Here is a 71753-nt window from a genome sequence, read left to right as displayed (position 1 = left end):
GAGGCATGTTGCTACAGTACTAAATAAATTATGAACTGAAGTGCAAGTTAATGGCCATTTTAACCTATACCACCCTTCGACTAAATCCAGCGATAATAATAAACTACAACCAAAATCTCAGCCCAACAGTTACATAATTAACTCTCATTTAGTGGTAATAAAGTCCAAATGATGGACTGTAGAGTGCACAGGCCATTGAAGATTACACACCATCACTTAAGGCAATAGAAAAAGGTATTGGTAATGCCTTGATTTCATGGCATAGCAGACAAAATGAGGTACAGCATGCACAGTACTCATGTTGGCGATGTGTGTCTTTATAAGCCACACAACCCAGCGAGACCTGACAAAGCATGTCAGGTTTGGAATGATTCAGGCCTATAATTGCACTGTACAATTTGGGTTTGGGTTGGGTTCAACATTTCTGTATGTCAAGTTTTGAATATAGTGCTGTCTAATATCTGGGCTAAAATCTTATTTTCAATGAATGACATATACACAAAGAATTTTCAAGGATACCAACCATACAAAGCTTGAATGGCGGATAAATTTATCTACTTATATACACAGGAAGAACTTATTTTGCCCCCAATTAAAAGGACAGATTGTTTTGTTCCACTGTTGAGTGCAACTTTCCCATTTTTATCTTCCATTTACCTGTGCAGTCTTTATTCACCATATAGTGCACTGTTTTCCCAACAAGGAGAGACTGTATTGTGTTCATTTGTTAAACTACCAAACATTACATACTACGGGATTTGTATATTTTTGTCTACAGCTTTATTCACCGAGGGTTCGGTAAGATTTTGATTTTATTTTATTACTACCAGAAGACAGTAAGGTAGTTACAAGCATTTAAACTTTTATTTGAAAAAGGAGAATTAGCCATCAGTCAGTTTAATGCCTCAATAATGCAATTTTCTGCAGGTCAAAGGTATTAATAATAAGGTGACATACTAAACAAAGGAAAACCTCTGAAGTAACAAATCGCTGGTCTTTAAATGTATCTTGCAGTAGGCACACGGGACACTTTTTTGAAAAAACAAGTACTAAATAAAATTACAAGATGGACCCTACAATCTCTTTCCATCTTCATGGTGCAGATATGACCATCGGATTAAGCTGAAAAGCACCTCAAACATCACGCCTCATGCTCTAAGCAGTGTATGACGGTTTTCCCTTTGTCTCTGAGGTGAGGTAGGAAGAGAAACAGTATATACGAGCAGCAGCCACAATTGGTGGCAGGGAGTATTCCCCGAATGATCCCTGGGGCTTTGCAAAGGTCACCCCAACAATGAGATCAAGCACAGGGTTGAAATCTGAGCCTGCAGCATCTGGCTCCTCCCCAGAGGGTTCCCGCCTTCTGAATTACTGTCAAGTAAAAAATACTGATCGTTTTTTAGGGAACAACTACAACTGCCCTTTAAATGTGGTTTGAAAAGTGCAACCTACCTAGAGGACCTAGAGAAAAACCTCTTCTACGACACAAAATAACATTTTCTTTTACAGCAACACTAAACACACACACCATGGATCCTTTGCCAAAAGGTATGAGTTCTTGAGAGTCAACCACAAATGATGTGATGAAAAGATTGTTACAGTACAACATAATTTTTGATTTTCAAGCCACTTCTGTACATTTGCAATCATGTAATGTATAAATAATTAATTAAATAAGAATATAATCATGTATTTAAAACACTTTTGCCATGTTCTGTGGATGTTCTGAAATGTATATAGGTTTTGAAACAAACACTATGTAGCATAATGTAATATACAAAGAAAAGCAAATTTGTGCTTGCACTTGCTACAGCCCTTTGCAGTCAATATTTGTCATAAGTTCAGTCTCACGGGACACTTTAGACAATGGAAATATCCAACTTCAATCACCACACTGCATTGCAATGTGTTTTGCCAGCCACTCTTTCTGGATATCTAAAGACTTCACACAAGTTTCTAGAAAGTATGAGTAAAGTAAAGCATTAGTAAAGTGACATGAGTCAGAGGAGATAATATGGGGGAAGGGAGTAACTAATTTTCCAACCCTCAAGACTCAGTCCTTTCAGAGTCCTTCTTTTTGCATCTTATTTCATCATCAATCAAAGGTCTTTTACATCTGCTGACTGAAACTAAGCAACATCATCTTCACCTCACAACAAGAATGCTTAAAAGCAAATATTTATCTCTTGTCTCTTATCTTTGGAAAGACTTGATCTTTGCACAAACACTGTAACTGCTTTTGCGTTTGAGACAAATGGTATGAAACAACTCTTAAAAACGAATTGTAATAGAGCACTTCACAGAAATAACCACATAAAAACAATGTTAGATATGATATTATTTTGGAATGAACTTTTGGAAAATGTACTTGTACCGGAAAATGTTCCCTTATAGGAAACATGTAAACTTATTGAATTTACTGTTGTATTGGGTACATTTAATCAGTGCCCCCTCCAACCAAAGTAGAAGTGACAATATGTCACCATTATTGTTGATACACCCCCATGAACCCGCAAACAATCAGATGTACACTTTACTCCCTGTATTGCATTCTCCTCATTGGCTTTGCACCATCAAGAAATGTCCTTAGTATTCTGCAACAGAATGGCAGACAGCAGGCTTGGTAGAGTTGTAGGAAAACAATACCTCACAATGAGGCAACAGAAACTGAGTCCTAATGTAGCCAGGACTTGACTGAGGAATGAGTCACAGGTGCGCTTGATGAGTGGGTGAGGTTGAGCCGGTTTGAACTGGGCATGGCTGAGCTGGCTGACTGGGAGCGGGTGTGACAGTAATGGTTTGGCTGTAATAGTTTAACATAATGGTTTGGTAGTAATGGTTTAAAGCACTAGCTGCTAGTTGGTACCTCACCTGGCCAACCTTTGGAAGTTTGTCATGCAGTACTTCTAATATTGTTGATTCTGTATGGTTTTTCGCTTGTGTTGTATTGTACCTCGCTTGTAAGTCGCTAAAGCTTTTCCTAAACTGATGGCCCTTGTGTGAGTTTTGAGGGTATAATATCTCAGATGTTTGAAGGTTTATTGGGAACAACACCACTCCCCATACTGTATTCGCTGGTAGAGTCTATCACTGGATGGTTGGTCGACACTGAGTACACCCTTGTGGTTTCTCACTAGTATGAATTTGTTGTGGTTGTTGTACTAAATCTTTACAAACCTTTCTCACATGGGGTTCACAGATATGGGTTATTAACTGTACAAATTGGTGGAATTTATTTACTGCCAATCTGAAACACATACCCACAGTGGACACATCTGTATGATTTTTAATTGAAATGAATTTGAGTATGGCTTCATTTTAGAGTTGGTGACTGACTAAAGCACTTCATATATTGGATACATGGTTTAGTGGAAGTATATTTTTTCATGCTTATTAAAAAAACCTTTCCAACAACGTCTTCACCAGTATGAAATGTCTGGTGTTTTGTTTGTTTATTATTAATATTATAAACCTGACTAAAACTCTGCTTCCACTGGTCACACTGATTTTTTTTTTTCCTTTGGAATTTCACTTGTATGAATTCTCAGATGTCATTTTAAAGCCTGCAACTTTGTAAAAATTTTACCACACTAAGAACAACTGCATGGGTTTTCATCTGTATGAACTGTTTGGTGTTTTGTCAGACAAAACACTTGAGTTTACACTTGGATGAATTTTCTGGCATTGTATCAGTTTGACAGCGCAAACTAAACCTTTACTATGCTGGTGTCATTTTGACACCATGGATTTAGTTCTCCAGTAGATTGGCATGGATCTGCCTTGATATCCTGAGGACCATTCAACACAGCAGTCATGGTGTCACTCACTTTGCTTTCACCCAATTCAGACTTCATTTGGTTTAATCTAATCTCCACATGATTAAAACCCAGAAAGTCAGAGGCTTGTTCTGCTTTAATGCAGACATTGTCTTCAGTGTCTTCTTTTATTTGGTCAGGTTGCAGACAGGTTGTACATCCCAGCTCTGTGTTGCCATGGCACTCTGGCTTAATAAGATCCCCCAATGTGGTTGGAGCCCAGATCAGTTTCCCTTCCAAGTAAAAGCATGTCTATAAGCTGTACGTGACTGAGCGCACAACTTGCAGTAATGCATTCCTATGCCGGTGTGCACGCCCATGCGACCGTGCAGAGCACTGAACCAGTCTGCAGTTCCTACTGATTGGTGGCCTCACTTCCAGTATCCTGACTGCATCAAAATGCCTCTCAGAGGCAGACATGGAGCTGCTGAGAGGAGTTACAGAAACAACAATATCCATAATAAAGCTGGCCCTACATTATTACCTTCACACAGTGAAGTAGCCTCACCAACTGCAGCCGTGCAGTAACTTACTAGTAGTTGTTCCTTCCATCTTTCCTTTAAGTTAAATTCTAGAAACATAGTGGCTGACAAGCCTCTACTCTGTGTTTATTTAAGTGGAAAAGTAACATTTGGTGGTGTTTTATTAAGATTATCATTGAGATCATTGTATCTTTGTTATCAACAGATGAACTCAGGTGATCATGCACACATACCACCTCTCAATGGCACAGGGCAGAGAAATGATATAACTGCAACTACTGAGAGACGCTCATTCAGTTTTAGTCCTTCAGACTTTCTCTGTGAACAAAAAAAAATGTTTCGACTAGTGTAGATCTTCGTCCAGTCCCAAGGAATAAATGTAACCTAGTAGACAGATAAAACAGCAAGTTAAATTCTGAAATACTATTTTTAACATTACTTAATCACATAAAAGACATTAAGATCACTATCAATTTGTCAGGGTATCTTTTGGAAAAAAAGAAAAGTTTGCATTCAAGCTATGAATTAACAGCATTAGTTAATTGGATTTGAAGCTTGGTTTGTCAGGTGAATATGCAAAGCAATGACGTCATAAGGATATGTCTAGTTTGTGAGCTGGCTACTGAACTGTTTGGTTACACGCTCTGAATAGCTTACCACTTTACAATAGAGAAAGCTTTTGTGTTTGGGCAGCCAAGTAGCTGGTTATCTATCTAAAAAAAATTCAAGGGTGTGACCTCATTTGGACTGCAAGCCGTGAACTGTGAATTCTGTAGCCATTTTGGTACTTGTGCACAGTCGCATCTGAACTGAACTCTTATTATGCCCCTGCTGGACCCACATCGGTCCAAGTCGGCGCTCCATCTGTTAAGAAGGTATGGATAGCACTAGCACAGAGTCGTTTTCCACTGCACATTTAAGAAAGATCAAGTCTTTGACAAAATACAAAGAAAAATACAATAACCACTTGAAAACCACAGTTTTACACAGTTTTATGACTGGTATAAACAGATCGTATCTTTTCTGCTGCATAACCTGGAGACCATAATTGTGCCAGAAACATCTATGGCATAACTGGGTGGAGCTCATTCTTCAACCATTTCATCTTGAGTTGTATTGTTAAAAGGTGAGAGCCATTTTTAATTGTTTACTTTTCAATGTAGGTGCACATTTGCTTAGTTTTATTTATTTCAAATTACAAGAAAATTGTTTTTAGAGGGCAATTATTACCCTGGACTTCATATTCATGTCTCAAAAATAACTGATCACAAACAAACAAACAAATAAATAAATAAATAAATAAATGGTTTATTAAAAAATTCCTCAATGAGGGGAAAAACTCCTACTTTGAAAAATAAGGATAAAACTGCTTACCCAAGCTCAGGAGCTCCTGCAATCAGAGCCAGTCAAATTTCAGGATTTTCAGAATTTTACCTGCTTGCTCACGAAAAAGAAAATAATTAGATAAGGAAAAAACAAATGACTGAAATGACATATGTTGGCTACTATACAAAAAAGCCTTGTAGTAAAGATCTTGCACCAGAAAACTCCAATGTTGCCTTAACTTTGAAATTTGTCTCCCTTGAGAATGTTTCTTGAAATCCATGGCAACCACAGCAGTAGAATGCAGTGCCTTGATAATTGGCTTTAGAAGAAAAAAAGTCCATAGCAAAGCCATCAGAGATTGTGACGACATGGGGGGGGGGGATAAAACTCTGAGATGAAACTCCAGCTATGGCACCCTTCACTTTTCAGAGCAGGGCGCAAAATGCAATGGTGTCAAACCAAAACTAAATTTCTTTTTTTTTTTTCAAAAAATACGCGGGGAGGGCTACAACCAAGTTCATCCAATTCTTTTCTTACAAATAAAAGTTTTACTTAACTATATGTCATGCCATATTTCAGTACTGTAGTGTTATAATGCATAGAGTTGCATCCATGCACACACACTTTAAACTCAAATATACCACATCGGCTTGCATGTACAATTCAGTGTCCCTAAACAACAATAGCCACAAATCTTAAGCTTCCCACAAAATACAGAGCCAATTTTGTAACCAGCATTTGCTTAATTCAGTCATCCACTACTCTACCCAGATACCCCCCTTGCCCTCTCACCTACTCCTCAAACCTGGTCAGCCGTACCCTCACACTGTTACCGAGGGTTTAAATACAGCCCACCAACTTCAATTATTCCATGTCCTGATTATCTAAATGATCTTGTTAATGAACAGGGAACGGCAGAGAATCAGGTTTCACACAAAGCAAAGGAACATACCACTCCAAATTCAAGTGATGACACTGGCCAAAGCCGTACATTAAATACATTGTATTTGCTCTTTTACTTCCTCAGAATGATTTTAATGAAACAATCTGCATTTTGCATTTCCAGATTGGACTGCACACTCACACATCACCAAAGGATCTTGTGAGTCTAGATCACACTGTAATGAATGCAGCATGGAAAGTAATGTTAATTTTCTACCACAGGTGAGCGTTCAGGTTTGAAGTGATAGTCATGGATTATAGTGCAATGGAATAAGGGTGAATAATTATACCACAGAAAGAAATGCCTCATTGTATGCCCCTTGTAAAGGACAATTCTCAATACACTGTTACGGCAAAAGGAAAAAGACTACACAAAAGGAAATGTTTTTGCCCCTATTTTTCAGAAATAGGCTGTAGAATAATTGTCTAGGAAGTCCACTTACCCTAGATTCCTGAAACAGCCAGCATTTCCCAATTTCTCAATAATTACTCCCTCCCCATCCCATTGCCTTGCATAAGCCCATTACTGCTGTGCTTTATACAACAATGGCATTAATCCAAGTGAGTCACGTCCACTTTTCCCCAAACATAAATGTGTTTGCAAATTAAATGCCCAAATCAATCATTCAGAAGGCATTGGTTTGTTAAGATCTACTTATCTGCAGTATTTGAGGCTTCAGCACATTTGGATGAGTAATTAACTGGTGTTGCACCTTCTGCATGTATGTACGTATCTCAAGCATAATACAAATGTGGACATGGCTTTGGTTTATAAAGTCCCACTCTCTGCATACATTTCTTTTGTAATTTGATCAATGACTTTTTAAAATAAAATGTGATATCTGTATTGATAATGTGTAGACATCAGGAAATAACAGCTATTGTACTGGAGAGGTTGTAATATTTTATTATGTTATTTGCAATCTCCACAGAAATGGCTGCAATTAGCCATGATATATGTTCAGCTCCTTAGGAAACCCAGCCTGAAAACTGGACTGGACAGACATACAGACCTTGTGGTGATCCATTTTAAATCTCCCACAGTTCAAAGTAGAGCACAACCACAGTGTCTGTAGCATTAAGAGAGGCACTGTTGCACAAACATGCTCCTGAAGACAGGAGACTCCACATCTCTGAGTGAGCGGGGCTCTCTGCATCTCCACTGAGCATTCTGGGAGATTTGTATGCCGCGGGTCTGACGATGGTATGTTAATTCTGGATTACTGCTTGAAGTTTAACTTGCACATTCTCACAGGTGCCTGAAAACCTCAGTCTCACACAAACATTTGCTTAGTAGTTGCTCCTCTCCAGAGCAGATTACACAGTTTACCATTTTTACATGATTTACATTAAAACAGTTGCATGTTTATTGAAGCAGTTTAGGTTAAGGACTTTGCCCACAGGCACAACAGCAGCTCCCCATTTGGTAATCAACCCAGCAATGTTTGGGTTATGAACCATGCTCCTTACCACTACACCCCACATTATTCCATCTATGGTGTGTTACAAATACTCAGATGACCAAGATGAGCTTTTCAAGATTGTTGGAAAATGAAAGTAATTGCTTTTTCACAGATAATTTGAGAATACATACTGGAGGCTAAAATACTATAGCCAACAAAGATCGCTGCTTTTTTAACATCTCTCTCGATGTATAAAGTAGCTTGCAGGCATTATAAAAGGACAGTTTTAATCATTTGCACAACCTGTGAATTATATTTGCACCACTCCTTCAGCAAGGGGGGCCCATAAACCAGAAATAAGGGAGGAATTTAGCTTTAAATTTAATCATCCTGAACATTTTTATTGTTTCTGTGATTCAGCATTGATCTCTGGTTGATGTAACTTTTTAATGCTTAGTAATGCAGGACATCCAAGTTTTGAAGAGAAACAGTTTCATAGGTTAGATAGTTTGATAGACATTTTGATAGATAACAGTTGCCATATGTTGCCAATAACACTTACTGGCTCAGAAGGATTTTTAACAAATTGATGTTGTTTTGTGTCTTGTGACCCCAATAAAACAAAGGTTGCATGTCTGGGCTTATTAAACAGGTTAATGAAGGACAGGAAGCACGTGGAAATAGTTTTATATGTCAGCTATCTTGTCTTGTTCTTTTCTCATTTTATTAGGGGGTTTTTATTGTCCACAGCCAATTTCTTTTTCATCATGGAATAAAATATTCACGGCACAGCACAGCTGGGAGGAACAGGTCACAGTGCAATACAGTATCAATGTTACAAGAGGGATAAAACAACAATGTGCTTTCTCATAAAACAAAAGGAACATAGAGAATCAAAAAGAAGGAACACACAATCGATCTATATCAAAGGTGTCATATATAAGATTTACTCTTGAGAGGACAAAAATCAACAAATGAAATCTCAAGCTAGCCTACAAAGAACATGAGCGAAAAGACCTAGCATTATCAGTGGATATTAGAAAAGAAAAGGAAACGACCACAAACAGAAAAACACAAAAATCCTTCTAGCAAAATAGTTTCACCAGCTATCAGTTTTCACCAGTCAACCCACTGCTATCAGGACAAATTGGTTCTTATCAGATCATTGTCTGTCTGTCCATCCTACAACCTCCATCATAGACAAATTTCCCCCTATGGCATTCTGCAGTAAAAATGCCGGTTGGTGTGAGCAGTGTAAAGGACCTTAAAATATTTCAGTTTTTGTGAAGAGACACTTTGTCATTATAGAGGACATTAGACCCTTTTCTTCCAATAGTTGGCTCCAAGTTCATCAATGTCATAAACCTGGACACATTCCTCATGAAAACACACACAGGGCCTCTGACAGCTCATGTACACTCTTCTTCTTCCGCTTCTGCAACTGCCGTCATTGTCATTGTCAGTCCAAGTATCAGCGTTGTGACCTGAGGAGAACTAATGTTATTTCAACAGCACAATGGTGTGGTTATCCTTACTCCAGTCTTTCTCTGTTGTATGTTCATTGACAGAGAGTAAGAATGCCACAGTGGCATTGACAGTTTTGGAACTCCCTCTCCTCTCAGAATGTTTGTTTGCATCTAGCAGCTGTGTCTAGGATTCAGGGCGTACTTTGCCAGCCTGAGCAAGGTCAGAAAAGCATGGTGATCTCAAAGGGAAGAGAGAGTTTGCACTTCACAGGAACTCATCAAAATGTTTGAGAAAAAGACCAGCAGCCAGCTGCCTCCTCCCTTGCGTGCTGCGAACCAGGGCCTGTCCACAGACCACGAGCAACCGCTGGCTGAGTCAGATCCCATGTGACTTGTGTTACAATGTACTGCATGTGAATTGTAAATGTGTCACATTGTGGGTATAAAGGCTTTATGCATTATGATCCTGGTTTTGGCTTATGTCAGCCTTACACCTCATTTGTTCAAATATGTACTCCTCAATGACAAGTCATAGTGGAGTCTCACATTGCTCAAACATAGTGGTCTTCCACATCTTTTTATTAGTTTAATAGTTCACACTTGGGAGTTATATATGGTTTCATTGAACTAAACAGAAATATATAGGACCAAACCACCAGGTACTTTTATCTTATATGAGTTTATCCCATTCAGTCAATCAGTCAATCAGTTTCATTTATCATGGTCAAGATGGTAACAAATCACTTCACAGAACAAGTCCCAAAGGAATCAAAGCAAAGGAGTAGATAAAATTAGATAATAGTTAGAAAATAATAACATTAGCCATAATAACAATGATGAAATAAAATTAATATCAGCATATAAAAGGATAACTAAAAACTAAAGAACTAAAAATGTGTAAATATGAAAGATAAATTACCAAAAATTACACTGGCAAAGATCAAGACATATTAAAAACTGTTGCATCTGTGTGGAGGGTGGAGTCACCAGGTTTGGGAGCATGGGAGTTCACCTCTGCAGACCGAACTCTACCTGAGCTGTAGGAATGTTTGATGTTAGTACATGTGAAGGAAACGCACATGCTAGCCTTTTCTGTTGTCTCTTTTCTGTAGTACTCTTTTCTTTAGTACATCCCTATGTATCCTCTGAAGCACTGAGAAACGTATCACACCATCTGAAAATAATCTCTTTTATAAAAATGAAAGTAGTTTGTCTTTGTTCTGATGGGCGTCGGCGTTTGACTGCGCGCTGCGTCAGCTCGCAGTTCCACGGCCATCCTTTCGGCACCCGCGTTGCCCGCTCCGTGCTGCGCTGAAAGCTGCATTTGCAGCTGACAGGCAATTTTCCTCTCCATTAGTGGCTGTTTGCTTCCATTTATTGGCCGAGCGTTGATGCAGTGTGCAAACGGGACTGGAGTTGAGGGAAGTGCTGGAAATGCTCTTTCCAGAAACGCAGCGTTCAGGCCCGCGTGGCTGCCGAGCGCAGAAGAGGTGAGGGGTCAGGGGCTGGAGTCAACCAATCCGGTTCCCTCAGTTTGGGATCATAAACCTTGCTGTGTTCCGTTTTTGCGGTTCCCCATCGTAGCCATTTCCATTGGCAGACAAAAACCCACTGCCAGCACACATAACCACTGGCAACTGTGCCAAACAATTTGTGGTGGCCATAGCTTTGATGTCACTGTGTGCGTGAGGTGTCACGATCAAATTGTCTGAGGCTCTCGGTTTAGATACATTCGAAATGTGCGGCTTCATTCATTTCTTCACTGAAATCGGAGCTCGGTCATGCCTTCACTTTACCACCCCTCCACGTAGGTCCATGGTGTCTAATCTTGGGCAGGATATGGAAGCAAGGCACCAGGCCACCCACAGAAAGGGTGAGGCAATCTCATTCATCAGAGGAAAAAATGCAGACCCAATGAAGAGGCTGCTTGCTGCATCCACGGCTGCTGACTGGATGGTACTGTTCATGGGATATATGACCATACCTCATGGTCCACATGACTAAACGTCACATGGAACCGTCAGTGACAGCTGCATATTTGTAAGTATGTAATGCCTGAGCAGAATTGTGATTCAGTCTTTTGTCCATTTGTGCTTGGGGTGCTCCTGATATTGGGCCCTGTATGACGGGAAGAGGAGCTGCTGTTCTGACACGGGGACAATGATGCATTCGGTCCCCTCTCCAACCCTGTAGCTCCCAGAAGCCCCTCTTTTAGCCTCTTCTGGTTTTCAGGAGGACCTTGATTAGGTCCCATGACAGAACTCCCTGTTCTGGGCCAGGATGGGGCAAGCCATGGGGTTTTTTGTCAGTCCCTGTAAATTATTAATACTCCCTGAACTTGGAACAAGTGTGAAACTGGTTCAATCACTTGGTGCTTAAGAATTTGGATGGAATTGCAATCTATGACCCTTCTCAGTTTGGCCATTTCCAGGGCTGGAAACTGTGTATCAAAGTGTTTCTTCTGCTTTCAGGGCCTTTTCAGTTCTCCCAAGAACACCAGCCCTAAATATAGCAAAGCACAACAGGAATGAGCCATTCAAATGTGGAGTACATAACTTAACACCAACTGCACTGGGCAACCCGCCAAGGTAAAATGGGAACAAATACATCAATGCACTGTCTGTAGACACAACTGGTTATTCACTCAGTGAGCAATCTCAAACCAAATGTATTTGGTCCACCTCTTACCCACTGTGGTTTGGATAAGTGTATACAAAAATAAAGCAGGTAATGCCAGTCTTGTGGAGTATTCAATCTGACGACACCTGTACAGTCTGCATTTAATGTACCTTTCATTCAGCTTTCTGAAGTTTTGACCCCTGTCATCCTGATTGGTTTAAGAAGACTTGTAGGTACTCTTACATATACAGTAATGGCTCAAGCCAGTGACATTAGAGGCTGCAGATGATTGAAATAGATAAACATTAAGATAGACCTTGGGTAATACAGCCCTCTATACTTACCCCTAAACAGAGTTCAGCCACGGATAAGTCTGTTAATATTTAACACACTGCTCAGATGTATGTCTTCTGTGTTGGATCAGTACCACAACCCAGAGTGGAATTGTTAAGGATGAACTTGTTGCATGAGTCTCACAAACCTGTGGGATTTTTTTGTTCTCTTTTTTTGTTTTTTCAAAAATCAGAATCTGGCATTTCATTACTGTATACCGGGTAAGTTACACACATGTGACAGGTTCAATGTGACATCCTCTAGCAAATTCAGAGACAAAAAGGCAAAGAGACGAAATAGCAAGTCAGTGCTCGGGCTTCTTATTAAAAAGAGAAAGGTCAAGGGAGGACAGCCGGGAGCTCTTTTCTGGAAAGGAGGGTAGCGATGTGGACCTCAGTGCTCAGAAACAAAGATCATCATTCCAGGACAAATAATCCCTGAACTACACCAAATCACCGGGTGAGCAGGCCAGCATCCCTCTGGCATAGGAGGTACAGTTTGAATAATGATGCAGTATGAGGAGTCACACACACAACTATCACAGTAGTCCCTGCTCTTGCCTCAAAGGAAATCCTCTTCTTCCCTCGCATGTCACAAATACGCAAGTGTATAAAACGCAGTGTGTTCAAATTAGATCTGTCTAGCACTCAGAGCAGAACAGCACGCAGCAAACTGTCATGTGTCGCTGAGGATGGAGTGAGCTGTTCGCCTGTCCCCTGGGTCCCCACGAGGGGAACAGAACATTCCCAGCTCTGTGCCACAGCCGGGGGGTATCTTACATTGTGTAAAATTGTTTCAGAAAGATTTTTTTTTAAGAAGTGTTTTCTGTTTGCTTATCCATGACATGCCCTGTGCACTTTTGAAAACTCTTACATTATCTCTTGATAAGGACACTCACACACAAGTGAAAAATATTGCAATAACACAGTCAGACAAGTCCTCTTGAATGTCAAAGTTACAACTTCTAGATAATCTGCCACCAGGGGAAGCATTCTTGTTCTAATGTTTTGGATTGAATGATATTGTTTTCCCGTGTAAATCTGGGCTAATGTTGCTCACGTGCCATGGTAGACTCAGAGACCGAGAAAGCTTTTATTGTTTTGAAACAGCAATACTTTCACCTTGTTACTGCCTAAATGCATTACCAAAATGGACTAACTTTGCAGTTTCCATAACTGAAAAAAATGGCATGCCCCCCAATGTCCTTCATTGTCAACAGCAAACAGAATTGCAAATATGTTCATGAGGGAATGAGCGTGCTTTCCATGAGTAAAATACTTGGAAAATACTCAGTCTAGTACAAAAATCTGGTGCGCTCAGCCACTGATTCATTACGTACCCTCATCCAACTGATACTCTAAATACCACAAACTCAGCCACCCCTCTTAACACCACCAGCAATACCTCCCCTATTTCTGAACACCACCAGGAACCTCAAACACCCCTCTAACCTGTGATATCAACACCACCAGCAAATTCAGCTAACACTCTGAACACTACCAAAATGGTTTCAGTGCATGGCAATGCAGCACCTTCCTGTCAAACTTCACAAAACCTTAGCATAGCAACCTTAAAATAGCAGGCTTGAAATAGCAAACTTGAAGGCACCTTTCAAGGGGAAAAACCATATTCCATTTTGACTCCAGAGAACACAATCAGAAGCTACGGATGATTACAAGAAGCCTTCAGGCAGCAGGTTGGAATACTTTGAGTCAAGGTGACAGGTTAGAACAAAATGTGCACTGATCCACTTTTTATTGATGGTCTAGTTCCTTCCTCAGGTATAATTCTTGCATTATTGTCCACTTACTAACTATGAGCTCATGATTGAATTTCTGTGGTTTACTGTAGGAAAGGAAGACCAGCTGGTATCAGGGAAATGTATGCTAACATTGCACAATTTGTACAGTTTATATGTGTGTCTCAACCAATTACCATGACATTTTCATTTTTTTCCCTGTAATGAATAATGCATTGGTGGAAATGGAGTCTTTTGTCCTGACATTGAGCTTTTTGGCAGCCCACTGGTAGGAGGTGTTCAGGGCATGGTTTTGCTCTGTTAATTGCAGACAAGCCATTTGTTTGACAGTAATGAATAAATCCTCCTCTCATTTCTCTTTAAGTCCTCACCCAAATCCACATCCATCCATCTCAAAAAAGAGGAGTCGCTCCACATGATTCCTTTGTCTTACAACACAAAATAAATGTTAATTGGCATTCGTCGGTACAAATGTAAATGCACGGTTTGCTGATTTGCATAATTGTGAATGTGTTTTGCAAATATTTATGTTCAGTTTGAGAAGATCATTTTGTCCATAGGGTTGATTTCGAACCATCTGTTGCCATTGCTCCAAATTGCTGCACATTACCAGAGGTGGAAAGAAGAGAAAACATTTCATGAGACAGAAAAGAACACATTCCATCAGCCACATACTTTATTGCTGTGTATAACTATATGACCACTAACTGTTGAACAAATCCCTGAATTATGGTTATTCCTTCTATTTTTACGTAAAATCATTTATACATAGATACATATATTTCCCTTGGCATATATACAGCACTTATAAATGGAATTAAATCCCAACATTAACAAGAGGGTAATATCTTCTCTAAAGAAACTTTAATATCTCTGTGTAACAGCCTAATCGTAAATGGACCATCCCTATACCTTCATATATGTTGGATTCAAAGATACTGAACTAAAAGTCTCCATAAAGTAATCAAATCAACAGACTCTTAGATGCATGCTCATCCTTGACTATGCAATTGGCTGGAGATTTTAAAACAGGGCAACAAGCCAACCGGTAGGAATTAAAACACTTTCCCTGGAACGAGGGAAAGAATCAATAAATGATAGATATATTCATCCGTGACATGCCATGGCGTGTCCCATTTTCATTGCCAATTAAAACAAGCACATCTGTAATAAACGTAAACGCTGTGTGACAGAGCCTTAGCGCATTATGAATGACAGGCGAGCATCTACAATGAGTCTGGAAGATGCAACTGTTAGCTGTCTCATGAGTAAGACAGAAATCGACTTTAAAGGCGAGGAAGGATTATACACGCATGCAAAGGGTTTGGTTTCATGACCTGAATGGCTCTTCATTTGGTTTCTGGTTCTTTTTTTGTTTCCTTTTTCCTTTTTTCTATTAAAGAACCAGAATGAAGTAGCCACTCCTGCACTGAGGAAGTGAGCCAGGACAGTCTCATTGTGAGCCACCTAAACACACCGCTAATTTGAATATATGTCTTCGTTCCCCTCCGGACTAATTTGAGCATATTAGTGAAGTGGGTTGCTGTAAATAAGCAGGCGCTGACTAAGGCCAAATCCTATTAAATGGTATTTGGCACAAGACAAAGGATCATATCTGTGGGTGACAGTTTTATAATCTAGGTGGAAGATGGCACATCTCTCCAGAACGTTCACTGTTAAAAAGTGAAAAGCTAAATAGTGGCTATTACAAGAAGATCATTCACAAGCTGATAAAATAATCAACAGTAAGGCTGAGATTTTGTTTAGCTCCAAGGCTTGTTCTGAATTTAGAGCAAGCAAGATGTTAGTGAAACAACTACCGATGTTTTTTTTTTCGAAACAGTGATGCCTAATAATACTAATAATGTATTTATACAGTATTGTACCTTAAAGGGAGTGAGGGGTGGATGACCCACCTCAGCCACCTCCAAACCGTAACATCCACCTGGGTACACCAAATCAAAATGTTCACTGCCCATCAGCCAAGGTGACAAGGGAGGGATTTATTCAGCCAATTAAAGTGGGGGATTGTGAGCCACCCTGTGTGAAAAGTGCCACAGGGCAGAACCATCGCATGGGCTGTGCAAAGTGTGTGACCGCACAGGGCCTCGTGCCTCTATGGGCATCGCGCCTGGCCTGCAATCCTGCAGTTTTTTAAATATCTTATGATTTTGACTGTTCGTGACCCAACATGCTTCTAAAATGAAATTCCTGTGTGACAATTCCATTATACCTAGTCAAGGTCACATGAAAAAAGGTAAAAAATTATTCAGTTTTTGTTTTTTTTTTAATTTTTGATATTGCGTCGTTACGTAGTGCGTGCTCCATCTTGCTGCTCACTGCTAGGTAGGAGAAAGGGAAACAATGGCTGCACGAGAGCTCGACTGATTTCATAAACACCAGTCGGGTGCTGAGAAAAGAAAAACATTGAAAAAGGAAGAATTTCATAAGTCACTGCGAGGATTGCTGGATAAAGTTGTCAAGACTTCCAGAGATGTGGTGGCTGAGCAAGTGTCCAAAGCTAGCGGGTGTGAAAATGCTAATATGGCGACAACTAGCATCACCCACACTGGCACTGTGGCTAGTAAGCCTACCGGGCCGCAACAACAGCAGGACGGGAACATCCTGAACACTGAAGATGACGATGAAGTCCAACGTGAGGGACAAGGATAATAAGCGGCTGTGGCTGACAAATATTTGTAATCGGTGTGTTCAAATTAGCAAACAAAGGCAAATGTTTGCGAACATTTTCAAACAGTTTTCCATTTGCTTTGAGTTCACCGCAAACGTTTGTGAACACACGCAAATGGTCTGAGTAAGTAGTTCTTGGCGAACAGACATGGACGCTGGACCAAGGGAGATGTGTACCCAGATTGGAATTATCCCAGAAAATATACATAACTGTTCGATTTTATTTAATCTTCTTACAATAATTCAATTGGTTAACTTGTCTAACTGTAAGTTACGTTGATACTAGGGCTGTCAACGTTAACACGTTAACGCTCATTCGTGATTAATCGTGAAACTTTAACGTGTTAATGTTTTAACGCAAATTAATCATATTATCAAGTTTGACCGCAACTTCCTTCTGTAATTCCAGCATAGATATTTACCTGGCTGAATTACTGAAAGGCGTGGAAAACGCAGATCTGCTGAACGGCAAATTTCGTTTTAACCCTTTTGCACGTACGGTCACACCGGTGTGATTAGCCGTTTAGCGCATATGCTAAAACTGGTGCGATTAGAACACTAGATTGGAGAAATTCTAGCTAATTTTACCTTTGAGGAAACAGCGATTTAACTCTAAAAATATAGCAAATGCTTACTGAAATCTATAAGAAACTTAATAACGCAAATGAAAACATAACCATATAAGGTAACACGCACGCTACATACCATAACAAATAAGTTACATGGTCTGTGCATCTAGATGCCAAAACAGTGGATTTACTCATTGAAAAAGGCCCTGTCAAGGTGTCCAACTTTGATTTCCCTGTGAATCAAGAAAAAAGACACTTTTCCAATGACTTCTATATAAGAATGGTGCCCAGTGGTGAAAAGGCTCGTAGAGATTAGCTTGTGTATTCGAAGAAAACAGATTCTGTGTTTTGCTTTTGTTGTAAACTGTTTAACAACTTTACAAGTCGGCCCAAACTTGCTAATGAGGGCTAATAATAATTGGAGACATTTGGCTGTTCTGCTGAAACAACACGAAACGTGATCATGTCACATGTGCCGCAAAATGGGTGGAGGCTAAACGAAAATTCGATACAAGGACATCTACAGACAAGTCACATCAAAGAGAGATAAACAGAGAAAAGGCACACTGGCAGGGTGTTTTAACACACATTCTAGCAGCCATGCAATATTTGTCTGAGTGTAACAGCATTTCAAGGAACAAATGCAAAGATTTATGAAAAGAACAATGGTAACTTTTTGGGGTTAATAGAGATGCTTGCCAAATTTGATCCCACTATGCAAGAATATGTCAGACGCATAACAAATAAGGACACTCATGCACATTATCTAGGGCCTCATATTGAAATTGAGGTAATTTCTCTTATGGCCACAAATGTCAAAACTTCTATCGTGAATGACACAAAGAGACAAAAATATTTTTCTGTGCTTCATGATTGCACACCAGATATGAGCCACCAAAAGCAAATGTCACAGATTCTTCGTTTTGTCAATATGACATCATTAGAAGTGAATGTAGATTTCATCCCAGTAAACGACCAAACTGGAAAGGAACTATCAAATGCACTCTTGGCCAAACTCAAGGCCCTTGGACTGAAAATAAATGACTGTCGGGGCCAAGTATATGATAACGAGGCAAACATGAAAGGACAAAATCAGGGAGTCCAAGCCCATATTTTACGTTTCAGTCCCCGGGCTTACTTCATGCCATGAGGTTGCCACAACCTGAATTTAACACTGGGAGATATGGCAAAATTTTGTCCAAAAGCAATGTCATTCTTTGGTATTGTATAACAACTTTATACAATATTCGCAGGCTCTCCTAAACTGTGGGAAATACTCAAAACGAAAGTCTCGTCTCTCACTGTTAAACCTCTGCCAATACGCTATCCAACAAGTGATATTAAGGATGCTTTGCTTAAAGTGGAAGAGGACTGTAGCGACCCCAAAATTAAAAGTGAAGCCAAGTCCCTGGCTAATGAAATGCAAAGCTTTGAATTCATTATGTCTGTGGTCATATGGTATGATATTCTGTTTGCCGTGAACGCTGTCAGTAAGACACTTCAGTCAAGGGACATGCAGCTAGGGGTGGCCTTGTCACAGCTAAATGGACTAATTGACTTCATGTACAAATACAGAGACACCAGATTCATGTCTGCAAAAGCCACTGCAACAGAGATTGCTTCTGATATGGATATTGAACCTGTAATCAAAGCAACACGACGAGTGAAACGCAAATGGGATGAAAATCGAAATGAATATACCCCAGACCCAGAGCGAGCATATATAACTACTTTATCATGATAGTGGACCAGGCTCTTACTGCTCTCCTTACCCATTTCAAACAAATGCAGGAGTTTGGCACCATGTTTGGATTTCTGTTTGATCTGACCAAACTGTGTGAAATGGAGGAGACTGACCTGTAAAGACAGTGCACAAGACTGAATGATGCTCTGAGCATGTCCGAATCTCCGGACATAAATGCACTGGACCTCTTCCACGAGTTGATACTTCGAGAGATAATTCCAAGGGAACAACTACTGCACTTGAAACACTTCGTTTCCTCAAAAAGATAAAAGGAACCTTCCCCAACTGTGACATTGCACTCAGGATCCTATTGACTATCCCAGTAATGGTGGCATCGGGTGAGCGAAGCTTTTCAAAGTTGAAGTTAAAAACTATTTGCACACCTCCATGTCGCAGGACAGACTATGCGGGCTCGCCCTTCTATCAATTGAAAAGGATGTTGCATCCAAGCTGGATTACAAGGATTTTATTGCTGAGTTTGCAGCCAAGAAGGCAAGGAAGGTGACTTTCACTTAATCCATTTGTATGGAATGGGTGTATGGTGAGTCCATCTCATTTGTTTGAGTTACAGTACAGTGCACACCTCAGTAGGCTAGGCCGTGTATGACCTGACCAGGATGAAAAAATAATCCTACATAGTAATGTAGCCATAATGCAGTGCGAGCGAGCGAGTGAGAGATTTATTGTCTAGTTCTGTGTTAAAGCTGTAATTTCGAATGTTGTGTTTTTCCCTCTTCGGTTGATGTTAGCATACAATTTGCTTAGCGATTACAGTCTGTGATTATGATTTATGCCCAGTGTGTTTTCCCTGATGTGTTGATGTGTAGTTCACCCTCGCCCCCTGTCTTGTGCCCAGATGTAAATGCCAGTGCCACAGTGTCTGAAGTCTTGCTGTATGTTTAATAAATGGCATAGCACTACAATACTGTCATACTTCAGCATGATAAAATAAAGTGACAGCTTTGATGATGTAAAGCCAATAGTTTTACAGTTTTTTTTTTCCTTTGAAAGACTATAATAGCAAAAAGTCATAGCTGAGACTGTGTGCAATATAGTGTTGTATTATTCTACTTGTTAAAAATGTATTGCACTGAGATTACACATGCAGTAGAACTAGAATAGCTATGTACGTGTGACTGTGATTCATGCGCAAGCATGTGAAGGAGCAGGGCCTCGTGCTCCCCCGCGACGGCCCTGCCACAGGGTATAATGATCACAGTAAACCGGGATCTACATTTAGCTTCTCTTCAAAAATGAGCTTCCACAACAGTGCAGTGTCCCTTTCTACACTGATGCTGGGTCCAGAGGGTTCACTGCCTCCTACTGGACTGAAACCGCCACTTCCAGCAGTATCCTTTTTATGTGCATGTCTCCCACCCAAATACCTATCAAGTCTGGCTCCAGTTAGTTTCAGCTGTCAGGCAAAGAAAAGCTATAGGGTCGGTTGGTTACCAGGAGAGTAAGCCTAGATATTGCATAGACTTGATATTGTTTTTTGTTCTCAGATGTCAGTATAGATCCTAACAGTGTATGCTCAGCTACAGCAGCTAACCCTTAAGGAATGACAAGTAAGCATGTAAGTATTTGCAGGCATTACAACATACATTTACATCTACATGAATGTTCCCAACTTCATAAGATTTTGTATGCAACATGACAGTGACTCCTCTGTAAGAAAAAAAAATGAAAACATTTGTTTCAAACTCCAAAGATTGCATAAAGATCATAGAGAACATTTAAGAAGCATTTAAGGTGATTGAAATGATGTTCAGCTCAGCTGAAAATCATTAGTATTTTATTGAATATAAAGTAAAAATAAATCCCAGGCTAAATTTTTTAGAGATAGTGTATGCTTGTTATTGAATGGGAAAACAGGCCTCAATGTTGCATTGAGGCCTGAAAAGAAAACCCATTAAATCATTTTTTTTTTTTGTTTCATTTCGCCATGGTACCCCACAACATCAAAGTAAAAACAGAAGGTAACACATTTTTGAATATTAATTTAAAATAGTTTGCATAAGCTTACACACTTTAAGGAGTTATAACTGTGCTCAGATCTAACCATTCACCATCCAAATCATGCCCAAAGCTAATTGACTTTAACTGTTACAAAGTGATTCTGATTAGATCAGGATAAAATCAGCTGCTCCTGTAGGTTTTCTCAGCAGGTTTCCTTGTTTCTTACTGCCTGCCATTGTAAGGAAACAACTATGGACAACAAGGAGCTACCAGAACATCTCCAGGAACGTTTGAAAGGAAAAGATCAGGAAAGGAATATAAAATATGTCAAAGGCCTTACATATATTGTGGAGCAGTGTAAAAACTATACTCAAAAAATTGATTAAGTAATGGCACCACCAGGACCTTGCCTAGATCAGGCGGTCCCTCCAAGATGGATGACTGTGCAAGGAGGAAACTCATCAGGGAAGCCACAAAGAAAGACAAAAAGACACACTGGATCACCTGTTGCCAGGACAGGAGCTTTGGTAAGAATACAGGGGCAAATGAAAAGGGCAAAATATGAAAACATTTTAGAGAAACACCTGCTACCCTCTGAAAAAATGCTAAAGATAGGGAAGAATTTTACCTTTCAGCACAAAAATGACCCAAAGCACACAGGCAAATCCACAGTGCAGTGGCTGAAAAAAGAAAGATCAATGGCCTGGAATGGCCCAGCCAGAGCCCTGACCTCAACCCCATTGAAATTCTTTGGACAAACCTGAAGAGAGCGTTCATAAGTGGTACCTTCGCAAACTCAAAACTCAAAATAATGGGAGAACATTGCAAAATCTAGCTGTGAGACATTGGTAGAGATTTATCCAAAAGAGTCACTGCAGTTATCAAAGCAAAAAGGTGCTTCCTTTAAGGATGTACAAACTCAAAGTTTTCATTTCATTTTTAATACTTTTTTTTTTAAATTGAGGCATGTGATTTTCACTTAGATATTGTCGGTTCCAATGTGTAAATAAAGCTAAGACTGATTTCAACCAAAGATTTAAGACACTAAAAACAACAAATTTTCAGAGGGTATGCAGACTCTCTAGATCCACTATGTAAATGTGTATATATACACACAGTGCCTTGCAAAGGTATTCAAACCAGGCCCGGCACCAGGAGAAAATACAGAGGGGCACCGCTGCAAAAAAGTCGTAAATACTGTGTAGACATTGGGATATAAGGTGTGTTTTATTAATTATTTATTTTACTATGCTTGTATTATTTGTAATTTCCCATGCGTGTGCATGTACAAATCTGTTCTCCCTGCCTACCTGAGGGCCACAATGTAAATATGTCTTGTGACTTTATTGTGTTATTCTCTGTGGTAGTACTCCATTTTTAAATTCACCAAATAAATTTAAAATCAATCAATCAATCATGCAGCATAGCCAGGCCTAGCGCTGGTTCCAAACAATGGCTGGAGTGGTATTCAATGCACACGTATGGACTATAAAAAGGGAAATCTCTTAAATTGTTCTCTTATACTATACGTTGGATATACTCATGTAGCCAGCTATCCAGGGTCTCCATAATAGCACGGAATCTTGATAAAGTCATGCCAGCCAGCTGATTGCTATCTAGCAACCCAGATGCCCTTGTTTTTTCCCTCACTCTCTAATTTGTCAGCGTGCTTGATATAGTGGTGGTGAGGGATTTGAATGTTAGGGGTTTAACTAAAATATCATGAAATGTAATATCATGAAACGTATCAAGATTAGCGACCAGTTGCAATCTGGGTTTTTTGTAACAGGAGAGGGCACAATAAGCAAGTAAACTTGCACCGTCTGATTGTGGTCATCTGCTCTTAAAAGCTGAGTTTTGTCATTTATTTTACAAATTTTTATAACAACACATTACATTATTTTCACTTAATACATTTTGTTTACAATTTTAACAAGAAATTGTTTAAAAAAACTTCAGGAATAAACAAGGAATCTTATTAAGACATAATAAGACAAATTTTGATCAAAATATCACGACAGCATCAAACTGTGAACCCAGTATTGTGTATCAAACCGAACGCAAAGTGTCTCCCTTCATCCCAATTGAATATCATTACTTTACGAATAGACACACGTTTGGAATAGCAAACTCATAACAAAAGCAATATGAAGGAGGCATTTATGGTATGTAATTATTTAATAATGAACTAAGCTGCTATTAATATGCTACCGTGTATTCTATGATTTGTGGGTTTATCGGTTTTGTACCCATCTCTATATTCCAGTAGATGACTTTGTCAAAATCTCATTATCATTATTATTTAATGTTTATTTATTGTCATTTATATATTGATTGTACTTGATTGTGCCATCTATGTATTGATTGTGCTATTATCTATCAATTGTAAATGTCCAGTAAATATTAAGCTGTATAACTGGATTACATTGTAAAAAAAAAAAAACTGTAATTGATGCAAGTCACTCTGGATCTGCTAGCTGCCAATAATGTAATGTGCAGGTGTGTCGGGTGGCAGTGTAGCATAGTGGTTAAGGAGCAGGACTTGTAACTGAATGGTTGCCATTTCAATCCTGACACCGCTGTTGTACCCTTGGCAAGGTACTTAACCCACAATTACCTCATTAAATATCCAGCTGTATAAATGGGTAAGATCATTAAAAAAAAAACCTATGTAAGTCGCTTTGGATAAGAGCATGCAGTAATTGCCAGTAATGTAATTGTTTATATTTCTATCATTGTTGGACAGTGTGGTGTGAATAGCTGTATTGTTATTATTATTATTATTATTATTGTAGTCGTAGCAGCAACAGCAGCAGCAGTAGTAGTAGTTGTCGTATTATTTGGGAAAGAAAAAATAAAGCTGAAAATCGACCTGCATATACAAATAGCACTGTAAAAGTTACATCCTGCCACAGAAATTGGAAAGTTGACAGCACAGTCCCTTTCTTGCAATATGTTTTGCAACCTACAGATTTCATTGTTGTGCAGCTTCAACTACACACACACACACACACACATATACTTATGTATGTTATAGTTATGGGGAGGGCTTTTATCATTCCAGAGTTGAGCTTTGAAGAATCCTAGCTTGATGATGTGAGCATACATGCATGTTCCCTAATGCGTTAATGTGGCAGGTGGAGGTGCCCATTTCAGCCCTGGACCAGCAGGTGCCCTGTGGAGTCTGCGGATGGAGAAGTGAGTCAGAGACGCAGAGTGCAGCTGAAGCGTATTCTCACACACCCAGGAACACGTCATTCATTTCAGTATTAATGCCCGAGTCAACTAACACTGAACTAGTGAGCTAGTGTATAGTTAGATGAAAATGAAGTGGGAAGTTACTGTATAGAGCACTGGCGTGCGCTGGTTTCCAAACACATCATGATACATACGGGTGCACTGCCATCGGAATATATTTCATAATAATTAATAAAATTAATTTCTCAATGTGTCAGCATGAGCTACATGTTGAAGCAATATAGAAATTACGTCATATTTATAGTAATGATATATGATATGATAATAATGATATATTAAAGTAATGATATATAGATTTAAATATATTTTAAAATAATATGTTTGTGCATTGTAAGGTCATTGTAATTACAACGAACACATTTTTTTTTTTTAATCAAGCAGTCGGCACACCCACGTTTGAAAGCTTGGCGTTAAATTGCATGGAAATGAGGGTTTTTTTGGACCATAGCTGTAACTTTGTGGAGGGCGACACCCTGTGGATTATACAGAAATTGCAGCAACAAAGCTCCCTTTGGTCTTGATTGCACTGCGTAAAGTGCGAGGAAGCTGCTTCTATTCGGTTACATTCACAGGTGTGGAAGCATGCTCACATTAGTATGATTGATAAATGCAAAAACAGCTGTTTCTCTCAACAGAAGACCACCAAGGCGGTAAGCCAATTCCCATTAATTAATCTACGCTTGGTCTTTTAAATAACCCTTACTGAACAAGATGGCAACTATTTTGATACTGTATGTGTTTGTGTCCATTGTGGATACAGCTGGCTGAAACATACTGCATGCCGATGTTCCTTCTGTTTGTGAGGTAATAACTGAGCCTGACCAATGGAACATAAAGGCTTCCTATCCTAAGGAAATCCTAAAGAATTTTCCTCATCACTCGGCTCGGCCTAGGCTGGAAGTAAAAGTCCTCTCTCTGAAAATAAGGCAATTCAAGAAATGAGCAGTCGTTCTCATAAGCCCACGAACACCTTGTCACACCGAGTCATGCTGGGAACATTATATTGCTTACTTCCCTCTGCACAGCCTATTCTGTTCTAAATCATTCCATGTTTCTCTATGGAGTTATCTCTAGTGCACCGAGAAAGTGAAGTGGAACATTTTCGAAAGCGTCTAATTGAATTTTGCTTCATATGTGCATTGATGTCTTCAGCAATTTAATTTCTAGCTGAATTGCAATATCTGTGTATCATCTTAAAGCATTACTTTTATTACAGCAGTAGTGCTAATAGTATTTTTGTATGTAGTCAGATGAAGTTATATAGTAATAATTATATCATTACATGCAGTACACTTGTAATGTGTCTGTAGACATTAGAGTACATGCACAGATGACTATTTATTAATAGCCTTGATTAAATGAAAACAAATGAGCATATTTTTTCTGCATATTTGCTGTGTAATATTGTCTTCGCGAATGGTTTTGCCTCTGATCTGTTGGAAAAACAGACTCTGAAAGTTAAACACTTAAACTCTTTAAACACTCCTTAACACATATAGCTGTTTGTCAAATACGCATCTATGGGCAGGAAAGCAAGGCTCGACCCTTCCCCTGCTGCAGGTCTGGGAAGCCGGCGCCACCTGGACGGTAGGAGGGAGTCTGCCAAGCACGTTGGCTGTGAAGTTCCCTGTCTGTTCTCGGCGAGTGAGCAGGAGCGAGAGAGATGACCATTGGTAGCAACAAAGAAACCGGCGGGATGAATGGCATGGTCCCAGAACCATAAAATGGTGTAGGATGGCTCTTTATTTAGTGTGTTATTTTGCCTTTCTTTTCATTTATTACTTTCTCTGTGGACACGTGCAGGCAAGCTGTTAAGATTTACTTACCCTCATTCCCTCTGTTGTCCACTGGTGCTCTGAAATGATCCGAACTTCCTACCAGCCTCACATTTAATCATTCCCAGGCTATTTTATGTCTCCACTGAATGTTTGTGGGGATATTTACTAAAGCATCATGTATCCATGTGTCTACAGTAATTTCCTGTACTTGTTTTGAGGACAGATACTGTACAAGATTCATTGATTTGCTCAGTTAACAGTATCTCGGGGGTCACTGCTCAACAAATTCTGTTCTTTTAGGGTAAACCTTCCCTTGAACATTTTGTGATAACCTCTCACTGATTACTTTGCATAAACGTTTTTCTGCAAGGCTGCTTCAAATCCAAAGGTGTCAATGCACAGAGCAGATATTGAATGAGTCCTGTGTATCATGCTTAGGGGCATTATGCTCCAGTGTGAGAGTAGCAGTAAGCAGCAAGTTAAATATCAACATACCCTTTGCTAGGGGAGCAAGCCAGCCTTTCTCTCTTTCAGAAAAGGACTGAGATGGGGAAGAGGGGCGACAGGTCACATCATGTGAAACCTTACTGAACTTGTACTGCACTTACTGAAGTGAAGACCAATAAAAAATTGTTCTGCTGGGAGGGTAGACTTATCGCAAACTTGAGCACTGCAAATTCGATTCTCTCAAAGAAGCTGTAGTGCATCACCATTCCCATCCTGAACAAAGCCTCAGCTCCACTGAAGGCCGCTGCAGCAAAGCTCAGGGAAATCCAATCAGCGCCAACGCGAAACAGTATGCAGGAGCAAGTGGGGCATGATCGAGCACCCGCATTCCGGCGATCTCCGCAAGACTGGCCCCGCTAATGGATTGAGTGGGTTAAAGAAAGACAGATCGTCCTGGCAATGATGTACACAGTCACATCGTCACTGGGCTTCTACACTCTGCTTTCCTGTATTGGAGAGGAACCAGGATTCAACCGGATGTGCAGCTTAAGAGTATGATATCACATGCAAAGGATGGTCAGGGTGCCACGGTAGATCTCCTGTAAAGTTTTGTTCAACATTGTGCACTGGAAAGTGGCTGCATTAGTATCTGTGAATATTCATAATACAATTGATGTCTGGTATGAAATCTGAAACTGCTAATGCTGAAGTAACCCACAATACTGAGAACAATGTCTCCTACAGTCTATCCTAAGGCCACAACTTTGTAATTCACTTGTATGTGCCCAAGTGTCAGTCAACAAGACATTTTTTATTATTATTGCACAGAATTTGTCTTTGATAACTCTTTTACAACGAGCATTTAAATATATACAAAACCCTTCAAATTCACCTTACACATTAGTTTTAATATTGGTGTTGACTGCTGCTACAGTATAGCTAATATTCAGACCAAAATGATATGTACCAGTAACAGCAGAATGCAAGAAGTCTGTGAAAGTCAGGAAGAGGAAATTGGTCATCATTAAAAATCTGCATATTTCTGTTGGTAAGGTCTTGTAACCCCTGTGGGTACACAAAGGTTTCCCTTGGATTTTTTTTTTCCCTTGGTTTGTTGACAGGCCCCGAATTCCACATTGAGATGTACCAGTCACCTGCTGAGACCAGTTCAGGGACAGTGCCACATTAAATCAATCCAGAGGTGTCACATTAAATCAATATTCCTGCTGCTTGTGTAATAATACTTACTGCTTGTATGCAGGGGTCTGACACTTAACCTTTAAAAGACAATTTGACCCCAACTGTCACACTTTGACACAAATACCATCCAGTGTGTGTGCTTTCATGTTTCATACTCCTATTTTATCGAGATACAAGATTCATGATCCACCATGTGGCAGCAGGAAGTGATTTGGCGGTTCTACGTTTTACTATGGTATTATTGTCGGGAAATCAAAGCCCAGAAAGTTGAGGACACAGTTGGAACAGAAACTATGATACATAATGTGCACCCAGCATTGAGAAAAGGAAACAATGGACTAAAGGGATTTAATTTCTGCATTACAGAATGACTAAACTAGGATTCAGTGAAATTGTTTTAAATTCAAATATCTCCTTGTACAATGTGAGTTTTTCTTTGCACATGGTCATGTGTAGGTCAGCTATGAGGTATCCAGATCAATTACATCATCTGAAGGAGACCTTTTTTTAGCTGATCTAGTATTTTTCTTCAGGTATCTTCAGTGTGCATCTCTGAGGAGGACATTTTTTTACCTTCTCAGATGTGATTGGGCAAGGAAAAAGGTCAAGACTGCACTATGACTAAATCCTTTCATCATTTTTCACCTGTAGGGGTGTTAGACTTCCTCACATGGGCCACTGATTGTGTCGGGGACATTCCCCACAGAGACACCGTATATTTACTAAGGATAGTTAGCATTCCTTAACGAATATAAAAATTAATAAAATGAGGTCTTTAGAAGCCTGTTAGAGTCCGGTCTGCCAGTACAAAATAGAGACAAGATGACAATGTAACTAATAAAACAAGTCTAATAACACAAAGCAAACACTGACGAAACGAAATAAACCAGAAAATCTAAACAAGCAGACAACGTGAAATGAATGAATGAATAAATGATAAAAAGGTTATTGCCAGACAAATCAACACAAAAAGCGGAATGTAAAGCTAATGCTAATTGTGTGTGTGGGATTGGGTTTTCAGCAGCTGTGTCAAACTACCGGAGATCATGAAGTGATAACTGTAGTTTGGTGTGCACTGGCAAAACATTAATTAGACATGAGTCTAACCATACAAGTTATCTTATTTTGACATAAACTTAACTATTTGTAAGTTACATGATGTCCAGGTCCATCACTGGAGGATCACTTCTTCTGGCTTCCTTGCCAGGCATACATTGTCGATGTGGGGGATGTTGAAGAGATCTGGTCGTCTTTGCATCCATAATAGCTGTCTCCGCTCACAGCCTCCAACTTCGTGTTGTGTCTAACTCTTGCGTAAGGGAACGCATATTGCCTGCAGCTAGGTCTACTGCGTCTTTGAAGGCAGAAATTGCTTATTAATTGTCGTTAACACAGGAGAAAGATGAAGAGACACAGTAACCTTCACATTCAGTGAGATAGCTGTCTTTTCTGACAGCCTCCAACTTCACATTGGGGCATTTCGATCTCTAAGGGTGCGTTGTTTATTCTTGAGGGACTTGCAAAACCAGTTGTGGATTGCTTGGCCATCCACAGCTGAGGATGAGTTCATCGGTGGTCGAGGAGTCTTCATCTTCCAGAGCTTGCTGATTTAAGAAAAAAGTCAGGGGGAAAGAACTCCCCACCCCCCTCCGGGCAAGGAGGGATCCCCTAGCAGGGCTAGCTGAGGTGTTATGCCATCAGAGAGGGGACTAAGGGAAACTGAGAGAACTAAGCGGACTAAGGGAACCTCGGACATTGCTCTTGCCACACTTATAGAGCTACTTAAAAAGCTATAGCCCACATGAGCCACTAATGCCATTAATGGCCATGCTGTCTTGGGGTTGTTTTAAGGCCTGATAAGGGTGAGGGATCGTACAGAGCCCAATCCTCTCCTTACCAGATGGCCAGGGCCATATACATTCTACAGATGCCAAGAGTAATCATTGTAAAGAGCTTGGTTTTGGTTGCAAATATGTGTCCATATCCCCTGCACACCTCTTTGTGCATTATAGATAAGTTTATGATGCATACATTATTAAATGAAAAACAAAATCCAGTTAGCAAGACATTGCTTTATTAACAGTCTACGAACCTTATGTATTCTTATAGTACAAAATAGGTTGTAGCTTTACAGGATCTCGTTTTTGTGGGTATAATAACAAAAGGGTCAGTTTAAACAAATGCAGTAACTGTTAAATTGGCAACTATTTAAAGAACCTACCACCTCTGATAGAAAAAGGTTTTGAAAAGGTACAAAACAAATTTGGTGTGCTTAGAGGAAGAGAACATGTTCATGCTGTTACTTGCTTTGTGTGTAACAGTACCCAAAGAACACTCTACGAACATACAACATTCTGATTACATCCAGCTCCATCACTGTTTCATCAATATGTAACATTCTAACATTTCTGTCACACTATAGCAACACTGGCAGAAAATCGCATGTAAACTAGGCATATCAGACCGTGGGAGGGCTGTGGAAGTGCTTTGTCTTTGTTTGGCTGTTTACTGCCATCAGTTTAAAGTGCAAGGAAAGGGAAGATTTGGAGAAAGCAAGCCTGGGCAGGGAATGGAGAAAAAAAGCAAAGAGAAAGGAATGTGCAGAAACAATGACCTCAATGGCAACACATCTCCAAAGACACTTAGGTGAGGACAAATCACTTTTTAAAGGACACCCAGAGTTGCTCCCTGAAAAATGACCAATAATTGTCCTTACTACGAACAGTTAACACATATATGTGGCAAATATATGTGGATTAACATTACATTCTCTGGAAAATGTATGTAAGTATTATGATAAGTAAAATTCATGGTTGGCTATACCCAGCGCACATCAGGCAGGTGACCTCTGCAATCATGACTGATAAATGCTTGAGTTCAGCCAAATGTGCTCCTTAGGTTTGCGGTCACCAGAGAATCCTCCCAACTTCCCTTAAACTCTAGACAGTTACATGAAAGGCTGAAATTCGGCATCCCTCGAGGATCCCTTTGCAGGCACACAGAAAGGTGGGAGAAAAGCTTTGAAGTGAAGACTCTGGCCTTGTGGGGGACTCACAAGCCTCAGAAGTACACATCTTTGATTGCTATCTGCACAGTGACCTACTCCATCCTCTTCTAAGGTAGGTAAAAATACAGTACAAAAAAATAGTCTTGACCTCACCATTTTTCGCTACCACTGTGCTGAGATTATGCACAGGCCATTAAAGAAAACAAAATAATTTCTCGGTCTCCTGTCCATTGCAAGATTCAGGATGCTCTCTCAGTTCTTGTAGTCCTTCATGCTGTGCACTGGGTCCACAAGTCTGTTGTGTACATGCATCAACCCTTGGGATGGATAAAATCACAGGAAATTACTTAAATGAACGTGAATTAAAAATCAATCCTGCAAAACACAAAAACTGCATTGTCTCAATTTTCTCTCATTGAGCTCACTACATAAACCTTTTGAAAACTTTGTGATACTGAGTATGACAAAGTATACAGAGAACTAAAATGTACTGGTCAATTCATAACAGGCAGCTCAAGTGCCAACATTTGTTGGGAGACATTTCAGAAGTTTGAACTTTATTAACCTTTCACTACCGTGCCATTTCAGGAGCTGCTGTTCTCCCACTGGACGTGAGGCATGCAAATGACATTTACAAAAATTATGTGTATTATTATATATATAATGAAACAATATATTCATATACACATTATTCATAATACAGAGTGCAGTTTTTCACAACATTACAGTCATTCAATAGAAATGACAGATGACTCTTTATGAGTATTTTGTCGAATGGGAATAACTTATTTGCTATGCTTTAGCATTAAATGGTTCAAATAATGAATTTAATGAAACATGATCTGTGTAGTCCATTGCCTTTTACCTAAATAGTATGTTAAATACTGGAAATGTGAAAAGGAATCAATAAACAAGTAACATCTACACAAACCACTGCGGACTTCCAGTATACTACAGTACACTAATATCCTCAGTTTATGATAAATGAAAATTGCATGCAAAGTCACATTATAAACTCACAGGAAAAACACGTAAATGATGTATTACAAACAGAACCAAGATGTGGTATATGAAACCTTTAAAGCTGGATATTGCAAAAGGTATGTTTTTGGTAAATAAATCCCTATAATTTGAAGGGCTTAACTTGGTTTGCATGCTAAACTGATTCCCTCGGATAAACGGGCAGTAATCCTGATTGTTTTTGTAATTGTATCCAGGCTGTGCTTTCCTTTGGTCCAGTCTTTCAGAGAAGGAACTTGTCTGTTTAATTTAGCATGACTGTTGGTACATTTTCCCCTCCGCATAGACAGGGATTCCTGTGTCACTCCAAATTTGCCATGCAGCAGTGATAAAGGTCTTCCTCAGGCCTAGGACTCACCTTTAAAATACTTGACCGTCTTTACCCTGAGCTCCAGGGTGGCATCCTCGTCACACACGAATATAGTGCGGGGGTGCTGCTGGAACGCCGATACGGTCCACATGTGGTTCACTCCTTCCTCTATGGCCTTGTAGAGGGCAAAGGCTTTGTGTGCCCCAGTGATTAAAATCATCACCTACAATACACAAGGGCATTACCATCAGTGTTGTAGGGGTGTCACCAGCTATGTCAACCACAGCTGTTCTTTAACTTTGTCACGCTCAGTCATTCTCACCTCTCTTGCGTCCATCACCGTTCCGACTCCAACTGTCAGAGCCATTGTGGGTACCTTGGAGAGGTCATTGCCAAAGAAGCGGGCGTTGGCCAATATCGTGTCTTTGGCGAGGGTCTTCACCCTGGTCCTGGAGACAAGGCTGGAGCCAGGCTCATTGAAAGCGATGTGGCCGTCGGGCCCAATACCTGAGAGAGGCCACGTTTTACTGTGTTAGAGTATGGCCTACTTGACCACATGCCATAACACTTTACAGCTTGTCTGTGTGGTCAAATGTTGTTTAAATACAACAGTGTTCAGCCTTCAAGTAAAATGCTGAAGGCAAATCACGTACATTGGACAACATGCTTAATGGTGAAACAACATTTAGAATTGCAGTTATAAACAAATAATGTACAAAATAAATATAGCTCAGGAACAATTTCCAGCTGGTAACACACTGCTCAGTTTAACAGTAAAAGGGGTATTTACTCATGGAGACTCAGAGCTCACCTCCGACGAAGAGGTCGATTCCGCCGGCGTCTGCGATCTTCCGCTCGAAGGCCTCGCACTCCGCCTGTAGGTCGGCAGCATTGCCATCCAGGATGTGGGCATTGGCAGGGTCGATGTCGATGTGCTTGAAGAAGTTGTTCCACATGTACGAGTGATAGCTCTCTGGGTGATCCCTGGGAAGGCCTGGGAGCCGGAGGAGACGAATACAGTGACTCGTGCTATAAAATGTGCTACCAGGACCACTGATGTTCTAGCAAAGCCACTTTGTTTTGGTAAATATCCAGCCATACTGGAAAACATGTATTCATTTTAATCTATGCACGTCACTTGGGATAAGAGTATCTGCTTAAGAAATGTAATGTAACAGCTGTTGCATTCTTAACAATAATAAGTGAAGAGGCCCATTTTAGGAGGGAATAATGCATGGAAGAAGTCTGAGGGCTGACATTTTGAAGTTCCTTTCAGGTGGCACACACAAAGGATGGCTTTCCAATGATTTACAACACCAAAAATCCATACACAATCTGCTACCCAAACAAGTTTATCACAGCTGTGCACATAGGACGATGTTTTGATCCACCATGGATCACCATCAGGGTTTTAAGTTTGTTGATATGCAGTACTGCCTTTTGATCATCACTAGACAAATTCACTTGAGAAATATTAAATATGCATGTTTCCTATGCATTTCAATGAGACAATCACTTAACGTTTATTGTCACAACACCCTTTGCAGTGCAGTATTTCCATGGAAAATAAAAAGGAGGAGCATTTTCAAGGAAATGCGGTCATTTGTGGACACAGCACTGATTTACATCAGGGGAAAGCTTGCTGAAGCCCATGATGAGTGGTCTTAAGAGTGCCAAAACATCCTGCTGACAAAAACCTGCCTAATAAGCAGGACCAGTTGGGACTGTGACTCACCGTCTTCCTAAAAATGTGCTGACAGCAGCTGTTCCCCTTCCTGAACAAACACAGGCATGAGTGCGCGGAGGATAACACTTACCAACATATTCATCCATGTTGAATGTTTTCACATACTTGAATGAGATGTCTCCACTTTTATGGTATTCAATTAGCTTTTTGTAGCAGCCAAATGGAGTGCTTCCTGCAGAGGGGAAAGTTGTTTGTTGAGAGGAACACAAACCCAATTTTGTGAACATTGTAATAGCAAGAGTCAGTCAAGTTTGATTATTTTTCAGGTAGAAACAGGGAGTCATCTTTAATTGTGAAAATTCATGAACATGTTGGAAAATAACAATCAAAAGAAGGCGAAACCTTAGGCTATGGCTGAGATAACGCCTGCTCTATTTTATGAACCTTGGGTTTACCTGTGGGTAACCCTAAAGTAAAGTATCTGTCCGCGCTGGGCTTGAATTGGATGATCCGGTTCCGAATGTACTTGGCGGCCCATTCGCTGGCCTGGTCGTAGTCCTCTAGGATCACGAGTCTCATGTTCCCAGCGTGTCTGTGGGTTTAACCACCAAACACGACAATTTCAGCTGAGGGAGCTAACAGTCAAGAATAACATGCTACATGCTTGTTAGATATCATCCGAACCGAAGCCAAGAAATAGTGTGGCAGGATGATATCGCGTAACGCAAATTTACAGGAGTATTTGCAGGCAATCGAGGGGAAAAAACAAAAAAATGATATCCTCAAGTTGTATCTGTTTGTATCATGATTTCCCCCTTTAAGCAAACGTGCAAATGCAAAGTCATGTTATGCTTTCAACTTGGCAACTATATATATTCTAACTAGCGAGGTCGGCAAGTACTTGGCGGTTGGCTGGCAGACTCACATATCAATGAATAACCGTTGATTTCTTATTTCTTGTCTTGTTGGCTATTAAACAGCTAGCTAGCTAGCTAGTTATTCAGAGATTTAGAAAGCTGTATGTGTATGTACTCTCCTGCATCACCAGCATTGCATTTCGCTCCCATTGTTCGACTAGTTTAATACAGCCAGGAAAAAAAAAAAAACTGGGAAAAAATGTAAAACGTGTGAGTTTCGATAAAACGTGTGGTTCATATAATGCAACGGTCTTGTGGCGATCAGGACATTACTTACTGTTAGCGAGCCAAATCCCCGTTCAGCTTCCTGACGTATTGCTGTATCACGAACTGCAGAACTAGTGAAAGTAAACACTGTTCATATGACTGATCTCCGGTCACGTGTCTCACTCTGTCACCTGATGGCAGCGTCCGCTCCAATGACGTTCAGCTCCGCTATGGATCGAAGGAGCGTTCGTGCCGGTGGGGTCTGCTTCACATCTGCGCAGATGCAGTCATCGTTCACATGTCAACAGGGTAACGGTGAATCTTAGGTTGCCTAGATAAAAGATCACAGCGCCGGATGCAACGCAGATACGTCCTCTGATAATGCAACTATAGTATATTGAATGTTTTTGTTTCCACGGATTGTGGCTGTTTTTGGGGTTTCTACCAAGTCTCTTCTTTATATAGATTAATGTTAATCATCGTGAAGGCGTTACGTGACTAGGGAACCCAACCTGAAATATCCGAGTTTTGAGCATTATCTGCATTGTATAATAGATTCTACATGGACATAATATCAAAGCAATAAAGTGTCTACATAACAAATTCAAGTTTTAATACAATATTTTATATTAAGAGATGAGCTTGTTAGCTCGTTTGAGAAGTGAAATTTATAAACGCATGTTAAAGTTATTCTCTGGTTTAGACTGGTGACTTAAATACACATTACAACTACCGTATATGGTTCCTCCATATACTAATATGTGTACTGTTTCCCACACAGTAACAGACATTTTAACCATTTGTAAAAACATGACAAAAATCACGTTAATGATGAATGTACTTAATGTTTAAAGCTCTGAAAATGTTCATCTGTGAAGTACACAATTGATGACAGAACTGTAAACACAGTCTGGGCAGGAAGTAGTCTGCACTCATTTTTAGAAAACTTAGGGAACTGTCAGTCTAACGTCAAATGGAAGATCAAAAGCCAACATAGAATCATTGCGTTCAACATGCTGAAAGCATATTAAAGCCCATTTTATGATTCAAGATTACAGCATCAAGTCTGATTATTTTAAGTCATTCCTACTCATCTGAACCAGATAGATTACTCGAGTCAAAAATAAATAGACCGCAGTCTATTACTGCATGTGTCCTTTCAAACAAATATAGCAATCTATTTATAGTACAGTACATATTCACACTGCTCAACAACTGCGGTTCCTGATCCCTCTCTCCCCTGTCACATTCGGTAAAACAGGGTTCCTTTGAGCTTTTGTTAAGGTAGGAAATGACCGTATTTCGAGCGGTAAATGACTCAAGATATGAGAACGTTTTGAACATTTGTGCCTCGCATTTAGGTAATTCAGCTGAACGTATAGTTGTAAATTCCAGCATATAAAATCCACGTGTTTACCTTACCTTTCTCAAAGAGGGCACAATTGTATGCAGCTGCCCACGCGGTCTGTTTTGTTAACCACGTCGCTTTAAAATGTAAATGTAGACAATGAATGCACTTGAGAACATATGTATCTTAAAAGTTAGTTTCTTTGTTAGGACATTTCAGATAAAGGAATACCGTAGTTGAGCTACACAACGATTTGCACAGGGTACAAGTTTATGATAAAGGCACTTCGGCAATAGTAAATCGCATCATAATTGTTCTAATGTTACTGGTGACGTTGAACTGTATTTTCTTTCTCTCTCTCTCTCTCTCTCTCTCTCACACACACACACACACACACACACACACACTAGAATGGGGGACTTTCAACAGTTCGAGCAAAATTTCTACCAGTCAGGATATTACATAGATGACCAGGGACAGGCTGTCTATGGCTATGACGTCCCAGGTCAGGATGACGATCCAAATGTGTAAGCAACCGAGAAATGATGCATGAAAATATGCATCCACATCCACATGGTCTGAAATGAATTGAAAAAAGTTTTACATTGTCCTGAATTAAAACGGAAATACGGAAATAGCATTTTCGTTCCAGTATTGTCACTGTATCGGTAACATTAATGAATGCAAGAGCCAGCTTCTCGGACAGTGTGGCTAGTCAATCAATTGATCAACCTGCTTCTATTTGGTATGCAACCCTAAATGTCACAGAGCACTTAACATCTTATTTTCAAACTGAAATTAGACTAGATGGGAAAACTTTAGAAACACGTGTCGTGAATGTATGGTGTCTAATCTGCAGAGACTACGGTGCCCCCGTGCCGGGTGTCTTCACTCCTTCGTTGGGGCTGGGCCCCCCCGACCAACCCTATACGGGGCACGTGTTCCAACCCGCCAAGCCCCCTGAGACACCCACCTACACGGCCACAGACACATTTGAGGACGAGCCGCCGTTGCTGGAAGGTAGATTGACATGCCTGTGCTCGTAATTCAATATGTGAGTGGATAAATGCACAAAATCTACAGGTAGGCTATTCCTATTGGCTATAATACCCAACTGAAGAAAGTTCCCCGGGGCGGATTTGGTTCACAATAGGCAGCGCTCCCTTCTCCCAAGGCAGTATTGAATGAATGTACATATTATTCACTTGTTTGATGCGTGTTTACTTAAATATACGTATTTGTTTATTGTGTTATTGCAGTATATTGTCTTTGGTAGCCCTTTACAGTTATAGTAATTCATTTCAGTGTAACTGTCAAATTAGTCTTTTTCTGCGATAAACCACACGTGGGGAAGATCAGGTGAATGCAGCTTGTTGACAATGTTTTTTTTTAAAAAAAACAACCTGTTTCTCCATCGTATCATCATCCCAAGATACCACGTCTCTTATGTTCAAAATGTCTTGATGGGATTCGATGAGAACAGTACAGAATTCACAGACGTTCGCAAGAGTCTCTGAAATATGTCCCCATCTGACAAGGCCCTCCTGTATATTATATGCAAGATGCAACTAATCTGTTGCATGTCTTTTGTGTGCAGTAGTAGCGGTGAATAGTTTGCGGTGTAGTAGCAGTTTGTTTTCAACACAACAGTCAAAACAACTTTCATTCATTTTTATATCTAAAGTAAAATGAAGCTGTGCTGGTCACTATTTACTGAAAAATATATAGCCTACATACGAGACGAAAAAGCTATGTACATGTATGTGATGTTTTCGTAGATTATGAATTGACTTCGTAATATTAGCTTGGTTAATATTAGCTGTTTTATTAAGAATAGTATTTTATTCTGTAATCTGCGTTTCAGTCATCGTGAATGTTTGAAATTTTACAGAGCTTGGCATTAACTTCGACCACATCTGGCAGAAGACTCTAACCGTGCTAAACCCCTTCAAGCCAGCAGATGGCAGCATCATGCATGAAACTGACCTGACTGGGCCCATATTGTTCTGCGTCGCGCTTGGTGCGACGTTACTGATGGTGAGCTCGTCATGTATTATATATTATAAACTCTCAGCAGCAGATCTACAAAGGGATTGCGTTTCAGTTATAACAAGAGTGAAAAAACGACTGTAAAGGGTTATGTGGGATCCACTAACCAGTCATAATGCCTTGTCAAAATTGTAATGAAGAACTCTGGTAAAAAGATGGTGATAAACGTCTTTATTCTTTGTGAATACACCCCAGAGACTTCTTTGTGTAGTCATATTTTCTATTAACTGCCCTTGTGGCATGTGTACCTGATCAAAATCATGTATGTCTGTATGTGAGCAGGTGGAGAAAGTGCATTTTGGGTACATGTCCCTGACAAGTGCCATGTGTGTGTCTGTGTTTGTGTGTAGGAGCAGATAGGGAAAGTGCATTTTGGGTACGTGTAACTGATCAGTGCCACATGTGTATATCTGAGCAGGCAGGGAAGGTGCATTTCGGATACGTGTATGGGATCAGTGCCATGGGCTGCCTGGGCATGTACACACTGCTGAACCTGATGAGCCTGGTGGCGGTCTCCTATGGCTGCGTGGCCAGCGTGCTGGGCTACTGCCTCCTGCCCATGGTGGGCCTCTCCACCCTCGCCATCTTCTTCTCCCTACAGTGAGTCCTGAACCGCTCCTCCTCATTGGCCAAATAACTCCACCTCTCTCCACCTCAGTTGATGTGTGGTTAGACGTTGTGTGTAGGACACAGACAGTAGGACATTGCAGCTCACCAAATGTGATCTCTCAGCCCAGGGTCCTTTTTTGTCACTGTGTTTAATCTAGGGGCGTCCTGGGAACACTCTCTGCCCTGCTGGTCATTGGCTGGTGCAGTCTGTCTGCCTCCAAGATCTTCATCTCCACCCTGGCAATGGAGGGTCAGCAGCTCCTAGTGGCCTATCCATGTGCCCTCCTCTACGGTGTCTTTGCCCTCCTCACTGTCTTCTGAACCTGAAGCTCATGTCATTATATCCTACTGTATGGGGTCTTTTCTCTCCTCACTGTCTTCTGAACCTGAAGCTCATATCATTGTATCCTACTGTATGGGGTCTTTGCCCTCCTGTCTTCTGAAGCTGAAGCTCATGTCATTGTATCCTACTGTATGCAATCTTTTCTCCCTTCACTGTGTTCTGAGGTTCTTGTCATTGTCCTAGATTGAATATTCAGCTTTACAGCTGAAAACTCCGTTCAACTTTTGAAGATGTCCCACTGTGTATTTCACTGATGTTTTTTAATCAAATAAATAATTATTTTTATTTTGGGCATATTATTCAAGATATGATAAAGCACATTGCTGTTGCTATTTTATTACAAGTATAATTCAGATGCATTCTGCATTACGTAGGTAATGTTACACATCTTGGATACATCCTCATGTGTCTCCATGCTCCTAATCCAAACATGCTCTTGGTTTAGATACTGTCGATCAGATTCTGTAAAATCATGATCATTTATTCATGGGGAATTAATCATATAGTCCTTGTAAACCCTCTTTGGCAAACATGATACTATGGTGTTGATATGTAAGCAGGATTTTGAATCAGATTGGGTCAGTACCCTTGCACACATTTGTAAATTCACTTTTGTATCATATCTTTACGTTTTTACAATCAATTATGATAAGTACAGCAGAAATTTCTTGGATGTCATGGTAACCAAAGATGAATGCACTAGCCCGTGGTGTTTTCACCCACTTCTGCTACAGAGGAGTCTATACCCATCTGCCAATTTAGTGCTATACGCTACACTTGTAGCTTAGATGATTGCTCCCTGTCACAAGACCTGGACAGTAAATTCAGGGAAACAGTTATGCTAAGGAGCAGATCAAAAACAATTCTCATAGATATAGGAACACTATCCACATTAAGTGTTTGATAGAGAAGATCTTGTAGATTTGTGTATCTTTGAAGAATTCATCCTAAAAAATTCAAAACAATTCTGACAGACTCAGGAATACTAGCCAAAATAGGTGGAAATCTTCTGGATTTCCATATCTTGAATTAATTTCTTTAAACATTTAACATCCTGTATGAGTAATATCATAACAGAGGAACTACAGTAAGAAACCCTGTGCACGGTTAAATATCATCTGTCAGATCATTTGAGGTAGAATGTACCAAAAGCTGAAAGTTTTCTAATCTGAGGTCAAGACACCCAAATGGTTTGTTAATGTCATATTATGGTACTGTTTGGTACTATTTAAGATTTAAATTTAAATTTAAATTTTAAGATTCTGGTGAAAATGCTGGTGTGTGATGCAAATAAGCTCACCGAACTATGCTGCACTGGCAGTAAGGTGCAGGGCTCATATCCAACAGGTTGATGGTTCAGTTCCCCACTCGGGCAGTAAAGTGACGCTTTTATTTTTAAATGAAAAATATATGTGTATTTAATTTTGAAAATCGGTACGGGGTTAATTTAAGGCAGGTCTTTAGAATCACAGGGATACTTGAACTTTGCGTTTTCGTCAGTATAACAATGTGTCTTCAGCAGGCTTGGGGAGTAACGGAATACATGTAACGGTGTTGCGTAATTAGGATACAAATAAAGGCAACTGTATTCTGTTACAGTTGCAGAAAAAAAGGAGTAATCAGATTACCGATACATGTAGTAAAAATGGGGATTATTAGCAGAATTACAATTTTAAAATACATTTTAAAATAAAGAACAATATACTACCCTGCACATGTGCACACATTACAACACTTAACAAGTCTCACACCACCACTCTGGTCTCCAGTGAAACCATAGGCAATCTTACACTTGCCAATTCATTATCAAGACCTTCTGTGCCTCTCAGTGGAGCATTTTGGGGAGATAAGCCTGCCACTGAAGGTGCTCTTCATCTTCACAAGCCCGTCATGGAGAGGATGGGAGGTGTTGTTTAGGATGCTCACCAGCTTGTTAAGCATCCTTCTCTCCGCCAGCGCCCCTAGTAAGTCCAGCTCAATTCCACCACCTATGACAGAACTGGCTTTCCTGACAAGCTTGTTCAGTCTATTAGCGTCCCCAGCTTTCAGACCACACCCCCAGCACACCACTGCATAGAAGATGGCACTGGACACCACAGACTGGTAGAACATCTGCAGCATCTTGTTGCAGACGTTGAAGGATAGTAGTCTCCGCAAGAAGTAAAGCCGACTCTGGCCCTTCTTGTAAAGGGCATCTGTGTTAGTAGTCCACTCCAGCCTGTCATCTAAGTGCACTCCAAGGTATTTGTAGGAGTGGACTACTTCAACTTCTACTCCATGGATTGCGACAGGGGTCTGAGCAGGTTTATACTTGCGGAAGTCCACAACCAGCTCCTTCGTCTTGCCTACGTTTAGCTGCAGATGGTTCAGGCTGCACCACTCCACGAAGCTGTCTATCAATCCCCTGTATTCTGCCTCCTGTTGCCCCTTGATACACCCCGCGATAACGGAGTCATCAGAGAACTTCTGAAGGTGGCATAACTCTGAGTTGTACCTGAAGTCAGAGGTGTACAAGGTGAACAGGAAGGGAGAGAGGATGGTCCCCTGGGGTGCCCCTGTGCTGCTCAGAACTGTCTCTGACACACTGCTCCCAAGTCTCACATACTGTGGTCTGTTGGTCAGGTAGTCAGTAATCCAGGTCACAAGCGGGGCGTCCACTCGCATGCATCTGATCTTGTCTCCCAGCAATAAAGGCTGTATGGTGTTGAAGGCACTGGAGAAGTCAAAAAACATGACTCTCACAGTGCTTCCAGCCTCGTCAAAAGATGGGAGTAGGCCCGGTGCAGTAGGTATATGATGGTATATGATGGTATATGATAACAAAGGATGACAACATGAACAGCATTGCATTCATGGTGTAAGACCGTGAGAGAGGTAGTCCAGAAAAGTACACTTCAACATCAGAAAGAAATACTATTTGTATGTCAGATGACCCTAGAACACTCAAGAGGGCCACAGTGTCCATGTGTTTGTTTCATTACCTTTTAATCTGCAGTGAGATGAAACCAGGTAATCAATTAAATATTGAAAAAAATAAAAATGATTAAAAACATCTTTAGTATGACCAAGTGATAATAAATAGTAATTTATTCAGAACTGATCACACTTTAACATGCCGTATACAGCTATTTAAATTAACATTTGCCATAAAATTATGAAATTGGGTCCCTCTTTGGACATTCCACGGGTTTGCTTTTCTTATTTTAAACATCTGGGAGCTACACTGTCTACAGGTAGACATATATGTGAAAGACTTTTCGCAAGGTAGTTAACTTCATAAAGTATGACATGTAAAATCATTCATTTATATCCAGTAGGTATTATTTTTAAATAAATTTGTATTAATTGATTGCTCACCTGGAAGACCCTTCTGGCCCACCAGTGGTATGTTGGAACCAATAGTCCAAGCCAAGCAGAGCAGTGGGTTTTCACTGCTAAAACACACTGCTGCCAAACTAACACCATAAAAAAAAAACATTCCAAGGAACATAATCTTTCTACATAGCTTCTAGAGAACCACTTAAATTCCAGAGTCACAACTGAAACACTTCCAGGACAGCATATTTGTAGTAGAATACTTTTTAAAATGAAATTAGCATAAATACATGTTATGAGAGGATGTGTAATTAATAAAAGGCAAAATACTGTAATCCAGTTACAGTGTTTCATTAAATCTTAAGTCCAAATGCCTATAGGCATATATTCAATACACATTTAGTCACTTTACTTTGTCATACAATATGATTAAATGCAATGTTTGGTATAGGATCAATATAATGATGTAAAAATAATTTATGTAAACTTGGCCCTTAAAATAATTTCATGTTGAAATGTGTCTTTTAAACTCCTTTGTTTACTTTTTATTATTTAGTTTTGAAAAGTACATTTCTGGGAATTTTACAACCACAATGTCATTAAACCGTGTGTGCAAGTGTGTGTGTGTGTGTGTGTGTATGTATGTGGGGGTGTGTGTGTGTGTGTGTGTGTGTGTGTGTGTGTGTGTGTGTGTGTGTGTGTGTGTGTGTGGTCAGTCCTGTGGTCGGAAACAGACCGTTGATGAAAGAGGCCGACAGAGGCTTGCAACAGTACAGAGTAATGGACGGGCTACAGTCAGTCAAATAATAGCTGTTTGGCAACAGTGCTGTCAAAGCAGGCATGTCAGAACACACAACTCCTACCTTATCATGTGTGGGTCCTTAGAGAATTCTGTGAAATGTGTGTAAATTCAAACTAGCTTTCTAGAACACAACACGGCATGATAATTAGCCTATTATAATGTAGCTGAATTGCTGTTGTTTTTCATCTTTTTTCAAAGTAACAATCAAAAACAATTGTCCATGCAGGATTTGTATATGGTGACATGGAATAACAGTCCATGGAAATGAAATTATCATTATTAAGATGGCCAACAAACCTAATAAGTCAGATCAGAAACAAAGTATACAGCTTGTGTGTGTGTGCATGTGTGTGTGCATGTGTGTGTGGGTGTGTGTACGTGTGTGTGTGTGTGTGTGTGTGTGTGTGTGTGTGTGTGTGTATGTGTCTGTGTCTGTGTCTGTGTCTGTGTGTGATATTGTAAAGTTTGTATGTGTGCCTTGAATGTTGTGAGAGAGTGTTTCACTTTCTCTCCTGTTGCACTGTGCTGCTCCTCTGGTCCTAAACTTCTCTTTAACCCCTTCCCTTCAATCCCCTACCCTAGAATTTCTCTGTGGCTTCAGATACCTATGTAACTGTCTGAAGTGGTTCTGAAGCATCTGAAGACTCTTCATTCCCACCTAAGGAAAAGAGTAGAAGTCACTGAGACACATGAAGGCTTAAGATCTGCAGCAAACACTGAACTCATAGAGTGCAGAATGTGAATATTTACCTCCTACTGCTGTGTGCTGCACATCCGAGACAGACTGGGGGGTCTTTCTGAACACTAGAAATTAATGATACAGCTGGGTCAGTGGAGTATTCATGATCATGAATGTGTTCATGAATATGAGCAACAATAATTTCATAATTTCATTCTTCCTCCTATGCTGTTCTCATATGGAGGTTCACCATGAACCTTTAACTCTCTTACCAGTGTCTCTTTTCTTCCAGATGCAGAGGCCAAACATGGTGAGTACAAGTGCAGTCAGAACCACAAATGATATTCCAAGAGGGACCAGATTGTTCCGAGTTGGCTGGAACTCTGTAAACACATGAAAACATGTACATTAAAAAAAAAAAAACACCACAGCTCACTTTGCTTATAAGAATCAGTTCTGTCCCGAACAGTCTGATTCTTTTAAGCAGCTGAAAAGTTCCAAATTAAGGGACAGAATTATAGTTTCTCTTTTAAACAATGTTGTTCTTTTATTTCACTGCAAAATAACCTTATCTAAGTACTTCAAACATATAAGAAAACATTTTTATAAGAAAAAGTTTTCTGTTTGTATAACATGCTGTATTAAATCAAATGAAAATAACATGACTTGCGTGCATTGATTTAAAGCAATGTAAATTGTTCAGGCCATGATGCAGTAGTGTATGCTCTTAACAAGCATTAAAACATTACAGACAGATTTGACTATTATTGAATATGTCCATAATTGACAGTGCGGTGCCTTGCCAGTTCCCATTAATTTTCATGATGTGACACCTCTTTGGACTAGGAATCCTGCACAACCATTACTACCTTAACACTGCAGACCGCCATATACTGTGCAATAACTAACTCCTGACTGTTGTTGCAACAGAATGGATACAGAGATGTTGATTGTTCAACACAACTGATTTATTGAAGTTTCAAATGAAGACTTAGGAGGAGAATTTACAGACAATCCCTACTCAATAACTTTATCTAGACGTAGCGGTCCCATACCCAAAATAACATATATTTTTAACCTTTGTTTTTTTTTTCTCGCATAGTTCCTAGTGTATGGAAATCTGCTCATGTTTTTCCATTGTATAAGGGAGAAGACAGAAGTAATGTCAACAACTATTGACCTATCTCCAAACTGAGTTGTCTGGCCAAAATCCTAGAATCTTTGGTAAATAATCAATTAAAGGAATTTCTTTCTAGGTACGCAGTCCTAAACCTGTACCAATCTGGCTTCAGGGCTGAGCATAGCACCATCACAACTACTACTTTGGTTGTGAACAATATTGTGTCTGGCATAGATAGGAGAAAACACTGTGCTGCTCTTTTCGTTGATCTGTCGAAGGCACTCGATACAGTCGATCACTCACTATTATTACAAAGATTACATAGTATTGGTTTTGACTCTAAAGCTTGTGGATGGTTTCAGAATTACTTATCTGGGAGACATCAATTTGTAAAAATTGGGAATGTCCAATCTGAGTTTTTGCCAATAACGAAAGGTGTGCCACAAGGCTCCATATTGGGTTCAATTTTATTTTCTATCTATATTAATGGTATTACCTCTTCCTTAACTGACTGTCACGTCCACCTTTATGCGGCCATGCTATTGTGTATTGTCTTGCAGACTCTTTTCAAGCAGCTGTTACGAACCTGCAAATTTCCTTTAGTGCTCTGCAAGATGTGCTTATGGATCTAAAATTAGTTTTGAATGCACATAAAACAAAGTTTATGTTGTTTTCTAGAGCCAGTAATATAGACAACGGTAACCAACATATTTCCACTGTAGATGGTTCCAGAATTGAGAGAGTCCCAGAATATAAATATCTTGGCATCTGGCTAGACGAAAAGCTTACATTTCAATATCATCTAGACAATCTTGTAACTAAACTACGACAGAAGATTGGGTTCCTGTATAGATATAGAGCCAACTTCCATCTGTTTTGTAGAAAAATGATTATTGATGCAGTATTCATGTCAGTTTTAGATTATGGGGATGTGATTTACAGGCATGCGGCTTCTTCTATCCTCAAACCTCTGAATTCAGTTTATCATTCTGCCCTCCGCTTTATTACTGGTGATGTTTATGGTACCCATCATTGCATTCTGTATGAGAAGGTTGGTTGGTCCTCTCTTTTGGAGAGACGTGATAGGCACTGGTATTTATTTATTTACAAAGCCCTTATTGGCAAATTACCATCTTATATTACCTCTTTTCTAGACAGATCAGTAGGGACTTACCAAACTCAGGCACATGATTGGCTCACACTCCATGTACCTAAAATAAATTCTGAACTTGGAAAGACCGCTCCATACATATGGAATAAGCTACAGAGCACTTTAAAAATGGATAGTCTCATAAGAAGCAGATGGGCTCCCTCTCTGAGCCGGGTTCTGCTCAAGGTTTCTTCCTATTAATTAAGGAGTTTTTCCTTGCCACTGTTGCCTTAGGCTTGCTCTCAGGGGGTCTCAGGCCTGGGAACAATGTAAAGCCGCTTTGTGACAACTTGTGTTGTAAAAAGCGCTATACAAATAAAATTGAATTGAACTGTTTTTAAACTGTTTTAAATAGTTTTAATTAATGAGGTTTATGTTCTTATTTTCATTAGATAAATGCCTGTTGCTTTTAATTTGGCATTTTATGTGTTTTAAATTTCTTTTATGTGTTATTTTATTACAATATTGCATTTCCTATTGTCATTTGTTAACAATCATACTCTAAATTCTTTTTGAGATTTGTCGATGAATGTTTTTATTTTGTTTCATTTTTATTTTATGTACATCAGGTCTCTCTTGAAAATGAGATCTCTATCTCAATGGGATTCACATGAATAAATAAAGGTTAATAAATAAATAAATAAATAAATACACGGCTATAAAAATCCCCGTCACCACTTCCTTCCCACATCAACTGTTCATGGCATCCCTCCTCCAGCCCATCTCCCCCCCCCTCCCCTAGTCCATGGCCTGATACAACCCCTTTGTTGGACTCAAATAGACAAACACAAGTACTGCCAAAACTACATCAACAGCAATGTTCACACTTTGATTATTCGGAAATTCATACCTACTGAAATCAAGCTTAAATTGATAATGACAGGTAAACACATGCTCATGCACTCATGCACTTCACTCATGCTGAAACTTCACTATTCCCCATATTACTGTGCAGCCTTGCACTTGTATGAAGCACTTGTGCATGCTTAAATAGTACCAAACAGTACCATAACATAACCAAACCTGTGTCTTGTTGTCATGTTTCATTCTATGTCATGTAGTGGTAGCCATGTTCTTTCACAGAATGAAGACCCACGTTGTCAAACTGTGTCTCATTTCCCCTAGCCTAGTGTGATCTTGGCCCTTTATTGTTGTTTTATTGTTTGTACATTTTGTCATTATCTCATTTTCATCATAATTGAGATATTGTATTTCACTTCACTTGATGTGTTGAATCATGTACATGTCCTTGTTTGTTATTTTGTAGAAAATTCCATGTTGTTTTGTTAAAGATGCTTTGTATTTGCACATTGGATGTTGTTTGTGTTTACTAAATGACAAAATGCAAATGTAATATTAATGTAAATGTTTGTGATCATGGTGACAGCCTGTTGGCCCTTGGTCACCATGAAGTTGGAGAAACAGTCACAAGCAGTGAAACAGTACATTGTGGGAACCTGTGTCACATGGCGTACCCAGTGTCACCACAGCAAGATGCAGGTCTGTCGGGAGTTTGTTTACAAAGAGTATCACATGCCTACAACCAGTGACGGCTGGTGGTGATATTGGGTGGGTGGGGTAACAAATGCATTGTACCCATCAATAGTTCACGCTGCAGCGACAGCAGCATCATATCCAAGATACCAAGTTACAGCAACAACACTATACACCTTGTTATAGCAAGTGCTCTACAACAACACTATAGAGAAGTACCCACAAGAATGGCCTGATGCCAAAAAACTTGGTATCTCTCTCTCTCACACACACGTACCATTTGACTATTTTTCCCTGTACACATTAGCACATGCCATTTTTGCCAACAAAAACAAAATATGCAAGAATGATGGAACGATAGGCTACATGGTTGAACAGAACGCTCTATCATGTAGCCTACAATGTCAGAAAAGGGTCCACCTAGGGATGCGCTACAAAACGTGTTCCAACTGTAACGACTGCCAATAGATACTGCAACTGTTTTTATCAGCCGTTTTGCAACACATTGCGTCAAACATCATGTCCCGAATAAAACAATTTGGTAACCACAGCAAAAATAACAGTCATTATAGAAGAGAGACAGACAATATGTAGACAGGAAAGTTAAAGGAAACATCCTAGTGACTAGTCACAAGCAGCGTTTGCCGTTCTTTGAGGTATAATCCGAAGAAAAAATATCCAGCAACAACGTAAAACGTCGAATCAGTCTGATTTTTTAATACTCAACTTGCTAGATCGATAAGCTAATTTTGAAGAACAGTCAGGGATTCATTTAAAGGAGTATTTTCCGTCATTTAGCTGCTGTTTTAAAACGTTTTGAGGGATAGGTCCAAAATCACCTTTTATTTTAACCAACAAAATAAGCTTTCAATATATAATCACTAGCCTATATTAGATTTACTGATAGCTATTTGACAATGCTAGCTAGCTAACGTTGGTTAACAAATAGCGAAAACGTTATCTAGCTATAGAGAGCTAGTAGCTACCTATTGAGAGCCACTCCTTTTTTAACCCACTCTACTTTTGCCGTGATCATGTGATTATCAGAAGAAATGTGCAAACCAGATAGTCAATAGCTGTCAGTTACTTGTATTCTAGATGACAAATACATGGTCTGATACAGTAAATGATCTAGTTCCGCCGGACTTTCTCATATACTTCTCAATAGTTTCCAATGGAAAACGGCATTCAAATTAACCGGCAAGGAACTATTTGGATAAAAGCGTCTGCTAAATAAATAAATATAAACGTAAATGTAAATATTTGAGCCTCCATAAACCATGTGACCGACTGAGACTTCCGGGTACTTCAATGGCGCAACTCTTTCTATCAATGGTTCTGGACTGAATGAATTTAGCCCAAATAATCAGCGAAACAAGGGGGCGTGTCACAACACCTGTCACTCACTTAACACTAAAAAGATGAATGGAACGGAACACTACTGTGTTTGGGCTGTAAAAAATAAGCCCATTTAGATATATCCTGTGTTTTTCTTTGGTGCTGTTGCTGCTCTAGGTTCCACCAAAATTAAAAAAAAATCTGTTCTAAGGGTTTTTTTTAAATAATTTTCTCATCTTTATTGTAAAAGATTGGGAGGGCTTAGCCCTGCTAGCCCATTTATACCAGCTGTCCTTGCCTACAACAATAAGATTTTAGTACTTGCATAGTGTATTCATGCCCCTAAGGCAGAAAATCTTATCGTTTTTCCTTCTCACCCCAGCTGACATCCAGTTTGTTGTCCACACTGCTGTGTATGACAGTACAGGTGTAGAGGTGTCTCTCTCTCAGCTCCTCGGCACCAACACTCAGGCTCCTCCTCAGCTGGTACGTCCCGTCTCCATTGGGAAGGGGTTCCCCCCTGGTCAGCTCCTGGTCTGTTACAGGCTGGCCGTTCCTCTGCAGGGTCATGTTGATGTGTCGGGGATAGAAGCCGGTCGCCAGGCAGGTCACCTCCATCCCCCCAGAGTCTCTGTCCTGTTTATGGATCACTCTGACTCTAGGATGCACTGGAGGAGAAACAAAAACATATTGATACAAGCTCATAAATGTAACAGGCGTGTGAATGGCTGTTTCTGTAGGCCTTACCTTTTCGGTTCAGTAAGTTATTCAGCTGCTGAAGGTGGCTTTTCAATAATGAAATGCACAGATAAGGAGAAAATGTTTGGGCAAAAAAGTTCTCTGAAGGGTCTTGGCTGAAGTGTTCTTCTATTTCTGGAATGAGACTGTACCAGCCCACAGATTCACTGTCAAATTTAAATATGTCTTCTCCATTGTAAGCATCCACTCTCTTGAATCTCTCTGTGCCATCTGCATCCAGCTCACATCCAGCTATCCTCTGAACTGTAAGGAGACCTGCAGCGCATGTACAAACAGAACACACACAGAGTTACTGGGGTCATGGTCATCTGAGGAAACAGAATCTGTTATATGTTTTAAGAAGAAAAAATAACACCATAAAATGACTACAGTTCCTGATATATAAAAATGATGTTGGAATTTGGAATTATTGTAATGATGCTGATTTTGGAATTATTTTCACTTGAACAATAACAGACTATAAAAATTCAGTGTATGCTCTAGAAACAACTGAATATAAAAGAGGTGTGGCTCTGACATATTTTGTGTAAAAATGTATTTCCAGAAATCATTGTCATGCCATCTGCAAACTTCGTCTCTTTTCAATGGCAGAGCAGAAACAAGGAAGGATGGAATATTCCACCAAAGAGACACATTTTAGAGATGAATGAAATTGCGTAATTTGTAACCTTTAAATGTAATTTTAGGGCTCCCGAGTGGCGACCCCTGCTGGTCGATTGGGCGCGTGTGGTCCACGTGCTAAGCTACATATGAAATGTCTTCCTCCGACTCATCTCTGTGCTAGCTTGGCTTGTGGCCCGCAGTGCGAAAAGAAGCAGCGGCTGACATCACGTGTCTCGGAGTAGGGCACGTGCTTGTCCAAAAATATTTATTTATTATAAAGGTAGGTATGACCTCCCCAACCTACCGATGCCAATCTCCCTTCAAAAAAAAAAAAAAAAGACAAGCCCCATGCAAACTTGACTTTGCCCCTGATTTTTTTCAATAGCTAGAAACGCCCCCTGGCTTCAACTGTACTGAAATAAGTTAGGATTGAATATTCTTTTCATGTTTTGGAGTGCTAGGTTGGTCAAGGGATAGTTATATTTGTTGAGTAGGCCTATTGTGTTAGTCTATTGTTTATGTCACTAATAGTTTTGTTAGTTTTATAATAGCCAGCCTACAGGACAATATGTGCCTACTACGTTGCACTGCCTGTGTTAGATTCTGTTCTTCAGTAGCAACTGATTCTCAATTTCCAGTTACATGTGTTTATTAGCACAGGCTTCTCCAGAGCGTTGTATGCGTGACTTGACCTGGTGGTTGTTGCTTTAAGCGATCACTTGCTTTAAATCGGTAAACGTTATTGGCTCTGCTGAAATCAAGCTCAGAGTCGCTATCATGCGATGGTGTGTGGATGGTACGTGTTTTACCTGAGGTTTGTTGATCTGTGAGTGTGTGTGTGTGGTGTAATAATGCACTTGTTAAACGATCTTATGGCTGTGCGCAGCGTGCGTGATTTTTTGGGTTAAGTCACCGCCCCCTCACTGCATTTCAGTTGCCCCCGATTCGTTTTCCGCTGGCGCCGTCTCTGTAGTTAAGAATGATTCATTTCAATTTCAGCATGTTCACCAAAGGCGGATCTATTCTGTTTCTCTCAAGTCGACTTGCTGCGTCTGAGTAGCTCATAAATTAGACTGTCTTTAGCTACATTGCCAGTGCTTTCCCCCCTCCTATCCCCGACCCCTGCGCCCTGCGAACCTTGCCTGTCCCGCACGCCACTGCGCACATGTGAACGTTTTCATGTATGGAATTACAAGGACTTGCCTCCACTGTGATTATAATGCTCCATCAGTAGGTGCAGCCTTTGTTTCATTCTGTCTGTGCAAGGATCGATTGCATTTTTCCTAATCACTGCATACTGTAAATCAGTCTCTTCCTTTTCCCAGTTTTTCCATGCGACCATCCTTTTTTCCGCACTGTCATAGTAACCCACTGGAAAATCATCCACCATCTCTACAATGACCATCTCTGGAAACGGTGACGGTCCTGATGTCACTGTGACGAAGAACCATAGTGAGTGAGATCCTCCTGATTGGGAAAGAAATAGTTCTCTGTCACACAATCTCTAAGCAACCTCATTTTCAAATATGAGAGACAGAAAATGAGAAAAACGGACAGCAAAAAATAATAATAATAATAATAATTATTCTCCGGCGCAGGCATGCAAACGAAAGTGAAACAAAATTACGGTTTGCCTTATACAGTTATAAGATATTTGGCACTTTCATTTTTATTACACTTTAGAACAGAAGTATAAAAATACCATAACTTACAAGATGTACATTTTGTCTAACGTTATTCACTGTAACTACGGCTGCTTCTCAAAGATCCTCAAAATGTAGGCTACTTTCATTATCATCCAGACATGTTTTATTGCTGGAAGGTCTTTGTATCTTTGAAAAAGCAGCGACTTTCGTCTTAGTTCAAATAGTTATCGTCGTTCAAAAGAGATAACATTATAACTTACCTGTGTGAACAATCCTGACCAAAGTAATAAGAGCCAGTAATTTAAACAGAATCATTTTCAAGATATTCGGCAACCAACCCAACGATAAGACCTAACAGGCACAACAGAGCCTCACTCAGAAGGGATTTTCAGGGTGTGTTCTGATTAGCTAGAAAAAATATTGCTCGTGAATGGCTGAATACGTCTTGTAATAATTAACAAAAATGAAAAAAATCGGCTCTCAGCGGGGAGCCGGCTCATAGAGCAGATTCGTTCGCGACCGACTCATGTGCGGGCTATGTCTGCTTGGCAAGAATATCAGCACAGACAGGCTACTGGTGAAAGTGTCACACATCTGCTAGGGCAAAGTCAAGTCAAAAAAACAGATACTACGTTAAAAGCATTGGCGAGGTCGTTCAGTTTCTCGCGGTAAACGAGCTTGCTTTCCGTGGGCATAGCAGTCAGGGAGAGGGAGACAGTATATTCTTGTGTTATATATCTTTGCCTTAGGAGCCTATAGGCTACACCAGTTGAGAATTTGTTTTGTTTCAGATTTCTTTTTTTCAGTGTTCCAGAAGAAAACCGAAGGCTATCTTACATCTTATATTCTTGTCTTACTAGGTTTGAAAACGCCTGTAATTCTGTATTAAGTTTGCTAGTACTGCACTCTGATCCTTCATTTCTGTAAATTTCGTGTGTATCACACTACATTAATAGCTGCAATTACAGTATGAATGGAAATAATCAACATTTGTAATAATTTTTGTTGTGTGGGAATAGCATTACTGTAGTTGCTACGTAGTTACTACTGCAACGCCCTCCTTGCAGCCCTCCCAGCCTGCACCATTCAGCCGCTGCAGCTCATTCAAAACGCTACTGCTAGTTTGATCCACAACCTCCTAGTATGATCTACAACAAGTTCACCCGCGTCACCCCTTGCTGAGATCGCTCCACTGGCTCCCGATCGCAACCAGGATCCGCTTTAAAACCTTGACTCTCACCTTTTCTGCTGCAAAAAAGACTTGCCCCGACCTACCTCCAGGACCTCATCTAAACTTACGCACCCACTCGACAACTTCGCTCTGCTACATCCGGTGAAGACACACCTCTTCAGACTCTACCTGGACTGACACCCTTGCCATTTTGACCTTGTAGATCTAAGATTCTTGGCATGTACTTGTAGCTCTATCTCTTACCTTGTATTTGTAGCACGTTTTTGCCTAGGTAGCATAGCGGTACTTTATTGTCCCAATGATTGTATTTGATATACAGTATGTACCCTTAGATCAGATTAGCTCTGTCTTGCTACACTGACCTTGTGCTCAGCTTCAGCACTATCTGCTTTGTATGGCATGTACACATCTTGCCCTTGTGCCTGTGCCTGTTTTCCCACTATATGCACTTTTGTATGTCGCTTTGGATAAAAGCATCTGCTAAATGAATAAATGTAAATGTAATGTAGTTGCATTTACTATTGTATATGTGGGTGGGCCTACAGCTTTTATCGGAGTATTTTTGAATGAAAAGTAACCTGCGTTGCACAGGCAGAGTTGTGGCTCTTTTCATATTGGACATAGTTGCCCACCCCACATATCCAAATGGCCACCCCAGGATGACATGCTAGTAACGCCACTGTGTAATAGAAATGAAAAGTGCTGCATAGGCCTATCTCATAACTGTATAAGGCAAACCGTCATTTTGTTTCACTTTCGTTTGCATGCCTGCACAGGAGAAAAGTGTTTAGCTGTCCATTTTTCATCATTTTCTGTCTCTCATATTTGAAAATGAGGTTGCTTGCTTGGAGATTGGGAAAGAAATAGTTTTCTGTCAAACAATCAGGAGGATCTCACTCACTATGGTTCTTTGTCACAGTGACATCAGGACCGTCATCATTTCCAGATATGGTCATTGTAGAAATGGTGGATGATTTTCCATGGGTTACTATGACAGTGCGGAAAAAAGGATGGTCGCATGGAAAAACTGGGAAAAGGAAGAGCCTGATTTACAGTATGCGGAGATTAGGAAATATGCAATTGATCCTTTCATAGACAGAATGAAACAAAGGCTGCACCTACTGATGGAGCATTTTAATCACAGTGGAGGCAAGTCCTTGTAATTGCATACATGGAAACAATCGCATGTGCACAGTGGTGGGACAGGCAAGCAAGGGGGGGGGGGGGGGGGGCGGCTAAAGACATGTAGCTAAAGACAGCCTAATTTATGAGCTACTCAGACGCAGCAAGTCGACTTGCGAGAAACAGAATAGATCTGCCTTTGGTGAACTTGACATGAAAACTTTAATTGAAATGAAAGTTATGAAGAGAAAATTGACGAAATTTCCCAAAAGTCCTAGGTAATCTAAAATTACATTTAAAGTTTACAAATTACACAATTTCATTCATCTCTAAAATGTGTCTCTTTGGTGGAATATTCCATCCTATTTTATATTCAGTTGTTTCTAGAGCATACACTGAATTTTTATAATCTGTTATTTTTCAAGTGAAAATAATTCCAAAATCAACATCATTCCAATAATTCCAAATTCCAACATCATTTTTTATATATCACAACCTGTAGTCATTTTATGGTGATTTTTTTTTCTTAAAACATATAACAGATTCTGTTTCCTCAGATGACCATGACCCCAGTAACTCTGTGTGTGTTCTGTTTGTACATGCGCTGCAGGTCTCCTTACAGTTCAGAGGATAGCTGGATGTGAGCTGGATGCAGATGGCACAGAGAGATTCAAGAGAGTGGATGCTTACAATGGAGAAGACATATTTAAATTTGACAGTGAATCTGTGGGCTGGTACAGTCTCATTCCAGAAATAGAGGAACACTTCAGCCAAGACACTTCAGAGAACTTTTTTACACAAACATTTTCTCCTTATCTGTGCACTTCATTATTAAAAAGCCACCTACAGCAGCTGAATAGCTTACTGAACCAAAAAGGTAAGGCCTACAGAAACAGCCATTCACACGCCTTTTACATTTATGAGCTTGTATCAATATGTTTATGTTTCTCCTCCAGTGCATCTGAGAGTCAGAGTGATCCAAAAACAGAACAGAGACACTGGGGGGATGGAGGTGACCTGTCTGCCAACTGGCCTCTACCCGCAACACATCAACCTGACCCTGAAGAAGAACAGCCAGCCTGTCCCAGACCAGGAGCTGACCAGGGGAGAACCCCTGCCCAGCGGAGCTGGGACGTACCAGCTGAGGAGGAGCCTGAGTGTCAGTGCTGAGGAGCTGAGAGAGACACCTCTACACCTGTACTGTCACACACAGCAGTGTGGACAACAAACTGGATGTCAGCTGAGGTGAGAAACATCAATGAAAACATAATCCCCCGGGATTCATTTCTTTTTTGAAAGTAAGCAATAGATTTATTTTAGAAATTAAAGGCTGCGCTTCCACATGCATCTGTTTTCACCTGTGTGATTCTATAGTTTCACCGAGCTCGGAACAGTCTGATCCGCCTTGGAGTATCATTTGGCGCTCTGACTGCACTTGTACTCACCATACTTAGCCTCTGCTTCTGGAAGAAAGGAGGTGCTGGTAAGATCGGGAAGGGTTTGGGGTTCATGATGAACCTCCATATAAGATCAGCATAGAAGGAAGACAGCAAGATGTAGAGGGAGGAAGATTATTGCACACATTCATAAACATATTTATAGTAGTGAATATTCCACTGACTAAGTTGTGTCATTAACTTCTAGAGTTCAGAAAGACCCTCCAGTCTGTCTCAAATGTGTAGCACACAGCAGTAGGAGGTAAGTGTTCATGCTCTCCAGAGTTCAGTGTTTGCTGTGGATCTAACAACTGCAGATCTAAAGCCTTCAGGTGTCTCGTAACTTTTGCTCTTTTCCTAAGAATGCAATGATGAGTCTTCAGGTGCTTCAGAGCTGCTTCAGACAAGGTTAGAAGTATCTAAAGCCTCCCAGGAACAGCACAATGTGAGACCGATGGGAGTCCCATGACCCCAGGATCCAGCTGGGTCCACTCCATTTCGACCCCACAGACTCCCACCAGCTCCAACCTGGCTTTAGCTCCCACACACAGTCCTTCGTCAATTGGGGCCCGCCACTTATGAAATTGAGATGCCAGAGAGACGGAAACCTAGGCAGACTTTTCATGTGAATTTATTGAAGGAATGGAAGGAATGGGATATGCCTCACCAGTTTTTTGTGCAGAAGGTGGATGGGGAAGAGGAGGATTCAGTCCAGTTTTTCCCAACCAGGCAGAACCGGCCCAGTCTTGACTGTTCCCATCTACCACAGCACCTGCAGCAGGAGCTCGCCCAAGTGATTCCTGAAGGCCTGTTTCAGGAGGTTCCGGGTTCCACTGCTCTGGTGGAGCATGATATTATACTCCATGATCCCACTCCAGTGCGTCAATCCATGTGGCGCATTCCAGAAAAGCTACTGCCGGTACTGAAGGAAGAGGTAGAGGTAATGCTGCAGTCTGGGGTTATGGTACCCTCCACTAGTGAATGGAGTAACCCAGTAGTGCTCGTTCCAAAAAAAGATGGGAGCATCCGATTCTGTATTGACTTCCGCAAGGTGAATGCTCAGTCCAGGTTTGATGCCTACCCCATGCCAAGGTTAGATGACCTAATTGAGCGCATTGGACAGGCAACATTTATTACCACCCTTGACCTGTGTAAGGGGTATTGGCAAGTCCCCCTCACAGAACAGGCTAGACCGTACACAGCCTTCCGGACACCCCAGGGCTTATTCCATTTCTGCAAAATGCCATTTGGCCTCCAGGGGGCGCCAGCAACCTTCCAGCGGTTGATAGACCAGGTGCTCGTGGGCACAGAGGGGTTTGCAGCTGCCTATTTGGATGACATTGTGATTTATAGCAACTCCTGGGAGGAGCACCTGCAGCATCTCAGCGGGGTCTTTGGGAAGATCAAGGGGGCAGGGTTGACAATTCATCCAAAGAAGTCTTCTCTTGTGCAGGCAGAGGCCCAATATTTGGGGTATGTCCTGGGTGGTGGTGTCATCAAACCTCAGCAGGACAAGGTGGAGGCAATTTGGCAGAGTCCCAGGCCAGAGACAAAGAAGCAGGTACGCTCTTTTTTAGGTTTGGTTGGGTGGTACAGACGCTTTGTGCCAGATTTTGCCACACGAGCAGCAGCGCTGACGGATCTGACGAGGAAGTCGGGAGCCAGTAGGATCATCTGGGAGGACAAGCAGGAGAAAGCTTTCCAGGACCTGAAAGATGCCCTATGCCATGAACCAGTACTCCAGAGCCCTGATTTTGGCAAGCCTTTCACCGTCCAAACGGATGCTTCAGGTGTGGGTTTGGGGGCGGTCCTCCTCCAGGAGGAGCCAGGTGACCAGCAACCAGTGGCCTATGTGAGCAGGAAGCTGTTCCCAAGAGAAACCCGCTACTCAGCAGTGGAGCTGGAGTGCTTGGCCATTAAGTGGGCATTAGAGACCTTTAAATACTACCTGCTGGGAAGAGAGTTTGTCTTGGAAACTGACCACCGTGCCCTTCAATGGCTGGGGAGGATGAAAGACTCCAATGCGAGAATAACTCGTTGGTTCCTGGCCCTGCAGCCCTATAGGTTCCGGGTACAGTATCGAGCAGGGAAGGAGAATGTCATTGCTGACTATTTGTCTCGCATCCCTGGATGCGAGTCTTCGGAGGGGGAGGGAAATGTGGAGAAGCTAACTGATGCTCCTCCATTGTCCCTTCGTTCCTAAAATAAACGCAGGGAGATCGCTACGCATAGCGGGTGTGCTCAGGCATACGATGGGTGCCTCACTAGTTGCTAGCCGGTTTCCTACAGCACAGTAGTTCGGTGCCATGTAATGTGGTTCCAAATGATTTCCAGGTTTAGTTTTCAGTCCATTAAACAACACTCCACCAGTTATCGTTACATTTAGTTATAGTACTTGTTACGTTTTGTTTAGTTTTGTAGTTTAAGTAGGTACCGTGTACATTGGTTGTTTTTGTTCTCCCGCTCTCTCTCTCTCTCTCTCTCTTCTGGATGCGCGGTCTCGGTGTGTGGAGGAAGCCAGCTGCTCGGGGAAGGAGGTGGTCAGAGGAAGCGCGCGCTCTGACTACGTCCCTTTTCTGAGGTTTCGCCGTAGATTTCGCGTGAACTTCAAGGAAGGTTCATCGTAGGAGTGGAGGGGGGGAGGAAGGGATATTGGTAGTTTGTTTTATTAGTATATGTAATGTTTGTTTTATTGTTATTTTGTTGTGGTTGTCATTTTGAATATAATGTTACCTTTTTTTTTGTTTTGTTAAACTGTTATTTGAATATGATTCATCAAGTTTCTGAATATAGACTCCCTAGGACTCCCCTGTTCAGGGGGTGTTCGAGTCTATATATAGTCAGCATGACAGACAGAATGGAGGGTGAGCTGGTGTCTGTGCAGGCCGGCATGCTGCAGCTGGGTGCAGTTGGCTAATTTGAGTTAATTTTGTTTAAGTTATTATTAACTTGTTTTTTTTTGTTCTTCTATTGGAATTTTGTTTTGGTTTTCGTGTCTGCACTCCCTCTATGAGGAACATTGGTGGCTACCATTTTTGCCTTAAGTAATAAATAAAAATCTTTCCCTGGGAATCCTGAGACCTGCTTGATTACTGCTGAGCTGGTGTGGCCACTTAGTGTCATCCTGGAGACTCAGGTTGTTGCCTAGGTCTCACATGTATATAGACCTCATTTATATCTCTGTACGTATCAAGAGACAAATTGTAGAATATGGGGAAACATGACACTACCACGATAAGCTTCTTCTCCATGTTTGACTGGAACCAAAATGTTGCATCATTTGTTTCAGCAACATGTGTCACACTGCCTTCGCCATGTAGCATCACTCAGTATTTGCAGAAACCAGACCTCGAGTCTAGTCTATTTTAGCCCCACCTAGTTGGCTTTGCAACGGCCACTTGTCTCTTGTCGCTGTAAATCACCAACTCTCATTGAAAATTAATGGCAGCTGGTCACTTTGTCTCTATCATGTGCCGTCTGTGTGACCGTAAGGTTAGCCAGGGTGAACACTGAGAGGTCGCATCACAGTAAAAAATTGATGTAACAGGTTTTCCTCTATGCGTTCGCAGGTCATTAAACATTCGAAGTTAAACGAGAGAGCGACATCTAATGGAGGATGACGACAAGTTTTTGCCTTTAATAGCCTATGACAGTTAGGCTATGTCAGAGCCCATCTATTTAATTCTCTGGCTATGTTTAACCATTGCGGAAATGAACCTAGAAAAAACCCGGAAAAAATGCATATTAGCCTAAAAGATCGATCCACAAATTTTACAGATCGATATCGAATCGGACGAATTTCAAAAAACGATTAATGGGTGGGGGGGGGCTGGATCAGAGCAGTGGAGTCCAGTATCAAACTTTGTTCACTCTCTAACATTAAATCAAAGGAAACGAGTCTAACTGGCTGGCTAGTATGTCCATTGTAAATATTCACGGACAACTCGCAGGGTTAACCGGCCTATGTATGTTGAACCCTTGCATATTATGTTTATTTCTTAAAAAATGGCTGTGTTTAGTGATAAGTTAACCGTTAATACCACTGGATGTCAGTACTCCGCCCCCCTAGCTGCGGTGTTTTTGTTTTTCCCTGTCCATGTGCTTTTGTGTTCTAGCCCCTCCCGGGCTCCACCCGCCTGATTGCCTGCACACCTGCTTCCCATCCCTTCGTCAGCCCCGCCCCATATATTCCCTGCGTATGTCTGTCCTGTTGCTAGTTCGTAGCAGTGTGTTTTCTCACCTGTTTCGTCCCCGCCGTTTTTCGTCTGTGTGCTGTTCCCGTAATTCGACCTTGCCAGAACTTCGACCTGATTCCTGCCTGCCGCTCTGCCCTGATCGCTCGATATTCTGCTTGCCCGGTTCTCGACCCTGCCTGTTTAGTGTTTACGATCTTGCCTAGCAATATAAATAAACGCGTCTGGAACCCGAAGCTCCCGTGGTCTGCGACTGAGTCCTTGCCTGAGCCGTGACACTGGAACTTTTCTCACATCACCCTCCACCCCACGACAACTTAAAAACACGAACACATAAAACTGTGGGCGGTGTTTTACCCCTTAGAAGCCAATAAAAATCTCGCCATGTACGTATTCAGCCAATCAAGAGCAATATTTTTTTTTTTCTGGCCAATTAGAACACACCCTGCAAATGCCTTCGGAGTGAAGTTCTGTTGTGCCTGTTAGGTTCTGTCGCTGGGTCAGTTGGCGAATATCTTGAAAATGATTCTGTTTAAATTACTGGCTCTTATTACTTTGGTCAAGATTGTTCACACAGGTAATTTATAACGTATGGGATGTTATGGTATTTTTTTTACTTCTGTTATGAAAGTATAATGTAATAGAAATGAAAAGTGGCGAATATCTCATAACTGTATAAGGCAAACCGTTACTTTGTTTCACTTTCGTTTGCATGCCTGCGCTGGAAAAAAAAATTGCTGTCCGTTTTTCTCATTTTCTGTCTCTCATATTTGAAAATGAGGTTGCTTGGAGATTGTGTAACGGACAACTATTTCTTTCTCATTCAGGAGGATCTCACTCACTGTGGTTCTTCGTCACAGTGACATCAGGACCGTCACCATTTCCAGAGATGGTCATTGTAGAGATGGTGGATGATTTTCCAGTGGGTTACTATGACAGTGCGGAAAAAAGGATGGTCGCATGGAAAAACTGGGAAAAGGAAGAGACTGATTTACAGTATGCGGAGATTAGGAAATATGCAATCGATCCTTTCACAGACAGAATGAAACAAAGGCTGCACCTACTGAGGGAGCATTATAATCACAGTGGAGGCAAGTCCTTGTTACTGCATGAATGGAAACAATCACATGTGCACAGTGGTGGGACAGGCAAGAAAGGGGAGGGGGGGGGGGGGGGGGGCTAAAGACATGTAGCTAAAGACAGCCTAATTTATGAGCTACTCAGACGCAGCAAGTCGACTTGCGAGAAACAGAATAGATCTGCCTTTGGTGAACATGTTGAAATAGAAATGAACCAGTCTTAACTCTTAACTGCCCGGGATTTTACATTAAGTCACTGAAAGGGTATTTTAGGTGATGGATGGAGTTCTAATTGAACTGGAGATAAACTTGACATGCAAATTTATGACCAAGTTTATGAAAACTTTAATTGAAATGAAAGTTATGAAGAGAAAATTGACCAAATTTCCCAAAAGTCCTAGGTAATCTAAAATTACATTTAAATCTTACAAATTACACAATTTCATTCATCTCTAAGAGGTGTCTCTTTGGTGGAATATTCCATCCTTCCTTGTTTCTGCTCTGCCATTGAAAAGAGATGAAGTTTGGCATTTGGCAGATGGCATGACAATGATTTCTGGAAATATATTTTTACACAAAATATGTCAGAGGCACACCTCTTTTATATTCAGTTGTTTCTAGAGCATACACTGAATTTTTATAATCTGTTATTTTTCAAGTGAAAATAATTCCAAAATCAACATCATTCCAATAATTCCAAATTCCAAAACCATTTTTTTATATATCACAACCTGTAGTCATTTTATGGTGATATTTTTTTTTCTTAAAACATATAACAGATTCTGTTTCCTCAGATGACCATGACCCCAGTAACTCTGTGTGTATGTGTGTGTTTGTGCATGCGCTGCAGGTCTCCTTACAGTTCAGAGACTGGCTGGATGTGAGCTGGATGCAGATGGCACAGAGAGATTCAAGAGAGTAGATGCTTACAATGGAGAAGACATATTTAAATTTGACAGTGAATCTGTGGGCTGGTACAGTCTCATTCCAGAAATAGAGGAACACTTCAGCCAAGACACTTCAGAGAACTTTTTTACACAAACATTTTCTCCTTATCTGTGCACTTCATTATTGAAAAGCCACCTTCAACAGCTGAATAACTTACTGAACCGAAAAGGTAAGGCCTACAGAAACAGCCATTCACACGCCTTTTACATTTATGAGCTTGTATCAATATGTTTATGTTTCTCCTCCAGTGCATCCCAGAGTGAGAGTGATCCATAAACAGGACAGAGACACTGGGGGGATGGAGGTGACCTGCCTGGCATCTGGCTTCTACCCCCGACACATCAACATGACCCTGAAGAAGAACAGCCAGCCTGTCCCAGACCAGGAGCTGAGCACGGGGGAACCCCTGCCCAACGGGGACGGGACGTACCAGCTGAGGAGGAGCCTAAGTGTCAGTGCTGAGGAGCTGAGAGAGAGACACCTCTACACCTGTACTGTCACACACAGTAGTGTGGACAACAAACTGGATGTCAGCTGGGGTGAGAAAGAAAAAACAAAAAGATTTTCTGCCTTAGGGGCATGGATACATTATACAGCTATTAAAATATTGTTGTTGTAGGCATGTGACACTGTTTGATAAAAAACTCCCAACAGACCTGCATCTTGCTGTGGTGACACTGGGTACGCCGTGTGACACAGGTTCCCACAATGTACTGTTTCACTGCTTGTGACTGTTTCTCCAACTTCATGGTGACCAAGGGCCAACAGGCTATCACCATGATCACAGACATTTACATTAATATTACATTTACATTTAATCATTTAGTAGACACTCTTATACACAGCAACATCCAATGTTCAAATACAAAGCACATTAAACAAAACAGCATGAAATTTTCTAGAAAAAAACAAGGACATGTACAGTACATGATTCAACATGTGAAGTGAAATACAGTATCTCCATTATGATGGGAATGAAAGAATGACAAAATCTACAAACAACAAAACAATAAATAAAAATAGTGACACATCTACACCTGTACTGTCACACACAGCAGTGTGGACAACAAATTGGATGTCAGCTGATGTGAGAAACATAAATGAAAACTTAAGCCCCTGGGATCATTTCTTTTTTGAAAGTAAGCAATAGATTTATTTTAGAAATTAAAAGCTGCACTTCCCCGTGCATCTGTTTTCACCTGTGTGATTCTACAGAGTTTCACCCGGCACGGAACAATCTGGTCCCTCTTGGAGTATCATTTGGGGTTCTGACTGCGCTTGTACTCACCATACTTGGCCTCTGCATCTGGAAGAAAAGAGGTGCTGGTAAGATGGGGAAGGGTTTGGGGTTCATGCCGAACCTAAGAACAGCATAGAATGAAGGCAGCGAGATGGAGAGGGAGGAAGATTATTGCACAGATTCATAAACATATTTATTATAGTGAATACTTCACTGACTAAGTTGTGTCATTAACTTCTCGTGTTCTGTCTCAGATGTGCAGCACACAGCAGTAGGAGGTGAGTGTTCACTCTCTCCAGTCTATGAGTTCAGTGTTTGCTGTAGATGTAACAACTGCAGATCTAAAGCGTAACTTTTGCTCTTTTCCTCAGAATGGAATGATGAGTCTTCAGGTGCTTCAGAGTTGCTTCAGACAAGTTTAGAAGTATCTAAAGCCTCCCAGGAACAGCACAATGTGAGACCGATGGGAGTCCCATGACCCCAGGATCCAGCTGGGTCCGCCCCATTCAGACCCCACAGACTCCCACCAGCTCCAACCTGGCTTTAGCTCCCAGGGGGCTCAGCTGGGCTGCAGTAAGAGAGCTGTGAGCTTTGCTTTCTGCTGCAAGGCCTTTTTATGATCTGTTTAATTATTTCATTTTATATTTGTTTGGCAGACGATTTTATCCAAAGCAGCTTACAAGTGAGGTACAATACAACACAAGCGAAAAACCATACAGAGTCAACAATATTAGAAGCACTGCGTGACAAAGTTCCAAAGGTTGGCCAGGCAAGGTACAGACTAGAAGGTAAAGCTAACAGGTGCGTTAAACCATTTTTTTATAGTTTAGTAGGAGATAATTTTAGTCATGAGAGGTTCTTTTAGGGGGGAAGTGTTTCAGGTGCTCAGGTGAGAGCGGAAGAGCTGTGTCTTCAGATGTTTCTTGAAGACAGAGAGGGACTCAGCAGAACGGATGAAGTGTGGAAGTTCATTCTACCACCAGGGGACAAGTCCTCGGTAGTGATTTAACACCACGATGCGACAGGACCACCAGGCACCGTTTGGTGGCAGAGCTTAACAGTTGGAAGGGAACATAGGGTTGCAGCAGCGAGTTCAGGTACTTAGGTGCAGTTTTGTTGGTCACCCTGTATGTGAGCATCAAGGCCTTGAACATGATGCAGGCAGCTACAGGGAGCCAGTGGAGTGAGACCAAGAGAGGTGTAACATGAGCCCATTTTGGTTGGTTGAAAACCAGCATACTCAGATAGGTAGGGCCCTAATACTGAAATTATTGTTTTCATGCCCACATGCTATGTCCAAGGCTTTACAGGAGTGTGTTAAATTATAATGGAGTGAGCAGAAGTAAATGTCAACAAAAACCTACATTTGAAAATACATGTACAGATATGTCTTTTAACAAAATTTCTTACAGCCAAGCTCGTATAGAAACAATGTTATCATTTTTTCATATCAGTTTTAGTTGCTTTGTTGCTTGTATGGTGAATTTTTAGATCACTTACTAATTTATTTGATTAATTAAATTGAAATGATGTGAATATGTATTTGCCTGAGAATTGGAGACAGCATTGGGAGGTGAGGGGAAAAAAAGTCAAAAATAAAAATGGCAAAAATGCACTGTAGTTCATGTTCTTCAGTGGACATTGAAAATCAAACAGGAAGGGTAAGACTTCTGTGCCCACACGAAAATGAAATATAATATATTGAGAAATATGTTGTTCACCCCAAGAATGTATTTAAATGCATTTCAATATATTAATGGATATATAAATATATGAAGTATATTTCAGTATAGCAAAATGGTAATAATTTATATATTTTCAATATAGTACATATATATATATACAGCTGAATAAGTTATTTTCTAAAATTGTCTTGTGGGTGTGGTATGTTAGAGACATTAACAGTTGCACATTAAAGCAGTTGGCATTACCGTTTCCGACTGTAATTAAAGCTGTAGCAGTAACACCACTAGTGAGCGAAGTGTGCCTATTAATGCATATTAATTAAGAAAGATTCTCAGATAGATATGTTAACTAAATGTGTGTTTAATGCTTATGCATTTCATGTTGTTTAGTAGTTTTTAGCAAAGAAGATTTTACTAATTGCCCCCATTCAATGAAGCCCTGGAACACTTCCATGTGTTCCAAATTATTTAAGTCTTTGGGAAAGTTAAGAAAGTTTTATTGTACGAAACAAAGTTTCTTACAATAAAATGCTTTTTGAAATACACCTACTTCTTTAACTGAGGTGCACCTGTAAACACGTGTAAAAATGTAAAATAAATGAGGTGATGGAGCGGTGACCCAGAGGAACAGGGAGTGCCACCTGGCATGAATACTGGAACCTTTGTGGATGGTGAGGGTGTCTCATATTACCATCTAATCAGAGCCTGAAAAATCTCATGATCTGACATTGAAAACACAGCAAGCCTGCAGTAACATCCCAGTCAGAGCTGGTTAAGAATGGTCACACTGAACCATGAACCGTGAACTATGAAGATTGCTTAAAATTTCCATAATTCTCAATATTTAATAGTCTTATTTCCCCAATTCTTACAAATACTACAAATTCCCCAAATCTTACAATACAGTTTACAATAATACAAATAAAAGGTACCTGGTGTTCTTGAGTTCATTTATGACATGTAATAATATGTAACAGCAATAAGAGCTGAGAGTAGTATAGCTTGCACGTTCCAATGTATCTGTATTCAACAGCTACTATTTTTCAGATGTGGGCTGGATAGTTTCTTACTAGAAGCCTTATCTCTATGCATTTGTGTGTGAACAGCCCAGTTGCAACAATGGTCAAATTATTGATTCAATACCCCATGGACTGAGATTCCAGGTGTGTTTTGCCGACTGCAGGTGACAGAATGCTAATAGTTGAAGTACTTGCCATTGAGGGAGCTGATTATACAGGCAATATGCGCTGAGTGGCCACTTTAGCGGGTACATGTGCCCTTTGCATGAAACCGACTGCTCAATTAGTAACAGCATCACATGTTCAGACTGTGCTATTTAAAGCGGGTAGACAGGTAGGCAGGTGTAACCCCCTAATGGTTTAAAAGTAGAAGTTATACCAGTATCATGCTTGCCAGTGAAACGGGAGCTTGGGCAAGAAGCCCCACCTGGAGGAATGGGAAAAACTTCCTCCTGGTCTGGTCATCTCATCTCATCAGCTGAGCTAGGGTGAGCATTATGGTGTAGTGGAATATATGAGATGGTGTGGGGAACACAGCTGTGAGTTAACAGTGTTTTTAAAATGACCTTCAGAAAGCTTCATGTGTTTCGCAAATAAAGCCAAGAAGACCAGTGTGGCAGAAACGGTTGTGTGAGCTGGTTTGTTTTGTAAACACAGCAGCGAGCCATGTGCCAGAAACAAGTGTGAGAGGTCTATCTTTGCTTTCACTTTGCCTTTTTTAACAGAAATGTCTTACAAAGTATTACAGAGATTTACATATTCATTCTGTACCCATGACCACTCATAAATTCTTTCACTAATATAGATGAAAAGATCCTTAAACCTCTTAAACTAATTCAACCACACACAAAAGAAAGACTATTATCTAATCCAGACCCTCATCCTCTCATGTCTGGACTACTGCAACTCGCTGCTTGCCAGCCTCCCCGCATATGTCATCCGACCGCTGCAGTTCATCCAGAACGCAGTAGCCCAGTAGACGTTCAACGTCCGCCAAGCAGGCCCATGTGACACCTCTCCTTGAGTCCCTCCACTGGCTACCAGTTGCAGCAAGGACCAAGTTCAAGACCTTGCTACTAACCTTTAAGGGACTTAACGGATCAGCCCCCCAATACATACAGGACATGATAAAATCCTACAAGCCTGCAAGAGTGCTGCACTCTGCTACCTCGAGTCGCCTCCATGTCCTGAAATACAAGGGCAGCATCTCTCGAACCTGCCTCTTCCCAGTACTGGCTCCACACTGGTGGAATGAGCTTCCTGTCGAGATTCGGAAAACAGACTCCCTGGACACCTTCAAGAAAAAACTTAAAACTCATCTGTTCAAGCCTACCTTCCCTCCTATGTATACATTTCTATCCTATCAATTGTTATGTTTGTTATGTATTGTTATGTTTGTTATGTTCAAAAAAACCCAAAAAACTCCACACTATCCTAGCACTTAACTTTGTATCTTACGGACCTCTTGTAATACCTTATGATGTCTACTCTTAGCATAGTGATGCACTTATTTGTAAGTCGCTCTGGGTAGGAGCGTCTGCTAAATGATGTGATGTAATGTAATGTAATATGGTGAAATAATTTATTTTTAGTTCAACATTTTGGTGCCAAACATGAGTAGCATTGTTGTTTCATCCGAGGATCTCACTCATTGTGGTATTTTGTCACACTGAGATCAAGACTGACACCATTTCCAGAAGTTGTTAAAGAAACAAAAAATTCTGAAAGGTTATCCAGTCAGGTTAGCAAGTCAGCCTGCTAACCTGTTGACTGATTTAGGTCCCGTACCTGGGTAGACATAATACAACTCCTACTTTGTCCATAGCAGCTAGCAAATGCCACAGCTAACTTAGATAGCTATAGGTACTTCTCATTTTTTGCCTTGCTGTCACTTTTTGTGGCCACTTTATGATCTCCCTGGTTTGTAAACCAGTAAAGGAGAGTATTTGCAAGGTTGTGTAAAATAAAGTTTCTTTGTATTTGTAGCAGTCGTAATGAACATTTAAGTTAACTGAAACAATAATGTATACAGCCATTTAACAGTGACACATTAACAGACCCACACAAGTGACTTTTAAATCTATAGATAGGGGAAAAAATTGATCTTCACCAGTCTGGATGTCTTCTGCAGTTCTTGACTGAGTAAATGGGAAGTGTTTAGACAACAAATTTGGTCACATACAGGGATACATCACACTACTATTATAATATTATTTCACCAATATTTTCATTTATTTGTAGATCATTAGTGTTGGCTTCATTTTGATATTAATTATTTGAATGGCAGGTCTATTTTTTCTATGTGTTTATACACTTTGTTTTTGCATGCTTAAAGCATTTGTAGAGATGTCATATCTTTTAGCACTACAGGTTATAGTTTACAATGATGCTTTGCTCATACATAAAGTGGAACAGGGGGAAAATGGCAATGTTTTATGATCTCTTTATAAATTCTGTGTATCAGGATGGGGATATTTTACATTTTAAGTGTTAAGCTGAGCTCAGTTTTTAAGGATTATTAGTTACCTAGCACAGTCAGAATGCGTGTTGTAGACCGTATTATTGGAGGACCGGCTCTGTTTGTGAATACATGAAGAAGGTGGTATTATGATATTTGTGATATTTCATCCAATGAGGTCATGTGTTACATGTGGTGCACTGTGTGATTGTGGGCTCTGGGCTGCCTGCGTCTTGGTTTTCCTCCCTCTCTCCTCTCTCGCTACTCTCCTGACGCAGGTATCCCGCTGCGCTGCCTCCTGCCTCCTCGTTCTGGCCCAGCCAACCAGAGACAGAGCGCCACAATTTAAAGATGCCGGATTCTTGGAGTGAAATCTCGCTGTTTTGATCCCTTGTTCTTTTCGTAATTTACATTTACAAACTTGCCTGAACTGTTTTTTAACTTTGCATCATTTTCTGACTGTGATTCTGGATTGTGTCTCGGTTTTGTTGCATCGTGGGAGGAGGGCAGGTAAGGTGGGGGATCCCTGTGTTAGTGTTGCACTCTGTATAGAGTCAGGTTAGGGGCAGGTGCCACCTTTGTATATTTTGTTAAGGTAGTTAGTGTAGTTAGGTTTTTGTTTGGCTCTGCCACCCTTTTGTTTTGTAGTCAGTTGTATGTTCCAGGTGAAGGTGTTTAGAGTTGTTTTTGTTTTGTTCTTTTCTTTGGCACCGTCTGTTGTCCTCTCCCCTTTTCCCGTGTTTGCTTGTTGTTGTAAATGTTGTAAATAGCTACTGTAAATATATTGCACACCCTTACACATTGCTCCAGTGTCTGTGCTTTTTCGTTTCTGCACCGTCCAAGCCAGCAGTGGTTGGTATTTTCCTTTGTGTTGCATCCCTCACCCATACCCCTGGATGCCATTACACATCTGGGACATAACATAAAATCGGGGCTCATCCGGGATATTTTTTCTCTGAATTGTTGTTTCCTTCTTTTTTTCCCGCTCTGTGTTTGGGTTCTGTGGCCTTGCGCATTTGCGTGTCTGGTGGACAGTGTGTTAGTGGTGGGAGCAATGGCCCAGTTTAGTCTTGAGGAGTTCCTTAGTAACTCTACTGTGGAATGACTAGATTCATGCCGTAAGGATGACCTCTTGCTGTTGGCTGAGCACTTTGGCTGAGCACCCCCCTAGCCTGGGGGTCCCTCATATGGCTCACACACTGGGCACGCCTCCGATGGCCTCACAGCAAGCCATCCCACTCTGACACCATATGTAGCGAAGAGCAGTCACCCCACCCGGCTCCCTGGCGTTGCGGTCAAGCTGCAGGTTTGGTACCCTGTAGACCCAGGTTCGAGGCCAGATGGGGTGACTGCTCTCGCCCTTCGCTACATATGTTGTCAAAAGTGGGATGGCTTGCTGTGAAGCCATCGGATGAGGGAACCCCAGGTTAGGTTGACCCCAGTGTGAGGGACTCCAGAGATGGGAGAAGCACTAGTGAGTGGGGCACCCTGGGATGGGAGAAGTACGGTGGGGGAATGCGCGAGGTACGCCTCTGTGTGTGAAGCGCGTGGGCGTGCTTCCTGAAGGGGAGGGCAGTGTGACAGAGTGCTGTCATTATGGCTGAGTATGCCCTCTGACTGCCATACCAATGAGCCTGGCTCTTTGGCATTGCAGTCAAGCTGCAGGTTTGGTACCCTGTAGGGCCAGGTGGGGTGACTGCTCTTGCCTTTCGCTACAGTGAGGTGTGTTACTGGTGTAATGCATGCATGCAAATCAAATTCTGCACGACTGTATAATCTCTAAAATGTTCAGGTCATTCTTAGAGAAGCTAGAAGAAGATTAAATTCATGAAATGTTTTACAAAATCAGACAGATACAGAAGCCAGCTGTGTAATCAGGGGCATGTAGGAGGCAAGTCTCACAGTGAGCTTGTATTACAGATAGGGATGCACCTTAGCTTAGACACCACACTTCCAGTACCACACCTCATGCACTGGGGAACAGGGTGGAGCTTGCCTTCTGGGAAAATAGATAAAAGGTGCAGTGGTGTCAAAGGGCAGGGGGGGAGTCCCGATGAGAAGCTGAGGCCAAGTGCTCGTGGGAAGAATTTCTCAGATGTTTGACCGTTCGTTGTTTTTTTTCTTTGTTTTGTCACATTAATTAAAACTATTGTCTAAACGAACTTAGCCCATTTTAATAAAAATCTGAACGAACCACAACAAAGAGCAAGGGTTGGCCGACTCTGCTGTTACCCCAAGGGGCAGGCCCGGTGTTTGCCCAGGTGGAGGTAAGCTCACCTTTTTCCCTCAGTGCCACACCCTCAACATTATATTCATACATACTGACATCCACGTTAAAGCACACATTAGCTTAGATTACAGCTGAAGCTCAGGCAGGGTAATTACCATATCCCGTAGAACAGTGTTTCTCAACCCTCTCCTGGAGTACCCCCTGCCCTGCATGTTTTATACCTCTCCCTGCTCCAACACAGCTGATTCAAATGATCAACTCGTTATGAACTCCTGAAGCTGCTTAATAACAAACTGATAAGATAAGATAAGACTTTATTGATCCCAAAGGAAATTATTGTGCCAGAGATTGCTCACATTACAGTATCAGAAACAATGGAACAATGAAGATAAAAATAAAGAAGGCAAGCAATGCAATAAATAAAATACAAAAGGGTAAAAGAATATGTAAATAAGTAAGAATGACAGTAAAAACAATGAAATATTCAAGTAAAAGGTAGTGTATTGCACAACCTTTAGGTGTTTATATAAGTATTGCACAACCATTAAGTGTTTTACAAATCTGCCTCGCATATTGCACAGTATATGTTTCTATTGAGCCATTTATATTGCACGAGGTAGATGTTGATGTACATGTACATATTGCACAAGAAAGATGTTGATATGAACACATAACCGCGTGAAGTAGGGGTGCTGCAGCGCCCCCTGTTGGACCAGTTTAACATAATTTTCAAACTGTGGATCCGATCCACTGGATCGCACTTCCATGAAACCTTTCCACCAAGCCGAGTGCCGTGACATGATCACAGAATCGAACGTTTCTTTGTGATGTCACACAGCGCAATGGATTCACGTCATAAATACACAAGCGAAGTTGCGGCTGGCCTATATACATATCCATGCGTGATCGGTCTTTTCATTTGACTTTGGAGACGTACTACATTAACAGCATTACATC

The 71753-nt window shown here is 40.8% G+C and overlaps 4 protein-coding genes across 5 annotated transcripts; 2 read left to right on the top strand and 2 right to left on the bottom strand.

The window, feature by feature from the left end:
* Positions 1–29943: 29943 nt before the first annotated feature.
* LOC118769701 (glucosamine-6-phosphate isomerase 2) lies at positions 29944–35085 on the bottom strand. 2 transcript variants are annotated; one of them, XM_036516976.1, is made up of 7 exons: positions 35010–35085; positions 34271–34407; positions 33946–34047; positions 32940–33122; positions 32451–32635; positions 32177–32351; positions 29944–31115 (listed from the first exon to the last, which is right to left on the bottom strand). In XM_036516976.1, the coding sequence occupies exons 2-7, from the start codon at positions 34392–34394 to the stop codon at positions 31051–31053; spliced, it is 834 nt and encodes a 277-aa protein (XP_036372869.1). In that variant the 5' UTR covers positions 34395–34407; positions 35010–35085; the 3' UTR covers positions 29944–31050. The 2 variants fall into 2 exon arrangements, with proteins under 2 accessions (XP_036372869.1, XP_036372870.1); XM_036516977.1 differs by lacking the exon at positions 34271–34407 and having other exon boundaries at positions 35010–35059.
* Positions 35086–36146: 1061 nt separating this feature from the next.
* Positions 36147–39519, top strand: zgc:123321 (uncharacterized protein LOC559912 homolog). The gene is made up of 6 exons (XM_036517275.1): positions 36147–36223; positions 36698–36814; positions 37147–37307; positions 38179–38324; positions 38755–38936; positions 39104–39519. The coding sequence occupies exons 2-6, from the start codon at positions 36699–36701 to the stop codon at positions 39264–39266; spliced, it is 768 nt and encodes a 255-aa protein (XP_036373168.1). The 5' UTR covers positions 36147–36223; position 36698; the 3' UTR covers positions 39267–39519.
* Positions 39520–40992: 1473 nt separating this feature from the next.
* Positions 40993–54342, bottom strand: LOC118769349 (major histocompatibility complex class I-related gene protein-like). Its single transcript, XM_036516381.1, has 10 exons — positions 54288–54342; positions 51752–52015; positions 49934–50200; positions 49564–49854; positions 44357–44467; positions 44163–44209; positions 44011–44063; positions 41894–42001; positions 41460–41782; positions 40993–40997 (listed from the first exon to the last, which is right to left on the bottom strand). Exons 1-10 carry the CDS (start codon positions 54340–54342, stop codon positions 40993–40995), a joined length of 1524 nt encoding a protein of 507 aa, XP_036372274.1.
* Positions 54343–60642: 6300 nt separating this feature from the next.
* LOC118769676 (major histocompatibility complex class I-related gene protein-like) lies at positions 60643–64077 on the top strand. Its single transcript, XM_036516903.1, has 7 exons — positions 60643–60714; positions 60965–61228; positions 62067–62333; positions 62413–62703; positions 63380–63490; positions 63659–63682; positions 63776–64077. Exons 1-7 carry the CDS (start codon positions 60660–60662, stop codon positions 63880–63882), a joined length of 1119 nt encoding a protein of 372 aa, XP_036372796.1. The 5' UTR covers positions 60643–60659; the 3' UTR covers positions 63883–64077.
* The last annotated feature ends 7676 nt before the right edge of the window (positions 64078–71753 follow it).

The sequence above is a fragment of the Megalops cyprinoides genome, chromosome 22 (assembly GCF_013368585.1).
Source record: "Megalops cyprinoides isolate fMegCyp1 chromosome 22, fMegCyp1.pri, whole genome shotgun sequence".
Lineage (NCBI taxonomy): Eukaryota > Metazoa > Chordata > Actinopteri > Elopiformes > Megalopidae > Megalops > Megalops cyprinoides.
Note: the sequence above shows the minus strand (reverse complement) of the source record. Positions and strands in the feature narration are given on the sequence as shown.

Excerpts from the sequence above, each read along its gene's own strand:
- LOC118769676 (XM_036516903.1), top strand. The coding sequence starts at position 60,660 with ATGATTCTGTTTAAATTACTGGCTCTTATTACTTTGGTCAAGATTGTT. Across the intron at positions 63,491-63,658 it reads CTGGAAGAAAAGAGGTGCTG|ATGTGCAGCACACAGCAGTA; the intron begins GTAAGATGGGGA and ends GTTCTGTCTCAG. Across the intron at positions 63,683-63,775 it reads GCAGCACACAGCAGTAGGAG|AATGGAATGATGAGTCTTCA; the intron begins GTGAGTGTTCAC and ends TCTTTTCCTCAG.
- LOC118769701 (XM_036516976.1), bottom strand. The coding sequence starts at position 34,394 with ATGAGACTCGTGATCCTAGAGGACTACGACCAGGCCAGCGAATGGGCC. Across the intron at positions 33,123-33,945 it reads CAACATGGATGAATATGTTG|GCCTTCCCAGGGATCACCCA; the intron begins GTAAGTGTTATC and ends TCCGGCTCCCAG. Across the intron at positions 32,352-32,450 it reads CGGTGATGGACGCAAGAGAG|GTGATGATTTTAATCACTGG; the intron begins GTGAGAATGACT and ends TGTGTATTGTAG.
- LOC118769349 (XM_036516381.1), bottom strand. The coding sequence starts at position 54,342 with ATGACCATATCTGGAAATGATGACGGTCCTGATGTCACTGTGACAAAG. Across the intron at positions 44,210-44,356 it reads CTGGAAGAAAAGAGACACTG|TGTTCAGAAAGACCCCCCAG; the intron begins GTAAGAGAGTTA and ends ATTAATTTCTAG. Across the intron at positions 44,064-44,162 it reads CGGATGTGCAGCACACAGCA|GTGGGAATGAAGAGTCTTCA; the intron begins GTAGGAGGTAAA and ends TCTTTTCCTTAG.
- zgc:123321 (XM_036517275.1), top strand. The coding sequence starts at position 36,699 with ATGGGGGACTTTCAACAGTTCGAGCAAAATTTCTACCAGTCAGGATAT. Across the intron at positions 38,325-38,754 it reads TTGGTGCGACGTTACTGATG|GCAGGGAAGGTGCATTTCGG; the intron begins GTGAGCTCGTCA and ends ATATCTGAGCAG. Across the intron at positions 38,937-39,103 it reads GCCATCTTCTTCTCCCTACA|GGGCGTCCTGGGAACACTCT; the intron begins GTGAGTCCTGAA and ends TGTTTAATCTAG.